Consider the following 72,089-nt stretch of genomic DNA (forward strand, 5'->3'; position numbering starts at 1 on the left):
CGCGAGCTCATCATGGATGAAGAGGTCGACTTGGTGTACTGTCCGACTACAAAGAATGCTGCGGACATCTTCACGAAGGCTCTTGAAAGAGACTTGCTGGAGAGGCATCTTCATTGACTTGGTATTGGGCCGAAAAAGTAAGTTCACTTGCAGGTGGACATTGAGGGGGGGTGTTAGATATCAATGCTCCACTCTCGTGTAACTACGCGGGAACCAGCTAACTCTACTTGTAAGCCCCCCATATGAGGAGAAGGCATTTGAGTAGCTCGGTTATCCGGTAGGTCCTGGTTTGGACACCAGATGGGGGCCATGTGTGGCCCGATGGCTGGACAGCTTCAGATAGAGTTGGCACACTGCCAACTAGGCTACATGCAAGTGCGGGAAGGCATCCCTTGACTGACCGCACTGAGGGTAGACGGAGCATTTTTCGGGACAGCCCACTCTTGAGTTGCGGGGCCCGTTTGGAGCCTCAGATAATCCTGGATGGCTTTGGGCCGAACAGACTCCGTAGATTAGTTGCTCTGTTTTGCGCACCGGTTCTATCGTATGGTCGGTGGCCTATTTCGGGACTGACCCCCAGTCGACCGTTTTGGGCGGACTGGGTCGGTCACCCAATTGAGCCTAACCGACTACGACTGGTGGAACTACGACTGGTGGCTATATAAGAGCAAGCTCGTGAAGCCCATTTCATCACTGGCTACAGCAACCCTGATTCCTTAGCATCTAGCCTCTGTCTTCTACTATTTCCAGCATGCCATCGAAGCTTCTTTCACAGGAGCGCACAGTTGGGAGGCAGCGCCATCTATTGTATCAGTTCCACAGTAATCAAATTTTTGATTCTCCATACTATCTTGTTTTCTCTCTTGCGTACGAGATCCTGTTATTTGTTGAGCACAGACGTTGTATTATTTTCTTACAATAAGAACCTAACCTTAAACAACCCTAAAAAATCGTTAACTATAACTTAATGACCACTAGTTCTAACACTAAGCACCTGCTAACGTGGTCAGCTTGACCAAATGAATTGACTTCAAGTCATTGAACCTGATTAGCAAACAATAGTCACTCTATTCCTTTGTGTAAGAAAACAATACAACGTCTGTGCTCAACAGATAACAGGATCTCGTATGCAAGAGAGAAAAGCTGATAGTATGGAGAATCAAAAAAATTGATTATTGTAAAACTGATATAATAGATGGCGCTGCCTCCCAGCTGTATGCTCTTGTGTGAGAAGCTTCGATGGCATGCTGGAAACAGTAGAGGATGGAGGCTGGATGCTAAGGAATAAGGGTTGCCGTAGCCAGTGATGATGATGGGCTTCACGGGCTTGCTCTTATATAGCCAGTAGTCGTAGTAGGTTAGACCCAATTGGGTGACCGACCCAGTCTGCCCAAAACGGCCGACTGGGGGTCGGTCCCGAAATAGGCCACCAACCACACGATAGAACCGTGGCGCAAAATAGAGCAACCAACCTATGGTTACCGTTTGGCGCAGAGCCATCCGGGATCATCTGGGGCTCCAAATGGGCCCCGCAACTTGAGAGTGGGCTGCCCCGAGAAATGCTCAGTCTACCCTCAGTGCGGTCAGTCATGGGATGCCTTCCCGCACTTGCATGTAGCCTAGTTGGCAGTGTGCCAACTCTATTTGAAGCCGTCCAGCCATCAGGCCACACATGGCCCCCATCTGGTGTCCAAACTAGGACCTACCGGATAACCGAGCTACTCAAATGCCTTCTCCTCATATGGGGGGCTTACAAGTAGAGTTAGCTGGTTCCCGCGTAGTTACACGAGAGTGGAGCATTGATATCTAACACTTTGGACCCTTGCAGGGCCAGAAAGTTTACCTTGAAAGACCTAATACAATGAGCTGACTCTAATTGGGCATCATCACCCACCATAATCATATCATATCAGATCTAATAGATACTGACGGAAGGGGGGCAAGCTCAAGGGTATCTTGACTTTAATGAGGTTGTACTGACATGAACTTGTGATACGGCATTGATGGCGGTTTGTGTGTATGACCTGTTGTGGTTACCTTACGTTGACAAGTGCTACTTGTTGGTCGTGCCCCTAGTCTGGTGAGCACGTACGGGATATCCCCAAGCATGATTTGTGTGTTGACCCACTTTTTGTGGAGTGTTGTGTTTTAGACCTCCATCCGGTAGCTTTAAGCTGATGTGCCTTTATAAAGCCTATCGGAAGGATACTAGAAGGAGTATTCCTGCCCAACCCAAACATATTGGACGAATAACGAATGGAAGCTGCCATGTGACCATTAACTCACATTACGATGAGCTTGCATCTCCATGCCCATAACTTCCATCAACTTTCGGCAACCATGTGCTCCTAATTCCGATAGCTTCTGATAGGCAGCAACGGATTGCAATCTTCGGCACACATGGGCCGAACTCGTGTGCTTGTGTGCGAGAGAGAAGAAGAATAAAATTTTAAAACGTTAGAGGGCCCTCACATATAAGGGAATGTGTTGGGGGAGGCCTTTTCGAGAAGGAAAATGCCGTTGCACCCGTCAACTACTGCGAGCCATTGCCCGGGTATTGTTTGACCAAAAAATGAACAACCACATTGCTGTGGTGACTGGAGTCGGGTTTCATTGGCAAAGGGCCAGTCATTTTCTCGTGAATCGGACGGCTGAGATTAAATCTGAGCTGACGCACCGAGTCTTTTATTTTATTGCAGGGCTAACTGGGCCTCATCGGGAGAGAGAAAAGAAGAAAAGAATTTTTTTAACGTGAAGGAGAGAAAAGAAGAAAATAAATTTTTAACGTGAAGGAGAGAGAAAAGAAGAAGAAGAAAATTTTGACGTCAGGCCACAAGGCAGGCAGTATACTCCATACTCGATAAGAAATGAACCATCATGTTATTGAGGAGGAGTCGCTGATCCGCATCGTTTCTCTGATTTCCTTGCGAGCTTCTCTGTCATAGCCGATCTGCATTGCCGGGTATTCTGTGCAAATGGCCGACGATCTTGATCCCAAAACCAAGCGCCTCAGAGATCTGTTGAGTAGCTTCTATGGAGACGATTCTGCCGACGAATCTGCCAAAACCGCTTCAGGCCTCGTGCGACGTGACACCCTGCAGGCTATCAATACCACGGCTTTTGATGCGGAACGCTATATGTCTTCTCTGGTTCTGTCTCTCTCTGTACACCAGTATTTTTTAACTCTCTCGTTATACAAATGTGTTATGCGTATTTCAAAAGCAGAAACTTCGTCGCTTTGGATGGGCGATCGGGACCTTGGAGATAACGCTGTTTCCGTATAGTGCAAGATCGGTTGTGGAGTGCATAGTAGATGTTCAACACTTTATGTTGCAAATTGCAGGTGCATCGTACAAATCTTGAAGGCCTGCTTCAGAAACACGTTGAGATGGCAGCTGAAATAAAGAATCTTGACAGTGACATGCAAATGCTCGTCTACGAGAACTATAACAAATTCATTAGTGCCACCGATACCATCAGAAGGTAAGTCCCTTGTTTGGCAAGATTTCCACTTTTTTTACTGAGATTTATAGCTCAGGCAAAGATACTAAGGCTACTGTAATGTCTGGATACTTATTGAGGAGCTCTTTTTGTTGAAGGAGCATAGATCTGGTCAATTTCAGGTTGATGTTAAACGTTAATCATGATGGCGTCATTTTTGCAGAATGAAGGAGAACATTGCAGGCATGGAATCAAACATGGAGCAGCTTCTAGAAAAGGTACTTCATCTTCTTCGGGCACCTTTGTTTGGCTTGATTATCTAACACTCAAAATTGAAATTGCTGCCGGATGCTTTCTTTTTTTGCCTTGAACGCAGGTGACAGCTGTAAGGACAAAGAGTGATGGTGTCAATGCCTCACTTTTTGAGAGGAGAGAGCGAATAGAAGAATTGAATGGGACTCGCAGCCTCCTCCGAAAAGTACAGGTCAGCTGGAGTTTAAACTTTGGATATAGAAAGGGTCTTACCTTATGGCCTTTAGGAAGATGGGCCTTTGGGAAGGTGTTTAAGCATGCTTATAGGCCTTATGGTGTATGTATCGTTCTGTACTTCTTTCAACTTATATATCCTTAATGGTGAATTGTGACTCCTTCGGTACCCATGCAGTTTGTTTTTGACCTACCGAAGAGGCTGCGTAAGTGTTTGAAGTTGGAGGCATATTCTGATGCTGTGAGATTCTACAAGGGAGCTCTTCCAGTACTCAAGGTAATAGGGATCTAAGTAGTGACTTTAGAACAACAAAAACTCTTAATTTGTATGATTGGATATATTCTAGTCTTACAAAGGTATATCTAAGTAGTGACTTTGCAGAGGTTTGAACCATACCTAGGAAGGCTTGTTTCATCTTCATAGTGTAATCTGAGGTTGTTTCATGCTGTTTTTTAGGGTAGGCATATGGAAGTTCATCTTTTCAAACGTGCAAAGAGGAGTCAGAGGAAGTAATGGCAATGATCACTAAAAGATTGCAGGTACTCCAAATTATAGTATAGTGTACAGTATCTATTGAACAGCTTTTGCGTTTTTAAAATGATTTGAGCGACTCTATACAGATCGCACTGGTGGTTAAATAAGCTTGACAGGTTTACAAATAAGTTGTATGCTAATGACTAAAATTTTGCCGCAAATTCAAGGGTTTTTTGGCTATTTTATCCAACCTCATGTTATGATTAGAAAATCCACGGAATCGTTTCTAACTCTACAGTTTTGGTTTGTCAGCTTATTAGAAATCAGGCAATACCTTAGCTGTGTGCTCCCAGTGAAGAGGACTTCAGGTCAGTAGACTACGGTAAAGAAAAGGGTGCATGAGCCCATAGTGGGCTGTGCATATGACCATGTATGTTTGGCAGAACAAGGAAGGTTGCAAATGGCTAGCAGACTGACAGCTATTTATAGGCAATGCCAAGGCTGCCTTGTTGACAGACTGGATCTGACTGGGGGTCTAATTTCTGGTTGGTCTATGGTCGGCAGGTCTGGTTTGTTCACCAATCACATCTGTGCACAGGCACAGTCAGGGCAGGTAAAAGGCTTGCCAGGCAGCTAAATTAGCTCCATGAAGGCTATGTGAGGCTTTATCAGCAGCAGATGCTAAAACAGTAAAAAAGACTTTGCTGTCTTTTGGACTTTTTGCCAACCTGGTCAATGCCGACCTTTGACCTCTGAGCTGGCTGATTTGGGGAAGGGTAGAAGCCCCTCATTCTCTATCAATCAAAATAGTAGTAAGTCTAACAGCAAAGCTCCTTGTATAGGTATTAGGATGACAGCCTCCAGTTCAGCATTTTATGTTTCAGCCCCTGGCTCATCCCAAGGACGGCTCGTAATTGTATTGTAGCCCTAGTGGCTAAATTGTATTCTTTGCCTTAATGAGTGTTTTGCACCTTAAAAGGTACAAGGGTCTAACTTTGCAGAGAAGTGTTTTGCACCTTAAAAAATACAACAGTTTAACAATGCAGATGATCGAGGGTGGGGTATGAGATGGTGAGTGATAGGATGGCATGACGCGGTGGTTGTTGTAGGAGAACGTTGCTGCAGATATTCTCGGTTCTTAGATATGGCTGCAGCACCACAATAGTGGCATAGTCCCACTACAGCGTTTCTGACGGACAAGGAGCTCTCGCAATGTCCCTTTTCAGTTTTGCTGACCAGGCTTTCCCAAAGGAAGTCTAAAAGCCAGACACAACCTTTCTCATCGGGGACATTCGATGGCCTGGCTGTAGGCCCTTGTTTAGGGAAAAGGGGCTGAGGCAATGCTCAGCCAACTGCAGTGAGTGTTGGAATGGTCACCTCCCCATCTGTAAGCCCCCAAATGAGGAGAGCGTGGGGGAGGGAGACCTAGGGCAGGATGTGCCCAAGAGGAAAAGAAGAGAGGGGGCTGCCACTGGGCAGCACCTCACATCAAAGAACATGAAAGGTACCTGGAGCTAGGATGGATCTGCATGGCGCTGACATCAGCAGTGTACGGAATTGTACAGCGCTGGAGAAGAGCCTGGCAGAGGGCAGAACCAGCAGGACAAACAGGCGCTGACATGGCAGGTCAGGAGCGCAGGTGTACAGGGCTGCATGGGGCCTGGTAGAGCAGCAAATGGGGCTGCCAGTGGGCAGTGGCATGCCTTATATAGGCTGGGCCCCTGCCTTGATTGGAGGGCCAAAAGCCCTAGAAGTGTGGGCCAAAGGGCCCTAGTTTTGTGAGCCCTTAAAGGGCTGTTTTGGGGCAGACTGGTCGGCCCAAACAGACCAGCCAGTCGGCCCATTTAGGGCTGGCTGGTTGGTTAGTTCAAGGGGCCCTTGGGGCCTATAAAAGGAGAGGCTTGTGGCCTCATTTCTCATCCATTATCCAGCAGAAAGTGGAGCAGACAGGAGCAGCCTGAAGGCATTCCCTTTGGCCTCATCTTGGAGGTAAAGGAGAGTTGAAGGAGTGCTGCAGACTGAGTTCCCTAAGGGCTGGGACCTTGGCTGTCTTCTAGGGCAGCAAGGTGTTGTGATCATCATACCTTCTGGAGCAGCCATTCACAAGCAGGTTGGAGCAGTGGAACAGGGACCTGTGTGCTGCAGACAAAGCTTGGTAGGGGCTGCCCATGGTCCACCTAGGCTGATTCACAGGCAGTAAGGTGGAGAAGAACACACTGGACGGAAAGTCTACTTACGCTCGAGGTGGAGCACGCGGACTCAAGTCTAGAGATAGCCGGTAGATAGGAGAAGGACCTTGTGGTTAGATCAGAGGACCACACCATTGGTGGGACTCTGGATCTCTCTCTTTTGTATTGTGTCCATAGTTTTGGATGGAAATATATGAGTTTTGGTGTCTTCTATATCTGGCTGGTTCATTGTTTATTGATGAGTCTGCACACCTATTTTATGCACATTAAGTAAAGAAGTTTGTGATTCCACATCCCACACGCACACTGTGTGAGCTCCTGGGCATTACTATAAGTCTTCCGCTGCGTGTACCCTCTGTTGGGTCATTTCTAACAGTGAGCTAGGGGTTTTATAGGCCCCAAGAGCAGGCTGGTCGGCCTAGTCTATGTTGGCCAAATAGGCCTGTGAAGTCTGCCGGCAGTGGCAGAGCAATGGATAGAGTAGGTTGGCTTGCTACGTGGCAGGTTGGCACTGGTATGGCAGTAGCAGACACAGTCAGGTCTGCTAACAGAGCAGTTGGCTGTGTTCTGGTTGGCAGCCCTTCAGCTAGATTGGAGGGGGGCATGATCTATAAATATGCCCCATTTGGGGCCATCTAAGAAATTGTTTCTGCAGCAGTTCGAGCAGCCACTCTGCCAGGTTTTGGACTTCCAGGAGCTCACAAATAGGCAGATCTACACGGCCGTAGAAGAGGCATATCGTGGAGCAAAGAGGGTGAGCAAGAGGACTCACCTTGTAGCTATTGAAGCCTACAGGAAGGCGCATGGCAGTAAGGAAGAATCTGCCTCAGAAGGTACAGCAAATGGAATGAGTTTTGGTGCCTGACCACAGTGGCATGTTGCTGTAGGTGTTCGTACAGATGTTGGCAATTTTTGTACTTGGTTTTCCATATCAATACATTTTCTTTTAGTTGTATATCGGAGCAAGATCTCTCTAGATCCAAGTGTCTAAAATTTTGGACTTTATAACAAGAAAAATCTGAATTTGTACGATTGGATATATTCTAGTCTTACAAAGGGCTCTTGGAGTGAGCTGGTGTTTGAATTGACATCGTATCATCTCAATCTATCTCTTCCTGCTGTGTGGGAGTTAGCTATAGTATGCTTGTGCCCAACTTGCTTCTTATCTTTCTGTAGATTCATATTGGTTGCAAATGCAATTTCCTTAATTAGAATAAAATGTTATCAGTGTCAATTCGTGAAGTGAGTAAAGATACATTCATTTATAAAACTGTAGACGAAGAAGCTTTTCGCCAGTGACATTACGCTAAACACACAAGCACGTGTGTGAGGGGTAAAGTAGCCTTACGTCTCTCACCATTCTTCTTGGATGTGGGTCTAGAGAAGGATATGTCTTATATTGAGTGATCCCTAGGGCCAACTCCAATTTTGCTCCTTCACATGTACATCCTAGAATATAAGCATCTCTATCTGCAAGCACTGCCGGCTGTTACTTGGTAATTGTGGATTGTGTTTAAATTCAAAACTAAAAGATTTCAACAATTTAAATAAACTGAAAATTTACATCTTACACATCTTACACATCTCACAGTACCAAGTAGATATTGTTAGCCCTAATAGACGATTCATTACACAAGATAGAGGGGTCAAGTCAGGTGGTCCCCCTCCCCGAGGAAAAGAAAAAGAATAGATAGAAAAATTCCAACTCAGGGCAAATTAACCTTGACAGTTGGTCGGACTTGGGAACCAAACCTCTATTTAGAACCAGGGACAGATAGCCGATCTACAAAAGCTCCTATCCATAATAATAATAGTCATATATAATATCATGTACTCTTCTCCTTTACACGACAGAAGAAACCCACACTAGAAGAGTAGATCAAGAGATATGAACCTGTACACACTTAGGACAAGATTTTAGAACAGTATCCAAGCAGCCAATGCTTGAACAGGTTCTCCATTTCTGGATCAAAAAGCTAGGAAAGCAAGTTGTAAAGAGGTAGTAAGGCCTTAGAAAAACATAGGAGGCAACTGTGGTGCAAATTAGAATAGGAAATCATCCTATAGAAGAAAGCATGACAGATCCAAGAAGAGTGATATTAGTTTTTGGGGCTGTCTAGCAAGTGGTACTGCCTAATTAACGGACATGCAAATTGTCCATGTTGTGGCTTGCTGATATTGCAATAAATTCTTTCTATCGGAATTGGTGTGTTGCCCTATTTGCTAGCTTGTCTCAGCATCATTTGTTTAGAAATCTCATTTGGGAGAGACTAAAATGAAATCTTCATAGCAGTCGTAGATTGAATGAGAGAATGTAGGCTAGTTTTTGATTAGCCTTCTCCTTTAGTGCCAGCCTTTGTCACGGCTGAGTTTGCCCTTCACCTCCCTTGTGTTGAGCAGATCTCAGTACAAAGGCCTTTGTATACATGGATGCTCAGGTATGTGTGGATCTGTGGATATGTATGTGTGAGAGCATATGTTTTTACTAATGAAACAAGACCTATACTATGACTGCCAACTACCACTAGATTTAGGGTCTGTTTTAGCAGAAACAGCAGTGAAGTCAGAATTGGTAGCAGAGGGTAGGGTTAGATCTCTCTTACGTGAAGAGTGCATGAGATTCAACAGCTCTCATGTGGGTGGCAAGCTGAAAGCTATCAGATGCTGTCCTTCTTGGCATTAGCAGCCTGTAGGTTGATGAAAGGTAGGAGTGTACTTGCATTAGTGTAGAATGAATTAAGAGTACAGCTGAAGCCCCTTTATATGTTTTTGGGAAAGCGGGCCAGCACACCCTAGCTTATGGGATTATTACAATAGGCTGCCACTTGGCCAGCCCAGAATCAAACCTAGAGCCTCTATTAAAAGTACAAGAGAGTACTAAAGTATTTACAATGAATGGGACCCCCTTTTGAAGGCTATTTGGGCTTGTTTAAGCAGCTGACTGTCACATGCACCCCTGCACTTGGGTGCAAAGTGACACATCGGCTACATCAACAAGTGCGTAATAGGAGATTTTGTCGTATGCTGTGATGCCTTTGTGAGCCCTTGTCTAGGGACAGTCAGGCACAGCTACGTAAGTCAATCTCTCAGCCTTAGGTCAAGTGGGAAGATCGGTCCTTGTTCACTAGTACCCACTGGAGAACCATAGGGTAGTGTTTCCGTCTTAGGTTTAGGACCAGCCTAGGATAGGAGCCCTTCTGGGCCCCCTCAGGGCTAACAAGTGAAGAGAATAGCAGGGGAAGGGCTGCCTTTATAGGCTACCCTGCACCCCTCCCTAGGGCTGCGATTTATGGGGCCAAGGGACCAGCCAACCATATAAATAGGGGGCGTCCAGGCCCTCTTTCCTCATTCAGTTCTCCCAGCACTTCAGCCTCCTACAGCTCCTCCTCAGCCCCCTCTAAACAGCCTAACACTCAACCCCAGTGGCCTTCTAACCAGCCTCAGCCTTTGGCATCAGTTCAGCCCTCTAGGAAGGTGTTCACGCAGCGCATCAGACGGGGAGTTGGGACTGCGAACGGAGTAAGGTTTGGGTATGTTTCAGCAGCTCTTTTCAGTTATCTTTTACAGTTTTACACAGCTTATTCTCAGCTCTTTATTTCAGTCATCTCTCAGCTCTCTTATAGGATCTATCACTCCTAGCTTTCACTCTCTCACTCACGCAATAACCCTGCATTCCAGTGGACAGCACAAGCCACTCCCTTGCCTTGCAGAAGTGTCCTACATTGTCAGTGTGGACAGCATCAAGGTCTTGGTATTGATCGGTGTTGCCTCTCAAGTCTTTGGGTCTGCTCTACGTGTGCACATTGAGCTCTTCAGAAGCGCGTTGCGTGCTCTCTCGAAGAGTGTTCTTTGTATTTCTCAGTTCTTCAAGTATAAACCAAATTCTCCCTTGATTGGGGGAGGGGGCCCTCAGTGGGTACATGGACCCAATCTGTTGTCGACTCTACTCTCTCTCTACCCTCATCTCCTTTCTCTCTCTATGGTGTACAATGCTAATTCCTCGCTAAAGGTTTAAAGGTCATCTTGTTGTGAATTACACGATCAGATTACGGTTGCATGTTACATTGGTGTCAGAGCTTCGGTCTGTATCCAGCTTGCCTACCGCGAGTGGATGGTTGTGTTGTGATCCGGAAAGGACACACAATCAAGCGCCATGGAAGGGTCAGGAAAAGGATTCACCCTTGAAGACTTTGAAGAGAAGAAAGACTACCAGCAAGATCCGCTTCCACCAAGTGCTTAAGAAGTGATGCTGAACCTTCTAGAGCAGAATCAGGTCCTCCTACAGCAACTCGAAGAACATTCAGCCCAGCTAGAAGAAAGCAGAAGACAGCTGGACCAAACAAAACGATGTCTGGAGGAAAAAGAAGCAGAAAAGCTGCTGGAAGAGAGAGGAACCATAGATTTCAAAAAACTGCTCTTGTTGATGCGTGAGGAACGCAAAAATGAGGAGACACTGCGATGCGTAGAGCTCGCCCAGGCAGAGAGGCAACAAAAGCTAGACCGAGAGGCGATGCTTCTCCAACACAAACAGATGTTAGCTGCTATGGAGGCAAGTTTGAGCGCAGCAGCTGTCTCCGTCACAGCTTCGTCATCGACAAAGGTAATGCCACTCACACGGTCCACTTTAAATTTTGTTAAGTATGATGGTAAATGTGACCATTTAACAATTTTGCAATTTATTCATCAGTTTGTAGCTCATTTTCCGTTAGCGCGGATTCAAGATGAGCAAGGCAAAGTCCACCTCGCAGCGCCTCATCTTACGGGCGAGGCAGTGATCTGGTGGCAACATTGGGCTAGTAAGCATACTGACCCAACAACGTTTAATACGAATTTCGTTTGGGCTGTCATGACAAGAGAAATCACTAATCCGTGATTAGTAGACATTAAAACATTATTATATATTATACGCCATTGGTGTAACATGTATTTGTATTTATGATACACACGAACCGATTTGTTATGGCAGTGGATCATCTCAGTAGATTGGACTAGTCAAGCTGGAGCCATTGCTTCAGACGGCATCAAATTTGGGCATGTAACACTTATTGTATTAATAAAAATGTGCACACACGTGTCTAGGTCCTAGGGGCAAATAGGAAGGGAAGGGTGCATTAAGGTGCATTGAATGGTAAATGCATGGATCATAGGATAAGGGTAGGTGTAAATGGGAAGATGGAACTTGAGTGATCTCAAGGGACACTAATGAAAGGGTGTCACCCTTCATTGTGAATTTCACGTAGCATTCTCTCTTTCACCTTGCGTTTTTCCCCCATCTCTTTCCCACCTTGCATGTAGGTAAAAAATAGAAACAAGTACTCTCACGAGGATGCTCTTTCCTATTGGAGGGCGAAGTGGCATTCAAATTCTGCATGCATTGCACACATTTGCATTTCTTGAGAAGGGTGGTTCTTCACATTTGGTATTAGAGCAACGACGATCCACTATCGGGACGGGAAGAGAAGGAGAAGAAGCGAGCACGAGGGAGGACGCAAGTGTGCATTCACTAATGAAAGGGTATCACCCTTCATCGTGAATTTCACGTAGCATTCTCTCTTTCACCTTGCATTTTTCTGCCATCTCTCTCCCACCTTGCATGTAGGTAAAAAATAGAAACAACTTACACCATTGGAGGGCCAATTGGCATTCAAATTCTGCATGCATTGCACACATTTGCATTTCTTGAGAAGGGTGGTTCTTCACATTTGGTATTAGAGCAGCGATGATCCACTATCGGGACGGGAAGAGAAGGAGAAGCAGCAAGCAGGAGGGAGGACGCAAGCGTGCGGGACAACAACGAATGCAGTGCCACGTGTGCATAGAGGAGAGCTGTATGAGAAGGCGACACAGTAGAAAGGCCGCGTGTGGAGGGGCGGGCGGGTAGAAGGGCGCGGGTCATACCCGCACGAAGGTTTGTGCAGATTCGTACGAGACACAGCATTGGACGAAGATGTAAACGGAGGCGTGCAGATCTGCGCGCGTAAAAGCCTTGGATTGACCCATGCGAGCACGAAGCTCGCGGTCTGTTGAATCTCCCGTCATGAAAGCAAGGGGTCGCAGCAGAACTTTGCATGTTTCTTGCAGAACTTGAATTTCGGGCCACAAATCCTGAAATTTGGAACCATGAGACAAGGGGTTTCTCTAATTTTTTTGGGTCTTTGGACGGTGAACGGGGTGTCCTAACGGGGTGACTCCCCCGTGCGAATAGACCCTTAAAACCCTTAAACCGTGAGGAAAATCCCCCATTCGCCCCAACGAAAAAGTCGGATTGGAACAAGATTTTAAGGGGGTGATCCACCCACCAATTACCTCCTATAGCGATATCTAGAGCTCCAATCTACTCAAAACAAGTAGCCCAAATGGTGTGTACTAGTTTACAGGGTAAAAACAAGGAAGAAAGGCTAAAAGTGAAGGAAGAAGAGGTCATTTGAAGTGGTTTTTCGACTCAAGTGAAGTGGGAGTCGGATAAGTACCACCAACTCTACAACACTTGACTTTTGTTGTAAAATAAACCCCTTTTCTGAAATTACAACAAGTCATTTTCTCTCTTGTATTACTAAAAGGAAAGAATGGAAGGAGAAGGGATATTTAATAATGAACTTGTTCTTTTTCCTCCACTACCAGAAGGAGATAGGGAGAGAATACCATCACCTCCTCCTAAAGAGGATAATGTAGATGAGAGTTACACACATATTGAGTGTGATAACCCACGTGTAGAATTACCTTCATCTCTCCTTTAGGAATCTCTTGATATGGAGTTTTCCTAAACTCCTTCAGAAAGAAATAAAGAGAGAAATGAGTCCATCCAAGAGCAAGGTGTTGAGTTTACGCCTTTAACTCAAAATTTCGTACACATGGATTATAATCCAAGTGCAAGAGGGAGAGATGAGTCTCCCGTTGATAAGTTGGTTTCTCAGCTTAGCCATATGATTGAACAGTCCATTATGACAAAATTTGGGACTAAGAGAGTGCTGAATTTTAGGGATGAAGATTTAGGTACCCCCTCGAAGAGAGCCAAATTTCAACCTCGAGAGAGAATAGAAATCCCAAAGTATGATGGAGCGAGAGAGGCAGATAAAATCCTCAATTGGATTCGCCATTTTGATCTATATTTTGCCCATCAAGATAAGACTGACCACGAGAAGCTTGCTCTTGCCACACTGCATCTACAGAAGGATGCTTTGATGTGGTGGTCCTTATCACAAACGGGAAAAGATCCTATTCTTCAATGGTCCAAATTTGTAGAGCAGCTTAAGGCCACTTTCATGTCTCTGAGGCATCAAGAAGAATTGACCTTCCGCTAGGAAAGGTTCAAGCAATTCGATAACAAGAGTAACGTTGAATTTACAGCTAGGTTCTGGAAACTCTCTTTAGAGTTACCTGAGAAGAACAAGGATGATAGAAGGAAGAAGTATTTAGCAGCCCTAACTCGGAAAGTGAGGTATGAGGTTGAAATGTTCAACCCAACCACCTCGAAAGACCTCACTAAGCTGGCTAAGATTGTTGAGAGGAAATTGAATTCTCGGAAGCCTTTCGACAAAGGAAAAAAGAATGCTATTGTACAAAATGTTAACAGCCAATCACATCGTGGATGGATATCATTTCCTTCCATGACTGATGATGAGAAGAAAAAGCTAATTAAGGAGGGTAAATGTTTCGGATGTAAGAAACATAAGCGAAGGCATCCATGGCATAAATGTCTTATTCTATTAGCCAAAATTGCCAAAACCAATTCTATAAAAGGAAAAGGCAAAGCATCCAAACAGGAGGGTGAGGCTTCTACCTTCGCATCCCAAGACTCTACATTGAACATAGAACCAAGAGTAAATGCTATCCATTCAACCAACACTGGTGTATGGATGTGTGAACTGAATAGAGTCATATTCATTGTAGAGTATGAATGTGTGAAATGAATATAGAGTAGGCATATTCATTGTAGAGTATGGACAGAGAATAAAGAATTTTCTCCTCCATGTAGAGCGTCTTATAGGATGAACATGGCTGAAATAGAAGAGTTGAAAAAAGAAGAGATTGATGATCTATAGCTTCTATAGATTAAGAAGCTCTTCAACGCAAAATCATCTACAGCAAAGGTCTATCTGGTTCAATAAAACATTTGGGTGAGAGAATCGTTTTAATACTGACCAGTTTGTTGAGAATATGTTTCAGCTTATTAAGCAGGTTACTATAAAGAGATTTCAGCAGCTTGGTATTTAGAAGAGATGTTGAAGAGGCACTGTAGCGGTACTTTTGCATTTTGAATATTCAACATCCAGAGGAACCAGAGCTTAAAAATGGGATTTACGTTTTGATTCAAAAGAGATCGTGTACTACCACAAGAAGACTATTTGTAGATTATGAAGAGGAGATGCAACTGCAGAAGTAAAAGAGAGAAGCGTATGCAAGAGAAAGAGACAAGAGAATATCCAGAAGAGGACTTCTGTCCATTCAAGTAGGAGGGAGTGTCATGACAAAAGAAATCACTAATCCATGATTAGTAGACATTAAAACATTATTATATATATACGCCAATGGTGTAACATGTATTTGTATTTATGATGGACACCGACTGATTTGTTATGGCGGTGGATCATGTCAGTAGATAGGACTAGTCGAGCTGGAACCACAGCTTCAGACGGCATGAAATTTGAACATGTGACACTTAATGTATTAATAAAAATGTGCACACACGTGTCTAGGTCCTATGGGCAATAGGAAGGGAAGAGTGCATTGAATGGTAGATGCATGGGTCATAGGATAAGGGTAGGTGTAAATGGGAAGATGCAACTTGAGTGATCTCAAGGGACATTAATGAAAGGGTATCACCCGTCATTGTGAATTTCATGTAGCATTCTCTCTTTCACCTTGCATTCATCGGCCATCTCTCTCCCACCTTGCATGTAGGTCGAAAATAGAAACAAGTACTCTCACGAGGGTGCTCTTTCCCAAGGGCTAATTGGCATTGAAATTCTGCATGCATTGCACACATTTGCATTTCTCGAGAAGGTTGGTTCTTCACATGGGCAATGTTTGTGGCCGACCTCGGAGTGCGCCAAGATGAAGCAATTCATCTGAGGATTGGACACTGATATCCGTTATACCATTCGGAACTTCGACTTGCCGGATTACGAGTGGGTGCTGACTCTCGCACAGAATCAGGAGATGATGTTGAATGGGGGAAAGCCCAAGCAGGTCCAGAAAGATTCCAAAGCCCTGGAACAGTCAAACAACACAGCAGAAGAAGGACAACCAGTTCCAAAAGAAAGACGGCCAGGCTTCTGGTCGCAGCTCCTTCCACCAAAGTAATGCCCTTCCAGATAGATGCTGCAAGATGCATCTTCTTTTCATCAGGATAAGGGTGAAACTGGAAGTGTACTTGCCACTTGTGTAACCAAGTGTTGGCCACTTCCTTGGGAGGAAGGCAACCTCTCAAAATCAAGTGACAAAATTTTGCTCAAGCTTCAAATCTTATGCCTGCAAGAGACTCTACTGTCCCAAGGTGTACCTATTGCAAGAAAAATCCCTAAAAGGCAACACGGGGCCTTTCCAAAATGCAAATGAAGAATAAATTGGAAAGAACCAATACAACGGCTTACCCAATGATGTAGCCCGAAAGGACAGCAATGAAAAGGCTCTGGATGCGAGCAGAGAGATTCACCCTTGAAGGAGAGGTGAAAATGAGAGCAAATGGCAATGAGAAATGCCAATAGAGGGCTGGAAATGAGAATTACAGCAAGAGAAAGTGCTCCCATGAGGAGAGCACTTAGAAATGAAAGGAGAGAGATCCAATGGAGTGGTACTTGTAGCCCGAGGCAAAGGTAAGCCAAATGAGAAGAAATGGGCTCAAGGAGAGGCCTCCGGATCGCTCCAACAACCTCCAAAAGTCTTCAACAGCCGGCAGGCAGCACGAAACAACTCTAGAATCCTTCGAGTAGATCTGTACGGCAGCAAAGATGGCCATACAACAGTCCGTACTGTTGTACGGACCTTATGTGTGGAGATAAATTGAAGAAAATTGGCCATACAGATCCGTACAAGCCTTAAATGCAGCACAACAGGTCAGTACGGCTTCTGAAATGCAATAAATGCAGGCGTACTTGGTCCGTACAGTTTGTACAGCTGTACGGAACTACACGTGTGAGGCGTTGCAGCAAATAAATGGTCCGTACTGATGTACGGATTCCATACAGCAGCAAAAATTCGCACGTGTGAGCAAAATGCAGCAGGAAAATGCTCCAAATGCGCCTCCCTTCGCGGTAGCTGCTCCAAAATGCGATCTTCAGGGTTTTCGCGATAGAAGTGCTTGGAGAGGCCTCAAACACTCACAGGGGTGTAGAAACCAGCAAAAACAGCAGGAATGAGGGCTCAGGAGGCTGCCAAACAGCTTGGGAAAGCTGTCAATGGTTGAGGGAATGGATTCCCCGACCAGCTCTGATGCCACTGTTGGCTATGGCAAGCAATGGAAGCTCAGAAATGGAGGAAAGAAGGAGAAAAAACGAGATGCTGTAATAGATTGTTGCAAAATTGAGAGTGGAGGCTCAAGAGGGAGCCAACATAACAAAACCTTAGGGCTAATTGGACTAAGTGTCCTAACTGACCTAGGTGGTATATTCACTAATTGTACCAATAGTCCTAACTGACTATAACTAGGCCTACAAGGCACATACCAAGGAATAAGTGGCACCTATGGATAGCCCATAGAATGGCCTACAGTGCCAACAATTCTTCTTATCCAACAAAGGATTTGTGAAGATAATGATATCATCAATGAACACAACTAATTTGTGTCTTCTAGATGCACTTTATGTGCCAGGGATCTTTCAAATTCCTCTTTTGGGAAAATATCTTACGCTATCATCTTTGAAGATGACAAGGGCATAGCCAGGGACCGCGAAAAGGATTATCAGATAGCCACTAATGGCATTGGACTTTCATGTGGGCAGCGTTTGTCTTGGTTGAGATTGGGTTGCTTCTCAGGCATTCATGGGTCAGCTCTTAGTGTCGAAGGGTCATCCTCAAAGTTGCATCTTGTGCTCTCTAAAGGAGTGTTATTTGTATATTTTGCAGTTCTCTAAGTATAAAGCAAATTCTTTCAATCAAGCTACTGGCACGAACTCCCAACCAGATCCTAACCAGCCTGGTGTCCCATACCACCAGGTGGCGCTGTGAAGCCTGGGATCTGCTACTGGGCCTTAGGCTACGCTATGATGCAAGCGTGCGTTCGCAACTCAATCCAGGATCAGACCTAGCACCTGGGAACGAAACTTGCTCCCATCGGCTCTCTAAGAACTGAACCTCTAGGCCCCTTATATAGACTCGGGCCCCAAGCGCCAAAAATAGCGAAGACCTCTAAGTGGTTTGTACCCTTGCCACTCAACCTGAGAATCAAGCCTGCCTAGCTCTAAGCCTCCCTAGGCTACCTGAGCTAGTCTCGTGTACCCAGTACACGTCGGATACCAATCCGTGCACATGACATACTTCCCCGCCTCTAAGAACTCACTCTTGAGTTCGCTAAAAAACCCAGGAATGTCTTCTGGAGGTTCTGTAATGTCTCCCATGTTGCATCCTCCTCAACACTATCCTTCCACTTGATCTTGTATTCCGTGATAGTTCTATTACGAATCCGTCTTTCGCGAAATTCAAGAATATCTTCAGGTTCGTGTGGAATAAAAGTCAAAGTTGTAACTTCTATTATTTCTTGAGGAGAAACAAGTTGATCATCCGCACCCAATACTTCTTTCAGTCTACTGACATGAAATACTGGATGTACTTTAACATCAAGAGGCAATTCTAGTCTATATGCAATTGGTCCAATTCTTTTAATAACCTTGAACGGACCACAGTATCTGGGGGATAACTTCGGAACCAAACCAGTACTTAGGCTCTTGGATTCCTTGGGAATTCGCAAATATACCGTTGTTCCTTCAGAGAACTCTCTAGGTGAATGATGTCTATTAGCATAAAATCTGTCCCGATCTTGGGCACTTCTAATAGACTCCTTGGCAAACTGCAACATTTCTTGCATGTCTTGCAAGAAGGTCTTTGCCGCATCATTTTGGATTCCCTTTAACCCAACCATAACTGGTGACTTAGGTTGAAACCCGTACATAAGCATAAAAGGACTGTAACCAGTACTCGAATGCTTTGCACTGTTATAAGCAAATTCTATCATAGGTAGATAATCTTCCCATGAAGACTGTCTCTTAGAAACATATGCCCGAAGCATATCTTCAACCAATTGGTTGACCTTCTCTGTACTGCCATCGGATTGTGCATGATCTGAGGAACTCATACTTAGAGTAGTTTCTAACTTCTCAAAAACAAGTGTCCAAAAGTTACTTGTAAACTTCGAGTCTCTGTCAGTGACTATGTCAGAGGGTAGACCATACAGCTTAAACAAGTGATCCACAAACTCGTGAGCCAGTTGAACAGCTGAAATAGTTGCTCTAGTAGGTAAGAATCGAGCCATTTTTGTCAGACGGTCGACTATGACCCAAATGGAGTCATGACCCTTGCACGTTCGAGGCAAACCAGTAATAAAATCCATGGAAATACTTTCCCATTTATTACCTGGAATTTGTAATGGCTGTAATAAACCTGCACTTCTAAGGCGTTCTGCCTTTGTAACCTGACAAACCCGGAAACCTACCACATAGTTTTCAATAAATGCACGCATTTTAGGCCAATAAGAGGTATGCTTCACAAGAGACAGAGTCCGATGTATACCCGGATGTCCAGCATTAGGAGCATCATGACACTCCTAGAGAATCTTGGATCGAAGTTCTAGAACATCTGGCACACAAATCTTTCCATTCCGGAACAGCAAGCCGTTCCTAATCATCCACTGACCTCCCGCCGCCTGTATCGTAGGGGGCACAATCCCTGAGTCTTGGTCAACCATGGAGCTCCCATCCTGGACTTTCTGCCAATAAGAACTGAAATGACTATCAGTTGCGCAAAGCCCTCTCAAGGATTGAAATAGGTCTGAGGATATTTCCGTAAATGACATAGCATTTACAAACTTGACTCGACTTAAGGCATTCGCCACACTATTCAACGAACCCTTGCGATAACGTATTTCAAAATCAAAATCTTGCATTAATTCTGCCCATCTGGCTTTTCGTCCCCTCAATTCAGACCCATCACACACATACTTGATTGACTGATGATCGGTGAATACAAGAAACTTCGAACCATACAAGTAGTGTCTCCAAACCTTGAGGGCATACACGATTGCATAGAGTTCTTTTTCTAGTGTGGACCAACGATATTGGGTGTCGTCTAGCTTCTTACTCTCAAAAGCTACAGGTCTGCCCTCTTGGAATAAAGCTGCCCCAATCGCAAAATCACTCGCATCGGCCTCTAAAACATAAGGCCGGGTAGGATCGGGTAATGCAAGAACGGGTGCTTCCTTGATAGCTAACTTCAAGGTTTCAAAAGCCTTGTTCAATGCATCATTCCAAGAGATTGGCTAGGTAGACCTGCGTCCACGACCTTTCAATATGTTTGTCAGGGGTGCCGTGATGTGTGAATAATCACGCACAGACTTTCGTAGAAATACCGTAAATCCTAGGAAAGAACGAAGTTGTTTCACAGTCTGAGGGATAGGCCATTCTAAAACCTTCTGGATACGATCCAGATCAATGCTAATACCTTCAGAAGAAATCTTGTGTCCTAAGTAAATGATCTCCTTCATAAAGAAGTCACATTTACTCATCTTGGCATAGAGCTTATGCTGTCTTAGAATAACTAAGCAATCCGGAGGTGTCCTATGTGATCCTCTAACGTTCGGCTATATACCAAAATGTCATCTAAGAACACTATAACGAATTTGCCTAGAAAATCTCGGAACAAATCGTTCATCATTTGCTGGAAGGTGGCAGGAGCATTGGTCAAACCAAAAGGTAATACAAGAAACTCGCAGTGGCCATACCTAGTTCGGAATGCGGTTCTATCTATGTGTTTAGCATAGATACGGATTTGGTGATAACCCATATGCAAATCAATTTTAGTGAAATACTTCGCTCCGGTCAAACGGTCTATTAGATCATCGGAACGAGGTAGAGGGTATCGATTGTTAATTGTCACTTTATTCAATCGTTTATAATCTATACACATTCTTCATGAAGTATCTTTCTTCTATCTTAAGAGGACAGGTGCTCCCCAAGGTGATTTACTTGGGCGAATATAGCCCATATTCAAATAATCCTGTAGCTGTTAAGCTAACTCATCCTCCTCAAGCTGGCTCATCCTATAAGGTGGAACACTAATAGGTTGAGCCCCAGGTACTAAATCTATGCGATGGTCTACTGCCCGTTCTGGAGGTAAATCTTTCGGCAGTTGAGCAGGGAATATATTTTATGAGATCATCTAACAACATTCTCAATTCATAGTGTTCAAACACACTTAAATCATTCTTGTTATTAACAGAGACAACAAATGAAGAAAGCGGAATCAAAACACACTGATAGACATCATAATGAGAAGTGTTTAATATATTCTGAAGCTGCATCGTAGATACAATAGGTCCCTGAGAAGAGGGAATATTATCACACTGAATACAAAATTGGGTGTCCTTATCCAAAAAAGAAAGTGTATGTTCCTTCCATCCAATCCGAATATCGTGGGTTTTAAACCACTCTATTCCGATTAACAAGTCCAAATGCTGGAAGTGCATGACATAGCACGTAAGAGCCGCTGTGTATTCTTGAATCCGGATAGAAAGCGCTTCAATCTTGCGATCCCAAAACTGCTTCCCAGCTGGAAGCTTCATCTCATAAGTGTGATTGCTAGGTATCGTGGACAGCCCCATCTTCTGCACAAGTTTGTAATTAACAAAGTTGTGAGAGCTGCCCGGGTCGAAAAGAATGTGAACTCTTTGGTCCCTAACTTCTCCATAAACTCGGAAAAGATCATGGGAACCAAATAGCGAAGTATTAAAAGTGCAATTACAAGAAAGTAGGCAGGTAATGACATTTACAGAAATACCTGTCATCGAAACTTGATTAGCTTTGGTACACGGACCTGCTTGGAGCTTCGGACCTGGCGCTTGCTTCTGGTTCTTGCGCTTAGGACAATCATTCCTAGTGTGGCCCTGCTCCTCACAGATGAAGCAACGTCCCTCTTTCTTTAGCTTCAAGGTGCGAAGGAAACGGGCACGACCATTCTTCGCCTGAGTCAAATGTTTCTTGGAGGCGTTGTCTATAGACTTCGACTTCCCGGTACCAGTGGTAGACTGGAAGAACTTTCTCTTGTTCTTCCCACCCGTGTCGGCAACTGTGGTTCCCTTTGCGTTGGCCATGGTATCATCATAAATGTGCGCGTAATTCATGGCCTCTTGCAACGTGGTACACTTGTTGTTCTTGATCTGTAACTTGTACGAGTCAGGCAAACCATCCACAAAGAAACTTAACAAGGTCACTGGATTCATCTTGGTAGCTTTGGTCTGTAAATCCCGAAACCTCTGAAGATAAACCTCAAAAGTTAGATTCAGCTTGGACATATCGAGGGCTTTAAGCTTGCCTACGATATCGTAATCTTCCTCCTCCTTCAGGAACTCTTTCTTGAAGACCCCTTCGAATTCTATCCATGTTGCAGGCTTGGGTTGGAGTTCCTTCCACCACAATAAAGCCTTTCCTGACATCAACCCGGTTGCAAGCTGTATTTTCTTGTCATCTGGGTAAGGGTGAAACTGGAAGTGTACTTGGCACTTGTGCAACCAAGTGTCAACAACCTCCTTGGTACGAGACTTCTGATCTCCGAGAAAAGGATCTGGAGTGATGTTTGGACCTAACACTGAAGCCATGGCATCCACATGCGTGAGCGTCTGAACAGTGCTAGTCAAAAGTGTGAGTGTAGTATGAATCCCTTGGAGTTGCTGTGTCAACCCGGTTTGATTTGTGTCAACCTGCTAAAACTTTTCATCAAGAGCAGTGGTGAATTCACTGAAGGCTTTCTTTGTAATCAGATGATCGTAGAGACCCTGGTCATCTTCTCCATGGTAGTTCACATCTTGATCACCCATAGCGAACTCGGGGTCTACTGAATCTGCCATAAAGGATGTGGAGTGAAGGAGCTCTGAAGGCCAAAGGGAAAGGAGAGAGAGTCGTGAGGAAAGGAGTGGGCAGCAGAGAAAATGGAATCCCAAAGCAGGCAGCAAACAACGATCTGCCCAGAGATTTCGTTAGAGGGGAGAGCGTTGAAGCAGAGGAGTAGCAAGATGGCGAACTGGAAGGCTATGAGAGAAGGGCTGTTCCGAACTCAAAATTGCGATATAGCAGCCTGAGCTAACGGGTGGTACTAGGTGAGGGCGGGTGGATGGTTGGCTATGCGAACTCATGGACTGCGAACTAGAGCATGCGAGATGGCCGCTTGAACAAAGAGCGTCATACTCCAGGCTTGTAGCAGCTTGCACGCCAAAAAAGCAGACCCCTACTTTTGGTAGGGCTTTTGCTTTTTTTAGCTTTCCAAGCCCAATTTGGACGCAGCTTTCCCCAGCCTGATTCGCGTCCAAGCCAGTCCCTCGTGCACCTCCATCCTCACTCCAGCCATCAATACCCGCTCCCTAACTCTCATCCTGAAGGTTGCCCGTGGCCTTCCATCCCATCCTTGCTCTCTTCTTTTATTCTGAAAGTCGCTCCTACTTCTTTCCTGCGCCAATTCCTACAACTAACGAACTGCTCCTAAGCTCTTCCCCTTACAAAAGACCTTTCTCATGGCCTCTCTTCCACTCCACCTTGCTTCTTGCCAATTCACCCTTTCTCTCTGTCTCTCCTTTCTTCTTTCCCCATCTAACCGCCACCCTTAACCATGAACCATAAGGCATGTGCAAGGTAATAAACATGAATTTCGAAATTAGGGCATACTTGGAGAAAAAAAAATCCTCCAAAATTCTTGGAACAGAAGTTCCTACCTCAGGAGTTGGCTCTGATACCAACTGACACGTCCCCAGCACTCCTGAAACCTCTGATCTGCAAGCAAACACAAGAACACACCAACGTGAGGAAACTGAGCAGGCTGCTCACCACCCAACCATGACATCTACGAGATGTGATCCCGAATCAGGAGATGTCCCCTCCGAGCCACGAGCCGAGCTACTGGCATGAACTCCCAACCAGATCCTAACCAGCCTAGTGTCCCATACGACCAAGTGGCGCAGTGAAGCCTGGGATCTGCTACTGGGCCTTAGGCTACGCTATGATGCAGGCGTGCATCCGCGACTCAATCCACAGACCTAGCACCTGGGAACGAAACTTGCTCCCATCGGCTCTCTGAGAACTGAACCTCTGGGCCCCTTATATAGACTCGGGCCCCAAGCGCCAAAAATAGTGAAGACCTCTAACTGGTTCGTACCCTTGCCACTCAACCCGAGAATCAAGTCTGCCTAGCTCTAAGCCTCCCCAGGCTACTTGAGCTAGTCTTGTGTACCCAGTACACGTCGGATACCAATCCATGCACATGACAAATATGCAACAGGGAAATCTTAATGCAAAGCCTAATTTCTCTGAAGCAGACTTTGTCCAGTGAGGAGCAGAGATGACGATCAGGTTTCTTATGGGTGGATTAGCGTGCTAGTCAGAGGGTGGATTTTGAAGCAGATGTACAATTGCAGAGGCACAGGTTCTGAACTCATACGGTCTCCTAGGGCAGGTGCTGAATGGATTGACGGCATATTGGCAGTGTTGGTACTATGGTGAGCAACGGAGAAACAGGGTTGTTTGCACACTAGGCAATAACCCAATGGTGCTATATACTTCGGCATTCTGATACACATGATACAATATCATTGGAGTAGGAACATGTTGCTTTAGATGGGCTGATGCAAAATAGCTTGTTGTTGCAGATCAATATGGTGGTTTGGTAACACAAGATAACACCCTAGCATGCATTATGATGCAAACATTGAGGACCATACATAGGGTGGTGTTGCAAGCATGCTACAATTGACTTGAGAGGAGTTCAAACTCATGAAGGACAAAGGTCAACAACCACATCTAAGGAGCTTGATCTCATAGGGCATAATAATGCTACACCCTTATGATGGGGTTTCGTTGCAAGCACCGAAATGACACATGGCGGGCAGCATGTATGATGCAACCGAACTGAGCCTCTCAATTTTGGAAGGCCTATTTGTGAGCAGCTCATCTTGTGTATGGATACACTCAAATCAATTTCCCTTATCATCTCATTTGTTAGTGGGTGACATCTTTGTGTCTTTTAATGATTCGCATGCATGGAATAGAGGCAAGCCTTCACTACAGCCATTTGGCACATCCTAGCCTCTTGTGGACGCTTTTGGGAGAGCCTTCTCCTATGAAGGTTATTTTCTAGCTCTATTTCAGCACGATGCCTATAAGAGGACTGGGTCTTAGTCAAGTAGACAGGATGCACTACGTAGAGTCTCGACTAGCTCAGGTGCAGGCTGCAGCCTAGACAGGTTTGCCTCGGAGGCGGTCACATATCAACAAGCGCATGGTTTCGTAGGGATAATAATTGGTGGTGTCTTGTCTGCACTGCATGACTGTACTATCTAGGGGCAAGGGGCTGATTTTTCTTAGATTATGGCAAAGGCATGGTTGGACAAGTATGTGGACGAAACATGAAATATATATTGTCAGTCCAAAAGTTTAAAGGGAAGACCAATGATCTCAATGAGTTGAAAGAATGGCTCTCAACATTGGAAGGATATTTCAGATTACATCCAAAAGATCACATCTGGATCGTTCTTCTCCGATATATAGAAGAGAAAGTAACATGACATACCTACTTAGCGTTTCACTCAAAAGGAAAGATTTGTTCTTGCTCTTCTAAAGTGTCTTTTGAATGCAAAATTTTGACGTATGTTCTTGCTTTGTAGCCTTGTTCTAATCACATTTGAAGATGATTTTACCGAGTTTTGATTTAATTATGGTCCTTTGTGTAGTTAGATGAATCTGAAAGGTTACTAAATGTGAGTTTCTTTATGTGCAGGCGCGTGTCATGGCAAATTTGGAGCCAGTGCATGCTCGCTCAGAAGCTGTTGTTCTACTTCAGGAGCTCAATCATTCAGTATGTCTCAACTAGTTTCAAGCTGCCTAATCACGTGTGTATTGGTTGTTAACGAGGATGTCCATTTCTCGAGCACAATTTCTCAAGCGAATTCATCTTCGAGCAACTAAGACATTTTGGTGGATGATTATTAGTTAACACTTTGCTTAAAGTCGAGCTCTATAGTAGAATGGAGGATGTTAAAGGAAATACTCCAAATGCTACTATGCTTGAAATTTATTTTTAACAATTGAGTAGCCTTCGTATATGCTCGACAATGGTATGGCAATGCTAAATGCAAACTCACTATTTCAAATTGCATCTAATGATGGGAAATGACGTTACATTTAAATATTAGAATGGTTTAATGCTTAAGTTCAATGTAAGAATTGTGCTTGGCAATTGAATGCTAGTCCTCAATGTTAGGACCTGAAAGTGGTCGTAGACCCCCCAATGAGTGCGCAAAATGATTGCAATAGAAAAAATTTTTGGGCCCAAAAAGAGCAGTGGAGGCCCTAGAACGGTTGTAGACCCCCCAACGCTGGTGTTGGAAGAGTCTACAACCATTTTGGAGCCTTTAGCACTATTGTTTCCCAAAAAATTGGGCCAAGTTTTTTTTTTTGTTGGGTCTAAAAATGGTGGCGGCGGCCCAAAATGGCCATAGACCCCTAACGCCCGCATTGGGGGGTCTACAACCATTTGGGGCCCCCACAGCCATCCCTCAATGCCGACGTTGGTGGGTCTATAACCATTTTGGGGTGTTCATCGCCATTTTCAAGCAAAAGAAAAAACAATCGTAGACCCCCCAACACCGGCATTGGGGGGTCTACAGCCATTTTTTTGGGGCCTAAAAATATTTGTAGACATCCCAACACCGGTGTTGGGGGGTCTACAACCGTTTTTTATGGGCCTCCATTGCCAATTTTCGGCCCGAAAAAACGGTTGTAGACCCCCCAACGCTGGCATTAGGGGTCTACAACTGCATTTTTTGGGGCCCGGAATGGTTGTAGACCTGGCGTTGGGCGGTCTACAACCATTCCGGGGCCTCTACTGCCATTTACCCCCCCCCCCCCCCCCCGCCCCCAAAAAAAAAAAAGAAGAAGAAGATTGTAGATGGGGTCTCCCAGTGTTGGGCGGTCTACAACCATTCCGGGGCCTCTACTGCCATTTACCCCCCCCCCCCCCCCCAAAGAAAAAAAAAAAAGAAGAAGAAGATTGTAGATGGGGTCTCCACCCCCATTTTTGGGCGCAAAATAAGTAATTTTGGCCCAAAATGTTTTAGACCAAAAATAGTGGTGGAGGCCCCTAGATTGATGTTCAATAAAGAAATTGGATTGGATTCACAAGGTCATGACATGTGGCAAGGAGAGGAGAGGATGGAATCCGTAGGAGCTTGAGAGCTTTCATCACAAGGTGAAGATAGTTCCACCCTTGTAATAAAACACATAAATTAGCATAACTCTTACATGAAAATCCTTTTTGACAAACTATTTAGATTTTCTTGATGTTTAATTAATGAATTGTCCTAGCACACAATGTCATACATGACCTTTTGGGGAATTTTATTTCCTTAGTCATATCTCAAAACAATGGGCAAGCTTTGCTCAAAGAATAATTTTGCTCTATAAAAGGTCTATCTTGTTGTTAATTATTGGATCCAAAATTGAGTTAAGAGTTACAATCATTAAAATCAGTTGCCATGGTATGGAGCATGAACATAAGGTTTCCAGAAGCAAATTTGAATCAACTCTATCTATTTGAACCATCTCCATGATGGAACTAAGCAGTCATTTTGACAAACAAAAGAACGTTAATTCTCATTGCATTGTTTCAGGTTGAGAAAATTATGGATAAATATTTGGCGGCCAATTTGGAACGGCTTCTTGCAGCTCTTCAAGGGGTAAAAAATTTGTCAAAGGACTGCTCAGCAGAAACAAATCATGCATCTCTGTATGAGGCTGAACAAGAGTCAGATTATCAGTCACCAAAGAAAGTAATGGAGATCCTCAATAAGGTCTGTAAAAGATACATTCCCGGTGATTGCAAATGATTTACCTGTTGTTAATAATGTTTTCCTTCATGTTAGTATGCATCCTTCTCTTTCAAGTTTCAACCGTGTGAGTGCTGTCATGAGATTGAAACTGCCCTAGGTTTTGTGTTGTTAGAGGATGAGTTTGGCACATTCCTGGATTCATCTAGATATATCCTTCTCTTTCTTAATGATATATATGCTCTATTGGCTGCCTCAGTCTAGTAGTGCGCTTATGGGATTATAAGGTGGGTGTGTGAACCTGGTGCTTAAAACTATCTTGAAATTTCTTTCCTTTCAAAGAAAGAAGAACTTTAATATTTCCCTTTTGCTGGCAACAGTGACCAGCCTTTGTAGAACACTTGTTGCTTTCTTTGGTGTCTTTTTCTGCAAAGCAAGAGTGCACCTGGTTGTGTATAAGGAGAAGCTGTTCAATTCTACTGCAAGCCAACATTGAATTTGAATCGAAAGGTAGATAATAAGTCAACAGCAGGGAGTTGCACAGCAAATATATGCTGAAGAGATATGTTCATAGATATTGGGCCTATGTCCATGTGCTCAGAGGCAGAGCATCCCATTCGAATACAGGTTAAGAAGACACATTCTCAGGGGTTGCTGTGTGGGTAAAGATTGGTAGTAAGACCTCATATGTAAGATAGCTAGTTCTCAAAAGCTAGGTACAGAGAAATCTGTAAGGATAGTTGTTGAGAAGCCAGGCCAACCTTACTCTGCTAGAACAAGACAATTAAGGTGCAAAATATGCTCCAAGGTATCTACTGACTCCAAACTAGGCATGGTGTGTATCCTTACCTTGAAGCATGTCGGAAATGTTTTGTTTATCGAAAGTATCACAGGTAACAGGGGTATTGCCAGAGTGGAAGAGGGAGAAGCCCTCAGTCGATCCCCCCACTTTAAGGATCACAGTGACTTTATAATGCAGACTGGCCTTTACCTTGAAGGGCTAGTCCTCTTTACCTCAATGACGCACTGTCTTCTTCTCCGCAATCCTCACAGAAACTCAGTGACCAATGCTTCTGTTGAAATGGATGCATATGTGTGTATGTGTGCATACATGTGTGAGACATATATATAATCGGCCGTACATTATTTTAAGACTGAGAGTCTTTTGGTTTTGATTTGAATTTCTTAATGAGTGCTATTCCTCTGGGTACACTGCCCACTTCCCATCCTTCCTGGCAGCCTTAACCTTGGCTAATTCCGTTATCAGGCTTGTCATCCTCATCTGCTGTTCAGTCAATGTTAGGCATGGCTGCTTTAACATGTGCTAAGGTATCACTGAATGAATCCTCCTCATTGTACCATCCATCTGGGAATCCCCCAATCCTGATTTTTAATGCATTATCCTGTCTGATTTCATTTTCCGTAATCTCTTCTTGAATATCAGCTTTATTTACCTTTGCTCCAAACTCCAAAATTACCTTCTGCTTCGCTGTCTGCATTTCAGTTTGAACCAAATCCTTGACTGTGGACACTAACTGGGGGGTAGGTGGAGAAGCCTTGCTAGACTTTATAACCTCATTAATTATCTCTTAATTACCAAGTTGTAAGAACAAACTATGTTCATGATATCCAATAATGGGGTGGGCGAAAAGACCTCTCTCATATATATGTGCATAAGGAGAGGGTGTTCAAGCTGCAACTGTGACATATTTCGCCCTGCTGGAAGGAGCTGTTGGAGTTGATGGGTTTTTGAAGAAAAGGAGGGGGAAGAGAGGTTGGGCCATTCTTTTATTGGCCATGTCTCCTGCTACCCCCTGCTGAGCTAACCCCCCAATTGGGCTAGGGGTTAGGTGACGAAGGAGAGGCTGCTGTTGTCGGACCTGCGCTGATGCGTTAGGCGGGGCTGGTAGGCATAGTAGGTGGAGGGCTGGCGAGGTAGGCGGCTGAGCGGGTGACGAGGCTGAGTGGAGGGGCTAAGCAGGTCAGCGGAGAGACTGAGTGGGTGAGTGGAGAGGGTGAACGGAGAGCGGAGAGGCTGTAAGAGAGAAAGAAAGAAAGAAAGAAAGTTTATTAAAGTCTGTGAAAGACCGATGGGTCTATGAGACTGAAGGAAAACCTGATACGATGAGCAAAAGGGTGGAGCTACTAAGTGAGCATCCTAACTCATGCTAGAAAACTGTGTAGACATAGTCAGTGATATCATCGTACATGTCCACCATAATCATGTACAGACATCTTGGCGTCATCATCCTCATGTGGAGACACAGTCTGATTGTAGGCTCAAGGAAGTGGAAGGAGGTACAAACATGGAGCAGAACGCTGAAAGCCGTCACATCAACGAAACAAATGAAAGTACAAAGTACAAAAATAAAGGGGAACCCTAGGACAGTGTCCTAGTGGTACCACTAGTACTAGGTGTCGTAAGACACTAAAAGTACTAGGTGACCTAAGTGCCAATAACTAAAGCTACATGGCACATACCAGGGCCCAGAGCGCATCAATACGACCGGGAGATGATGGCCTACAAACCCCCCTCCATGGTATGGGCTGAAGTATTCTGTAAACGTCTTAGAATACTTGGTATTTTCTGGTCATGGTGGCACATGTTCATCCCAAGGGATATAGCCACCTATGAATGTACAAGGTAGCCAGATCGTGTAACAAAGGGAACCAAGTGTAAAGCCTGTCAAAAGACTTCAAACTTGGGACGAGGAAGTGCCTTTGTAAACAGATCTGCTATGTTGTCCTGTGTGGGAAGGTAGGACAACTCTACGTCTCATGCTGACAACCGCTCTTGAACATAATGGTATTGAACCTCAATGTGCTTGGTACGCACGTGAAACACTAGATTACGTGCAATAGCCAAAGCACTCTGGCTGTCAGTGTAGACCATGGTGGAGGATGTCTCGCGGATACCAAGATCTGCAAGTAACGGTCGAAGCCAGACACACTCTACTATAGCGGTGAAGGGTGCCCTGTACTCAGCCTCACAGCTGGATGTGGCAACTGTTGGTTGCTTCTTGCTGAGACAAGAGACACATGAACTGCCAAGTAAAAAATAGTTGCCGGTATGTTACACTTTGGTGTCGGAACGACCTGTCTAGTCACTATCCGTGTAAGCATGCATGGTAAGTGAACCCTGATCACCATAGAAGAGGGCTAAATCCTGAGTGCCTCTGAGATATCTGAAGACTCTCTTCACTGCCTGCCAATGCTGTGAACTGGGCATGTGCATGAACCTGCTGGGCTGGGATACTGCATGTTGTAAGTTAGGTCTGGTGTGGCACAAGCAAATGAGACATCCAACAGCCTGCTGGTAAAGAGTGATATCACATGGTGGGCTCCCATCATGAGCTGAAAATTTGAAGCTAGGGTCCATAGGAGTAGAGATTGGCTTGCAATCCTCAAACTGAAAACAATCAAGGAGCTGTCCAATATACTTGGACTGTGTCATCATAATACCCCCCTCAACATGAGCAAACTGAATGCCCAAATAATAGTGCAGCTGTCCCATGTCTGACATTTCAAAAGCTTGCTGCAAATCAGCCTTGAAAGCTGCAATATGCTGAGTATCAGGGCCCGTGATCAGCATGTCATCCACATATAAAATCAGCACTAAAAAATCAGATCCACTCCCACAGACATAAAGAGTGGGCTCTGTTGGGCTATTATGAAAACCAAGGGACAGTAAGTGTGCATGAATTTTAGGATACCATGCCCTGGGTGCGTGCTTCAAACCATAAAGGGCTTTTCTCAGCCGGCATACCTTGTTTTTAGAGCCAACAACCTCAAAGCCAGGAGATTGTGTCACATAAACTTCTTCCTGCAGATCCCCATGAAGAAAGGCAGTAGCTTGTGCACTTGCCAATGGTGATGGGCTGCAATGGCAATGACACATCTGATAGTAGTAATCTTGGAAGTGGGAGCAAAGGTCTCCTCAAAGTCAATGCCTTGTTGTTGGGCATACCCTTTTGCAACAAGACGGGCTTTGTGTCGATCTATGTTGCCATTAGATTTCCTTTTTAATTTGTAGACCCATTGGGTACCAATGGCATGCTTGCTAGGAGGTAGATCTACTAATTCTTATGTGTCATTTTTGGCAATAGATTGTAGCTCAACTCTCATTGCATCCATCCACTCTTTGCTGTCAAAAGCATCTTTATGGCACAAAGGCTCTTCATTGCAAGCTGTAGCAAGGAGTGCAAACTCAAGAAAGTGACCATGCATCTGTCTATTCCCTAGAAGCCATCTGGGAACTTGCCTTTGCTGTCTATTGACAGCTCTTTCTTCAATCACTGCATCATGAATATTGGGATCATTTTGTGCTAGAAGAGGAACCTGCAAATCAGCATGGGGTGCTGGCTGATCATTGCTTGTTGGAGGGCTTGGAGGAGGCTCATGTTGCTCGTCAAATTCCCCTCTTGAGGGGAGAAGAGGTAACCAAGAGTCAAAGGCATCAAACATGTCAACTTCTGGCTTTGCTTTGCAGTCCACAAGAGGAGAAGCTGAATGTTCAGCAAAGATTACATCTCTACTGACAATAATCTTCCCAGTATTTGGTTGGTACAACCGATATCCTCTGCTCTCCTAGCTGTAACGAATGAATATGCATTTGATTGCCTTATCATCAAGCTTATGTCTTAGCTGAGATGGTACATGTACATATGCAAGAGACCCAAAAACTCTCATATGTGAAAGTGAAGGCTTCTTGCCTTTCCATGCTTCATAAGGTGTAACAGTTCTCAATGCCCTTGTAGGTGATCTATTCAGCACATAGTTGGCACACATCAGTGCATCAAGCCATAATTTATTGGGCAAGGACTTGGCCTTAAGCATGCATCTGGCCATCTCCATAGTGGACCTGTTCTTTCTTTCAGGAATAGGATTATGCTGAGGAGTGTAAGGAGTAGTGCATGAAAGAAAGAAAGAAAGATATATTAACGTCCTCGGGAGACCTCACGGGCCTATTGGACAAACACACACCAAAAGGTGAACACCAAAACATCAGTTATAGACTGAGGGTCTCTTGTGAGTGTATATAGCACTCACAAAGTTATTATAGCTTAACAACAGTCTACTACAGTCTACTACCAACGATAATCGGCCTGCATTACATCAGTTTAAGACTGAGAGTCTTTAGGCTTGGATTTGAAGTCTCTTATAAGTGCTTTTCCATCTCTGTAAACAGCCCATTTTCCTTCCTTTCGAGCATCCTTCACTTTAGCCAATTCAGTGGCCTTCATTTTGAGCTGAGTTGGGGTGAGCTCCTCTGCTATCCATATTTTAGTGCCTTTCAGCTTATTGGTTTGCTTAAGAATCTTGCTTCTTTTCATCTTGTTCTAGAAGCATACTTGGTTGTCCCCTTCTGTAAGACAACTATTACGTCTTCAGCATCCCATTCTAGTTTGGGGTTCTTTCCATGATATTTTCCAGTGTTTCCTTTTGAGTTCCTTCAAACCAGCCCTCTGGTACCCCCCCTATGTGTACAAATCGTGAATTAGCCACCCTCTTTTCCTGTTCTTGTACTTCTTCATACACATCCGAGGTGTTAACTTTAGTGTCCAGTGTTGTTGTAATTTCCTGTTTTACTGATTGGAGCTGACTTGTGACCAGGTCCTGGACTTTAGTCACCATCTGTGGTGTGGGTGCTGCTGTATTGTGTATCTGCAGTACCTCATGAATAATTTCCTGTTTTCCTTGTGCTTCCCATGCATCTATTTTCCTCTCTAAAGCTGCAAGTCTGAGCTTGAGCTCACGGATTTCCTGCTATAAGTAATAAATATGCTCTTGTGGGTCTATCATGCTTACCATTCTCTTCTGCTGTAGATAGTTCTTTGCATATGGGGACGGCGTCTTTGCAAACACATACGGGGGAGGCGAGGGGAGAGCTGCAACGGAGGAATATAGTGCTTTTGTCGGGGTCGAGACAAGTGTCTTGATCTTGGGGAAGGCCAGAGGTGTCTTGGCATCCCCATCCATAGTGGCCTGCATATATTCAGGCGCCCCTTGCTGTAACTAACCCCAAGGGTTGGGTTTTGGGGCTCAGGCCAAACCTTGGGGTTACGTGTCCCTTGCTGAGGCGGATGGTGACTTTTGGTGGCGGCTGCTGCTGGTGGTTGAGCGGGGGAGGGAGGCTGAGGCGGGGAGGCTGAGCAGGTGAGGGAGGCTGAGGCGGAGAGGCTGAGCGGAGGGGCTAGCGGGAGAGGCTGAGCGGAGGGGCTAGCGGGAGAGAGAGGCTGAGGGAGGGGCTAGCGGGAGAGGCTGAGCAGAGGGGCTATAGGCTGAGGTGGAGAGCCGAGGCGGAGTAGGGAGGTGAGAGAGCGGAGTGAACAATGCCTCGTGAAGATAAAAATGCATCAAACTCCTGTGACATATACTCTTCCCCCTTGTCTGTGTTGAGGGTGACAAGCTTGCATCCCGATTCATTTTCAACTATGTTCAGCCACCTCTGAAACAATGAGAACACTTCAGATTTGGCTTTTAAAGCATATACCCAGCAATATCTTGTGAGGTCATCAAATAGAGTCATGAAATATTTGTACCCTCCAATGGCATTTGTCCTCATTGGGCCACAGACATCAATGTGCACTAGCTGCAATTTCCTCTGTGAGAATTTTGGACAATCCTTTTGAAAAGGAAACCGATGTATCTTACCCAAAAGACAACCCTCACACACATATTTGGAAACTGTGTGAGTTTGAGATACATCATTTGCCATGCCTTGTGAATGTAGTTTGGCAAGAGCTCTATAATTTAGATGACCCATTCTCTCGTGCCAAAGATGAGTTTTAGCAAGTTGTTAATCTGAAATAGCAAATGCTTCAATAGAAAGTGCAACTGAGTGATAATCAAGGTGATAAAGCCCCTTTTTCAAAGTGCGAGTGAGAACTATGGCATTGTCATCACAAAGATCATATACTAGGCATTTGTATCCATCAAATATCACTTTGAAACTTGAAGTGGCGATTGCTGAAATTGAAATCAAGTTGACTTCAATTCTAGGTACAAAAAGAACATTTGTCAAAGTGACAGGATGGCTTGAAATGGTTGTGAGCTGCACATCTCCAATTCCTTTTACAGCATAGGAAGCATTATTAGCACATGTGACAGTTCCCCCTTGAGGTGCATTAGCCAAGGAATGAAATAACTGTTTGCAAGAGGTTACGTGCTTCGAAGCACCACTATCAAAATTCCAAGATTGAGCATCGTTAGCAGAAAAGAATGCATCAACTTTGGAGGGATCAAAAGAGCAATGGATAGCCCATGCCCAATCATCCTGGGGAGCATGTGCATATGGGGCATCTGATGGCTCATGGGATTCAATTGCATGTGAGGCATTTACTGTCAATCCTGCTTTCTTCTTCTCCGAAGCAATGCCCTTTTTGCCACTCCCGAGCAAACCCCGCCCAAGGAGAGCAAAACCAGCAGTTCCAATCAATCCAGAAATCAACATGCAGAACCCCAGAGTCCGCTCTACTAAATTCAATGGCAAGACAAAACAAGACCCTGATAGTCACATTGGGCAATTTGAGACTTGATGGGTAGCAAGTGGTTTCGAAGGTCAGCTTGGCGAGATGAGGTCAAGAAGGAACAACTGGCAGCAACCTTGGTGGGCAAGGCCATGAGTTGGTTCATTCAATATGGTATGAATCACTTTTCGGATTACGATGCTTTAAAACAAGCTTTTCTGTCAAGGTTTAGACAAGAGAAAACACCAGAAGCAATACTCAAGAATCTCTGATAATCGAAACAGAAGGATCTATTGGTAGAAGACTATGCCCAGAAGTTCCGAAATTTGAACTAGAAGCTAGCCACCACTCAGAGACCGACTGAGGAGCAATTGGGGGATTATTTCTGAAGGGGTTAAATAAGGATTTGAGAAGTGCTGTTGCGAGAAGGGATACATTGGAAGGAGCCAACGACAAAGAAGGGTAAAAAGAAGGATGCAGAGGATTCAGATTTGGCCACAGATTCGGATGAAGACTCTGACACGGATAGTGAGGATGATGATGCAGGATTTGAGTCCGAGGAGGACGATTCGAATGCTTCGGATGATGAGGACATGAAGTCCAAGAGAAAAAGAAAGAAGGAATCCAAGAAGGGAAAGTCTAAGGGGAGTTTTAAGTCAAAGAAAAAGGCAAAAGCTTTCTCAGGGGTGAGAAGTTAGAGAAAAAGATCAAAAAGCATTTGAAAAGTATGGGGCTATCAGAAGCCGGTTCATCTGAGAAAGCTCAATGTGAGTTTTGTCTCAAATGAAATCATGACAGTGCCAATTGCTGGTACAATTCGAATTATAGGGGGCGGTTGCCTCCTCACATGCAAGCTGCTGTAGTAGCGACAGAACCACCTGCAACCAATCAAGTAGGGGTGAATGAGAATGCTAATCAGATGAGAAGACCAGCATAGGAAAATAATCCTCGACAAGCCAATACAAGTAATGATGCACAGAATTGCACATATTTTGGAAAAGCTGGACACCGGCAAGGGCCAGGATGTGAACTCTGGTGTAAACACTACAATGAGAGGGGCATTCCGATTGTTTAGTGCCAGACTCGTTCACAAACGCAAAATCTGGCTCATCCACCACCAGCCCAAGCCAATGCTGTGATCATACAACTCGAGTAGAATGGGGTAGAGGAAGGAATTGTGAAGGTAAAGCAGACAGTAACAAAAGAGAACAAGGTCATGGAGCCGGTATTGGCCAGTTTATGTGATTGGTTAGGGTGCAAACAAGAGAGTGACATGTCGGAGGGACAAAGTGATCTTGCAGCACTGGCTGTAACAAGGTCTAAAGGACCAATCCTGAAGGGAAAAAAAGTGCCAATGGCAGACAAACGCAAGCACCCAATTGATTGGGATGAGCAAAAGAAAGTTTGACATGAGGTTCTTAAAGCTTTGGATAAGGTAAATACAGATAAAAAGGTTAGGTGGGCATTAACAGACACCACACAACCTATACCTGGCAAAGTAAAGATTGATGAAGCAGTACAACCAACAGAGAACAAAGTACAACCTCAACGTGCAAAGCTAGCAGTGATTGAGGAGGAACCAAAGGAAGATCAGGGTGACATCAAAGGGAGCATAGTACAACTTGAGGTATCTGATAGGCAAGATGAAAGCTAGAAAGTAAACATTCCAAAAAAGAAAGGGGCTTGCAAAGAGGCTTAGCTGGGGACCGGTGTGGGCTGGCACACAAAGCAAGGGGGCTGGGCTCCCACTTCAAGGCAAGGAGCACACAGCCCTAGAGATGTTCCCACAGCCCAATAAATAGGGGCGTGTGGAGTCGGTTTTATGGCAGACTGGTCGGCCATATTAGGGCAGGCCAGTCGGTCACTTCAAGGGGCCCTTTGGGCCTATAAAAGGAGGCATCCAGCCTCATTCTTCATATTCAACAGCTCAGCCATCAGAGGAGCAGCAGGAGCAGCTATACTCACACCCTCAGGCCTACATTCACGAGGCAGAGGAGACTAGGAGTTGCTGCTGCAGACAGAGCTCATCTAGGGCTGGACCTTGGCTGTCTTCTAGGGCAGCAAGGTGTTTGGATCTGGACAGAAAGTCTACAGACGCTCAAGGTGGAGCACGCAGCAACATGAGCCTCCTGCAGGCCCTCCAACAAGCAATGATCAGCCAGCACCCCATGCTGATTTGCAGGTTCCTCTTCCAGCACAAAATGATCCCAATATTCATGATGCAGTGATTGAAGAAAGAGCTGTCAATAGACAACAAAGGCAAGTTCCCAGATGGCTTCTTGACACATTGAGGGACAGCAAATAAGATCAACCTCTTGCTGCCCGGACAAGATTAGGGAATAGACATATGCATGGTCACTTTCTTGAGTTTGTACTCCTTGCTACAGCTTGCAATGAAGAGCCTTGTGCCATAAAGATGCTTTTGACAGCAAAGAGTGGATGGATGTAATGAGAGCTGAGTGATGGTAGCATAGATCGACACAAAGCCCGTCTTGTTGCAAAAGGGTATGCCCAACAACAAGGCATTGACTTTGAGGAGACCTTTGCTTCCACTTCCAGGATTACTACTATCAGATGTGTCATTGCCATTGCAGCCCATCACCATTGGCAAGTGCACTAGCTTGACATCAAGACTGCATTTCTTCATGGGGATCTACAGGAAGAAGTTTATGTGACACAACCTCCTGGCTTTGAGGTTGTTGGCTCTAAAAACAAGGTATGCTGGCTGAGAAAAGCCACTCTTCAACATGCGACATCTTTTTTCTTCCAGTGTAGCTCCATCGACGTACTGTCGTACAATCTTGCGTCAACACCGTACAATCGTACGGCACACCATCCATATACTGCAAACAATCTGTTGTACGGCAGATTACATGCAATTGTACGACAGATTGTTTGCAGTATATGGATGGTGTTTCGTACGATTGTACGGTGTTGACGCAAGGTTGTACGACAGTACGTCGATGGAGCTATGTTGGAAGAAAAAAGATGTCACCTGTTGAAGAGTGGCAAGGTAAACTCATCTGGATTCTCCAAGATGGCAATGCAAAGCGTTGGGGGACAGCTAGCATGAGTAGGAACCTGCTTTGATACCACTGTAGGCTCAAGGAAGTGAAAGGAGGTACAAACGTGAAGCAGAACGCTGAAAGCCGTCACATCAACGAAACAAATGAAAGTACAAAGCACAAAAATAAAGGGGAACCCTAGGACAGTGTCTTTGTGGTACCACTAGTACTAGGTGTAAGACACTAAAAGTACTAGGTGACCTAAGTGCCAATAACTAAAGCTACATGGCACATACTAGGACCCAGAGGGCATCAATACGATCGGGAGATGATGGCCTACAATATGACCGGGAGATGATGGCCTACTCTGATCCAATTCAATACAATAAGCATACAAAACGTCAAGATACACCCAATGACAGACTAGGCAGTGTAGGCAAGAAGCCCGTGATGGATTGCTATTTGCTATCTGGATGAGTAATCCGTCAGGCCCTCCTGGCCGCTACCCGCGACGTTTGACAAGTGCCACGGTAACCCTGGTTGGTTGCACCCCAGGTTTGAAAATAGAGATGTCAGTGAGTGTGATTTGTGCGTCTATCCTCTGTCGGGTGTGCCGCGTCTCGGTCTCAGGTTCTCTACCTCTTTTGCTATCCGTGGTTGGGAGAGCAACCTGCTCTACTTGGAAGAAGTATGTGATCGTAGTTTGGGATGGGTTAGGCACGGTCCCCTGCTCCTGTCTCTTCAATCTGATGAGATGATCTCTATGCCGTAATGCCTCGTGATTAAAAGCTACTAGGCATCTCTGATCTGGGTATAGGAGGAGTTTGGAGAGGCTCTCGAATCCGTTTCTAAAAAGGAAATGGTATCGTCCACGAATCTCATAGTAGACTGGGCAAGGGAAGAAAAAGTGCTCCTCTGACTCCACCTCATGGCACTCACACAATGTGCAGATACGACTCTCTCTGGGTATCCCCTATGTTCGCCCGCTGTCGATATGGAGTCGCTGTGATGACACACCTAACAGTCAAGGGCAATCCTGAAATAATGTGGTAGGTGAATCTGGGTGTACCCCGGTGGGATGATGAAACCCTTTGTTGAAATGTGCAAGCAGTGGTCTCGTTAGAAACTGAGCTTCATAGGGAGCTCTGCCTGTGCTAGCCAGGTCTTGAATGTGTGTAGCTGTAGGAGATCCTCTTGGATGATTTGCCCTGGAATGGGACAAATGGAGCATCAATGCTGTACTGAAGGATGGCAGCCTGTCTATATGAAAACCCAGTCTCTCAAACCACCCGCATGTGCGCGCGTACGAACATCTCTAATCACCCTGAGCTGCTAATGCCATATAAGATGCTAGTGCCAACCAAGGTAGCCTGCGTTGCCCTGTGGTACATGAGCCATAAGCACGCACGTGGTAGAGGTAAGTGAGTCTGGAATGCCGCATCTACCTGTAGTGGGGATGTCCCGAACTCAGCCTGAACGATTTGATGAGGGACAATGGCTTGCTGCGTATTATCCATGATAGTAGGAGAACCTATAATCTCTCCACTTCAGCAATGATTTCGTGCTTACCTTCATTGTTTTCCAACTCCTTTACTTTCTTCCCGAGAGTTGCTACTATAAGCCTGAGCTCTCTTACTTCCTGTGTGTAGTAGATCTACTCTTGTGGGTCTGGTCCAGCCATTCGCTTGAAATGTAATGCATAAGGGCTGGGTGTCACTGCTACATCGGAATAGGAGGGCTTGCTGAGGGGCGTTGTTGCGAATGTCTTCGTGCTCGGAAATTCCATGGTGCTTGCTTTAAATGCAGGGGCCCTTTAGCTTGAATTAACCCCCCAAGGTAGAGCCAAGGGCTCAGCTCGGCTTGGGGGTGGTTCTCCCATGAACTGCTACTGCTACAGGGGGTTGGAACGAGTTGGAGAGGAGGTGGGGCGGAGATAGAGCGGAGGACTAGCGAGGGTGGAGCGGGGGTGGAGCGGGCTGGAGCGAAAGTGAAGCGGAGGGGGAGTGGTGGACTAGCGCGCCTGGAGCAGGGAGGGCTATTGCAGAGCTAGCGGAGGGCTAGTGGGGTTGGAGCGGAGGTAGAGCGGGATGGAGCGGAGAAAGAAAGAAAGTTGTATTAACGTCTTCGGGAGACCTCGCGGGTCTATGAGACAAAGATACAAGATATATCATATACGTAACCCATACAAGCCATTGTGGATTGAAGCAAAGGGCACACTAAGGCCCTTGCTGAGTGCTAAATGATAAGAATGAAAAAAACCCTAGTACAACTAGTACAAAACATAGTAGGAAACTAAGGGCAATCAACTACTTAGAATCAGAGCTCCAAGTACATGTGGAGGCTCTATATAGCCCGGCTCCTTGATGGCCCTTTGATGTGATGCAAAGAGCTCACGTATTTGTGTCCGTTGGGCTGTCTTCCGTGGTGGCGGGGGGCGCGCTCTCTTGGATCTCTGTATCCGATGGGCTACATCGAGAGTAATGCCTCGTCTCTGGCGGGCCCCTCTGAGTAGCATAGAGCATTTGGTTAGTAGCTTTGAGGATAGTGGCCAATGGATGGAGAGAGACTTCACGTGGGGGATGGTCGCATGGCTCATAGAGAGTGGGCATGCATTTTGGATAGACCGCACGGATCCAACCTTTCAAATTCACAGCCAGACTATGGCCAGGATTAAGGCAATGAGGCGGTTCCTCCCAGTCAAGCCTACCCTGCACCCTGGGTAGAGGATAGTGTGTGGGAGACAATTGCCACCATCAGTGTCTAGCACATCTGGGTCACCTATTGCAGTTTGGTGATGGGATTCTAGCAGACTACTCCGCCGGCCACTCTTGTCAGCATTTGGCAGGACATCATCTACACACTTTCTGGGAGACTTTGAGTTCTAGAGTGACCACTGAAAGGCAGAAGTGTTTGTGCAAGCATCTTCTATATCCTCACTATGAAAGATATTCGTTGGTTGTATAGTCCACCAGTTTGGTTGTCAGCCCCTATTCGAGAGACTCCTTAGGCAATATGCTAGGTTCTCAGGAAATAGGTTGGCCCTTTTTTGATGGCCATCAACTCTTTTATTTTTCCCATGGTCATCACCTTTTTTTGTTTTTTCTGATTTGTATGGTGGTTTTATTTGAAGCATAAATAGAAGATCCTTTTCTCTGGAAAGAAATATTCAAGCAACCAGCAACCGGTTCACATTTTTAGCATATTCTGACAACCTAACTGATATCAGGAGGTGGGTTAGTGGCAACTCATGCAGTTGCTTATTAGACTACGTTAGCCATTGGAATGCTTGTGACACAGAGAGAGAGAGAGGGGGGGGGGGGGGAAGAGAGATGAAAAGCACTAGCATATGGAAGCGATGGGCCAATTATTGGGAGCAAATGTGTAGCAGAAAGTACATGTTCTTGGCCTTGGTGGGAAGAGCTTGTCGCATCAAAGGGAAGGTGTCCATTTTATAGCCAATTCTTCCTCACAAAATTGACATCCCACAAATATATGGTGGGTTTCTATGTGAACATATGGGCCAAATACCCTTGATTGGGTGTGACAATTCTTAGTCTCCATTTCCACATAAATCAAAACCCAGTCTGCTATGTTAGGATCTGGTGACTCACATGCATGGATCCGTACAAGTACCACCTAGGTGGAGAAGGGCTTCGAAGGTTAGCTAACCTATCCTAATATTCGATTGTGGGATCAAGTTTCTAACCCAGCTAATGTGGAAAGTAGCTGTGAAGGAGGATGAAGCATGAGGACTTCACTTTCAGCCTGTTCCATTGGTTGAGTTTTTGGCACTTGATAGAGATTCTAGGGTTCTGTCCATATCTTGGCTACTTGAACTTCATGTATTATCATTGTCCTATTTGTTCAAGCATTGTAATTCCCTCCCATAGTTATAAAGGAGTGGTTTTTAGTTCTTTGTTTTCCTAGGACTTCATAGGTTCCATCCTTAGTTCTAGAGTCCTTTTGTGTTACGATTTAGCCTTACTGGAATACAGAAATATGCTAAGTGCTTGAGCTCTGGCAGGGGTGATCCTTGTTCGCATGCCAGCGGCCTCACTCTTTCTATGTTCCATTCTCTCATTGATTTCACAATAAGAATGAATGAATAATAGAGCTTTATTTTTTAGTTAATGGTTATGAATTTCTTGTTTTAATTAGATAAATCTTCGAATACACTCTTCCGCATAGGCATAACGCTTAAGTGGACGAAGCTAATAGGAGTGGATGGGTTGGAGGCCCATGTTAATATGTGAGGAAGGCTTGAATTGATCCAATAATGCTAGTAACCTCGCGAACCCTTGACACGAAGACATTCTACTTGCTAGACCTCTTGGTCTAGGATGGGAGTAATGCTGACAAAAAGATTCCCATCCTAAACCCATGCTAGTCTCATCCATGTGCTAAGGCCCTAAGTGGCCTACTCTAACTCCTACCTTGTTGAGGCAATCGATAAAGCCACCCATGCAACATTGATGAAGATGATCCTAGGCAGAGTGCAAGCTTGACCACAATGCTTTGCAGTTCGAGCTTGAGAAAAATGACATTGACAAAGTAGCTTGAATCCGTGTAAATAATTGTGTTCTAAGCATCACCTCATTTTTAACAGTGGTTCAAATGTAGATATGCTACTTTATGTTCGAACTTCTTGAGAATGCTTAGGTAAGATTTGTCTCTTACTAATAAAATATGGCCTGCCAGATATTACGCAACACTTGCATTTCATAGTTGTTTGTACGAGTTTTTTGGAAAATATCATGAGATTTTACAGTATCTTGCTAAGCAGTCTATTCGTGTGCTTGCAACAGGATTTTCTGGCTGACTTTGCTCAATTGGCATCCACTTTTCGCACGATATTTCCTATGGGAGAGAAGCAACTTAATGAAGCTGCTACAAATTTGTTCAAAAGGTATGGATTCTACTTTCAAGTCCTTTTTTATGATAGCTTTTGTTGTCATATCTGCATTTCAAGTTTTCCAAAGAAATTTATAACAACGTGTTCTTCCTGTTGTGGTAGAGAGGTCCAAATTGATCTACTAACATACCCTTTGTCTTTGCATGCAAAGGTATCTTGCGTATGTTCAAGAATCTTTACAGCCCAACGTTGGAGATCCTTCTGCCACTGAACTGATAGCTGCTTTAGGTATCAAATGGCTCACTTCAATTTCTCGCTTTTGCGTGTTTGGAAGTACCAATAATGGCATGTTGTGGTCTTAATTTTGTGGCCATTGAACAAGTCAAAAATCTTGGGAAAGCACAAACACATGCAATAGGTGCAAGTAGTCTCAAATTTTCATAGCCCACATGTGATTCAAATTGTACCGCTCATTAGAGCTTGTACATAACCACATATAATACAAAAGTTCAAAGTTTTAGATATTCAAGGTGTACAATTTCTTGTCACATTTTCAGGAGGAGAACAGGGTAGGGAACGAAGATAAAACCACTGAACATGTACATGAATTTTCTGGAACCTTAGGAGTGTTAAATTACATAAACATTATACTTGTCCTTAAGGAATCCCTTCAATTGCCTCATGACTACAAAGTACTCATTTAAACTTAAAGGACCGTAAGATCTCCCTTGAGATTATGAAGAGCCTCAATTTGAAAGGAAGTGCAAAGTTCGATCTTTCAAGAGGCAATAGAAACATGAACTGTGATTTGATTCTGGGCTTGCGGCTCAAAAATGAGAAACTCAAAATCCACGCAAGCAAAGCGACAACTCCGATAGAATGAGCATTGTGTGAGAATATACATAAACTATCAACTGATAAACTGAGTAGCTCAACAATGAAAACTCATGTGACATGTCTATAGTGTAAAGCAATGTGAAAGACATAAAACCATTAAGCAGCTATAAGGCTGAGTGAATTCAGCATCTAGGACAGTTCCTATGTCTATCATTGTCATCCCAGGAAGGTGATGCATAATATCACTGAATTCTTTGTGTTAGCGGATCGTTGTATTTGGCAGCATTGGGCTACTTTTCTACAGCCTCTTTTGAGTGTCTGCTTGTATGCAACGTCCTCTGTGTCTTCTCTTGTAGTGCGAATGCTTGGTCCTTTCAACTCATCCAGATATTCACCTCCTGTACATGATGCTAGTAAATATCACCACTTTAAGAAGATACGTGTTTGGTGCATACTACTACCTTGTTTGACAAGATCACAATTGTCCTTTAGTCCTAAATTCTGTTTTTGAACAACTAAATACTAATAACCACTAAAATTAAGGCTCCCTTTACATAAGTGGTTTAGGTCTTGCTGCTTTGAAAAGTGCTCCCCAAATACGTTGAAAATGGGAGCATGGGTTCTACATACCAGCTTCTACCTGCAGACCAAAATCCATTGTCAGAAGTGCAATTAATTAATGGCACATGTCATCTTGAGCAAGGGTTAGAGTCTTGCAACTCTGCATGCATTTGTCTATGAATTTCTGTTTTTGAAAATCAAATTGGGATCCAAATGAAAGTTTGGCACTGTCCAAGGCTACTTGTCGAGGAAATTGATGCTATCAGATTGATTTTCCTGCAGGAAATTGATCTAGTTTGAGTTTCGGTAGTTTTGATAAATGTGGGGCTTATGATGAATTTCACTTCAGACGTTGCTATACCAGGACCAAGGGATGTTTGGTACTGAGTTTCAAAAAGAAATTTGAAAAAGCACTAATTATCCTTCAAATTGTCTATATTTTCAGAATTTAGGGTATCTTTAAGTGATCGTTGGCATAAAACAATGGTACACACAAGGTTTGCAGAAAATCTAATGAAATTGTAGAGGAATTGTGGAGTAAAGCAGAACCGCATCATTGGAGCCTAGTTAGAGATCGTACTAGAATAAGTCGTTAGTGAAGACGGGTATCAAGTGCTGTTCTGAAGCCTATTATTTACTCTATGAGTTCCAAATGATTATAAAGGGGCTCACAATCAAAGGTAAAGCTAGATATTACTTACTGATTGTAATTCTGAAGGGGAACTGCAAAGAAGCTGCATTGCTATTTGTTAAACTTTAACATAAACCGCTGAAGTTGATGAGCAGAAGTACTGCAGATGACAACAGCCTTGTTTTGATTCCAGATGTGATGGATCAAGCCTTTTAGAGTTGAAACTTGTCTACGATGTATCTTAGGATGACACATGGAATAAGACAAGATCTGAAAGTATTGTTGAAGCCGCATACCCTCACAAACCTTGCCATATGCTCACCCTCCGTCGAAGAAAGTGCGACCATACCTTGCCTCTTACTAATGGACTATGTCTGATCCAAATGCAAAGCAAGGTCCAGTGTTAGATTTGCAGGTCTCTACATCCCTTGCCTAATTAGAGTCACAACGGCCTGATAAACTTGTGTGTGTTGGGTGAATGGAGGCCCATACATAATGTATCCTTTATCTATACGAGGATCCTCTTAGCAGCCTCCAATGTATACCCATGGAATGTGCTATTTGCTGTTTCCCCACTGCACGTGTTATATATGGATTTGCAATGCTCAGGTAAATTAAGCTACCAACAAGCTGCCTATAAAGGGGACCATCTACATCTACATCTCTATTTCATCATGATTGATCATCTGCTATGCTCTTGTAACCTGTATGTAGATGCAGAGTTGACTTGCAATCCTTGATTTTTGAACTTCGTGAGAAGATCACCTGCCTACTTGAACTCAGGTGCAAAGATGCTGTCCTCTCTCTACCATGTGCTAATGCCTGAGAAAGAATGAGTAAGCCCAAATATGGCTCTCAGGCATCTCTGCAAGCTTGCCTTTGATTGCTGAAATCAAGGCCCCATTGTTTCGGCAATCAAATCATGATTCATCAACATGTCTGAACAACAGCAACACAGCTATCCTTCCCCTTCACCACATAAATTATGTATGGATTTTCTCCTCAGCATGTTGATGCTTGAAAATAAACCATCTGCATTGGCATACCATGCTGTGGGTATGTGCCTCAATTCCTTGCAAGGACGTAATTGCTTTGTGACCTTTGATCATGAAATCTTTTGCTCCCATATTTTACTTCCTTCTCAGGTACCTTCAAGGAAGCCAGGCTTCATGTTTATTGATTAAGAAAGCCGACTCCACATTTATTGGAGGAAGTCTCCATGCATGCTTGGCTGCTAGTGCAGCGACCATCCTCACTATGTTGTGCCATTGGTGCATTACTCTCTTGAATAGCATTTAGCCAACCCACTTTGTGCCTGTACATGATACGATAGGTGCCATTCTTCAGAATGGCATTATACTGTATCTCTATGGCTTACTGCTACTTTTTTAAAATATAAGCAAGTGTTTGGCTCTCTCATCCATGATCTTGACGTATCAACGTCTCTCTGCCCCCTTTCTTAGCGGCCTATATATGTTTTTCCTTGTTGCTTTCATGCAGTCCTTGTACTTTGGACAAGCCACACATTTGGTTGACTTCAGGAAGGTCTTCAATGAAGCTTTTTGTCTCTGTAATTTCTTTTTAACATTAGAGTAAGCTACAGACTTTGAAGATTATTGGAAATGGGTTTGGCAACTATTTCTAGGAAATTTCAGATGTGGCAGCCAAGGTGAGTGCTGTTTCACCACCTCAGTAGCAGAGCATTTCATACTTGGGTTGTCCAGATAATATTTGCACGAGGTGCTTAGGATCCAAAACACCTATTTGGAAGGTTCTGCATGTTCATTCTTGGTTGTCCAAAGAATATTGGCATGAGGTGCTTGGATCCAAAACACCTCTTTGGAAGGTGCTTATACTATGCAAAATGGCATGATGAAAGGAAGGCACGAGCTTTAGTGTTCATTTCAAGGAAAGTTCTTTAAAGCACAAGAAGCAAAAGACCCACCACTACTATTACCTCACCTTTTGCTACTGCAATTCCATCCTCAAACACAGGACAATTTGAGGGGATTACAAGGAGGGCTAAAGGAAGGAAGGACAATCTTTGTTATGAGTGTATGCAGCCTGGACATACTCCAAGTGATACTCCTCATAAAATTGGAGGGGTGGGTTACCTTTGAACGTTGTCAGGGAGGTTTCAGGTAACATACCTATTTCTAAAATAGAAATACTCACGTGGATGATAGTAAGTGTTTGAGTCACATCCGTTTTTTGGACCTCTATTATTTGATCCATGTAGAGAGGACTATCGTTGGAAAAGCAATCATTATTGTATTTGCTAAGGGATCTAATCACAACTTTTTCAATTATTGATTCCAATGACCACACGAGGTCAGCTGTGAAAAGTGAAGGATTTGGACGGTCTACTTCCATGAATCCAAAAAGACCTTGGGCTGTCAATATAATTTTGAGAAAGACTGGGTTTTAGATAAGCATGAGACCTCACAAATTAGGTAGGGCTCATGGCCTCACCTTCTACCCTCAATATGGACATTCTAGTAATCCATGATAAGTATGAGCTTCAGCATCTTTTTTTAAAATTGATACAATTTACAAAAATAATTTAGAGTGCAATCTACATTATGTTCGGCTAAAAGATGAAATTTGTTATTATCATATTAATCAATTTGGTAAGTCTGAAATTCTTATCATGAGCACTAAAGTGTACAACTGCTAAGTAGATTATATCAACTGGTAGTCCAATCTGTTAAGCAAGAGCATAGTCACATAAAAACACAAAAGAAATGTGTTCCAGGGAATGGAAATGTTTCCGCCCTGAAACGTTTGCTTCAGAGATTTTTTTTTGGCTATATGTAAATAACGTAAAAAATTTACTTGGTTCGTAATTATTGTCTTTTTTGGCCTGCCACGTTTCGAGTGGTAGCCTTATTGACGGCTGGGCAGCTTGGAGAAGTGAAAGTCTTTTTGGATTTTTTTTGTTTTCTATTTACACGTGCTTCCGGCCGATTGTTTCTTCCCCTTTCTCTCCTTCTCTCTACTTCTTCTTCTTCTTCTTCTTGTTCTCTGTCTCAGCTTCCAGGGAAGGCCTTTTGAATGTATTCAACTTGTTTTTTGGGTATAGATCCTCCCATCTTTCTTATGTACGTTAGCATCTCTCTCTCTCTCTCTCTCTCTCTCTCTCTCGCCAAGTTTTGACAGATTCCATGTTGCCGCTATTGAGGCCCAGATTAGAGGCTATGTCATATTGTTTCTTCTTGTTGGCTTGCCTCAAGATGATTTGTAACGACTTTGCTATATTGCAAATTTGCAGTGGATCATGTTGGAGATACACTATGCATTCTTCTATGTAGTGGTCAGATTTGTTTCCATTCTTGGAAATACCATTTTAGGATTTCCCCTTGAGTCTGTATATGTTTTGTAAATTAAAAACAGGTTAGGTCCCTTGCAAAGGTTAAAGTCTTCTCTCTCTCTCTCTCTCTCTCTCTCTCACATTGCCTGGAAGTTTTCCTGGCCTTCTAGAACATATTTGGTCTCTTAAGGGCATTAACTGGACATGGCATAGGTCATAAGTGTGTGTTGCAGTGTGCAGCTTTGGGTGTGAAAACACACAATAATGTAGAATAAAAGATGTCATGATTTTCTAACCTGGTGTGTTAACACAAAAATACACACACCAGCTTATGGTCTAAGAAATATCATGTTCTAATAATATACCATCTCTTCTGGAGAGGCATAAGTCGAAGATACGGTTAAAAGATATCTAGTTTGACAGTGGGAAGCATATTCTGCTTTTACAGCAAGAGTTGGACTTGTGGTTTGAATAGCTGGTTTGTTTTTCCATTCTAGCGGTTCTATACACCTAAACAGTAGGTTTGCCTGCAGAGATTTTGTCCACAGATGTGGCGAAGATGGATGAGGTTTTACCTGATGCCGGACTTTCTGCACTTGCTTTGGAGGTATGCTTTAGTTTTTTGTAGTAAAATTGCCCTTCAGGACAGCTTTCATGATCAAGATTGTTAAATGCTTTTTATTTTTCCTGATGGAAGGCTGCTGAGGCTGCTGTAAGACAACATGTTATGCGAAGGTTCAAGGGATTGTTTGGCCGCCTCACTGGTCAGAATCTGGCTTATTGATGTCTAAAATACATCGAAACATCTCTATTTCTAGCCTTCATCTAAATAAGGTTTATCTCCTTGTAAGGTTTTGCAGATGCCCTTATGGTATCTCAAACACACAGTGCAGTCACTCCTGAAGCAGCGAGTTCAAGAGAAGAAAAACCATTGAAACAGATGCTAAATAATGCCCAAGATGTTATTTTACAGGGTAGCCTTGATGTTCTTTGGGTACGATCTATAGCTCTCTATGTTGCAGCTACATTCATTTTACATGGATGTGCTCAATGTGTATGAACCATATATGTGTCTCTTAGGGGCTATTTACAAACATTGATAGACTTGGTAAAGCCCCCAAAAGATTTTAGAAAGGAACGTTTCTAAGGTTGCAGTTGAAGCACACTTCACATCGACACACATTTCGTGCATTTGTGGCTGAGTGAATATTTGCCTGTGACTTACCTTTTGTGATTTCATTTTCAGTGGGGTCTACTAGCTGTTTGTTTAAAAAGAAAAAAAGTCCAAAGTAGAGCTTATAACAAGCACTAGGGGGAAACAACGTTCACATAGACATACATTCTGTGCATTCGTGGATGAGTGAATATTTGCCTGTGTCTTTCCTTTTGTGTCTTTTAATTTCAAAAAGTGTCCTGGACTTAAATCTGTAGAACTATAACAAGCTTTTTTGGATGATATCGAAGTCTCTTGGGAGTTAGTCTACAGAATTTGCCATGGGCATCCACAGCCCATGGCATGCTGCCTACAGGCTCCAGCGCCATCAAATGCCACAAGGCAGCCTCAAAAGACAGTGCAGGTAAAAAGCTGTTTTTGGTCAATTTGACTGACCTGGTCAACGGTTGGTGTTGACCAGCCGACCAGTGTCGGTCAATCTGCCCTAAAAGCCTATATAAGGCAGCCCCATTGGCCTGATTCTTCATCCAAATCTTCTAGTGCTCTAGCCCTCAGCAGTAGCAGCTCCAGGGATCAGGATCACGATTAGTGTCCGCAGCAGCCCGGCAGCCCCTTCCAGCCCTCCTGTAGTCAGTCCTCAGGCCGGTATAGCAGTCTCTAGTTCTCTTTTGTACTGAGGGTTCTCCCGCCATATAATATTCTCTCCCCACTCCACAGTTCCACTTGTGTTTTGAGTGCATCATGGTTTCAGTTCAGATAGACGTGAGCAGGAGAAAGAGCTATCTCCCTGTTACATTGGTATCAGAGCTACATATTTTCTTTCTTGGGATAAGGAGGATCAGTTCCCTCTGTTTAATGATACAGACAAGATCCGGAAAGGACACCATGGGTACCAGTGAGAAGTCCAAAACGGGCGGGGATGAGGGTGTGAGAAGTGCAGCAGAAATGAACAGAAATGGACAGAGAGAGAGAGAGAAAATCTCCCACACACCACACAGAGAGGTAGAGAAGGAAACACGAGAACTGCAAGTGATCTCTGGGAAAACCTTTGCACAACAGGCTGCTCAAGACCTGACAAGACTGCTCAACAACCTCAACCAAGAGATGATGAATGAGAGTTGAGGGGGGCCCTATGAATTAGCCCCCAGCCCCTCCATAGTCGGGTGCAGCATGCTGGCCGACCAGCCTGCATAGTGGCCAACCCACCGTCCAACCCATGAGACTGGTACACAGTGGCCAACCCACCGTCCAACCCATGAGGCTGGCACACAGCCCTATATGAGGGCACCCATCTTTGCCTAGGGGGCCGACTCAGCAGCTGCTATAGGGGCCGACCAGGCCGCCTCAATGAGGCCAGCCACACCCCTATAGAAGTGGCTCACCTCTCCTTATGTGAGGGCTGACCAAGAGCCCTATAGGGCTGACTCCACGGGCCTCCAAGAGAGCCAACTGGCTGCTCTCCTCCACGCCCTATAAGGGCTGCCCACACAGCCATGAGGGGCTGAGCTGCCGCGATTGGGCTGCTCCACCTGCCCTATGTGCCTCACATTGGGGCTTGTGCCTGGCAGCAAGCGGGCTCGGAAGGACCTCTCTCTCCTACTCTACCCTCACAAGGGGGCACACCTAGAACTGTCCTTGACAAAGGAGCCTCTGGTGCTTGGAGAAAATGAGGAGTATGATGGTCCAGAAAGACGGTTGAGGGAAAACCAACTCTTGAGGCATGTATCCCAAAGGAAAACCTCACGGGGACAGGCACACCCACAAGCATTGGCCCTCCCTCACTAAGGTGACATCAGGAGATGTTGACCTCCAATAGAGGGATCCGCTTCCCAAAAGCTATTACCATAGAATCTTGTCAACTATGTGTGGGGGTGTGTATTTGTATGTGTGAGAGCATATGTTTATACTATGTTCTACACGCATTGTTGGGTGCTGATGATGTCAGTGGGGATATCATAGTAGCTAGTCCCTGTTATGCGTGATGGAGTTTATGGTTTTCAACGTTATGAGTGACTATCATGAGATTGGAACTGCATTATGTTGTGAGTTTAGAGGATGAGTTTGGGCATATTCTTGGATCCATCTCTCTCTCTCTCTCTCTTTATATATATATGTCCCTCAAGTATAATATCTTGGATTATGAAATAGGGGAGTCTGCTTGGAGAATATATATATATATATATATATATATATATATGTCTTCCTGTTACAGAATTAGTCGTGGCCTTTGTATTTAAATTACCTTGGTCCCTCAAGTATACTATCTTGGATTATGAAATAGGGGAGTCTGCTTGGAGAAGTGAAACTACAATTGTTGCATGGGCTTGTTGGCAATAAGCCTCTTGGGGAGCCTTGATGATGGAACCTTAGGCTAGAAGACGTGGAAATCAGGGTGCATGGTGATTGGTGGAATAATGTGGTTGCATGGCGGTGTTCACTTATGGATTAGTGGTTGGTCCTGGAAGCTACTCGACATGGCCAACCTGTAGGAGAATGGAGGTTACTATGTAATCGGATTCAAAAGGGTTTATTCCTTCTTTTCAGGCCACGAGCCTGCTCTGTGTGAGTAGTAGATATAGATGAGAGTCGACTTCCAGGTAGGAGATGATATGCTTTGTTGTAGTGTCGCCTTTCTTGTAAAAGCAAAAAGCCTGGTCGGGATGAGCTTTTTTGCTTGAAAATTAGAGTGTTTTTTGGTCTTGTTAAAGCAACAATTTGTCACGGTTGAGAGTGAGAGAGAGGTCTTTTGTGAAATCGTTATTTCATGTGTTGTGAGTTAGAGTTGCATGCATGTTCACTTCCAGCAATTGGTAGTGGAGCATTGCGGTCTAGGAAGGTTAGAGTTTTATTTCTGAGTGGTTGACCGGCAAAGGATCTTCTCTGTGAGAAATAGGTCGAGAGCTGGTAGTCATTTGTGTACGTCCAAGCACTATGGGTCCTTGGAAGAAGAACAAACCTACGGAAGGTTCTTCGCTGCAATTTAACGGTTGGAATTTTGCTTCATGGCAGCTCAGTACCTTTCTATATCTCATGCAAAAAGGCTTGTGGGGAGTTGTCGCAGAAAGAGAAGAAGCCCAAAAGATCCGGTAATGAGGCTGACAAAATCCCTGCTTGGGATCACAAGAATGAAAAGGCAGTTGACATTCTAGGGAGCGTTGGTGCAAGAATACTTCCATCACGTAGATGTATCAAAATCTGCAGCAGATAACGAGACACTACTCGAATCATTGTTTGAAACCAGGAAGAACTCGAAAGCTTTTTCAAAGCAAGAATTGTTCAGATTTCGTATGGGAGAGACTGAAGGCCTTGGCACTTGTCTGAGTCGCATGCAAGCTATTCTGAGACAACTGACAGCGCTAGGATCAAAGGTTGACGATGAAGACTCTAAATCAATTCTTATTTCTGCTTTATCTCAAAAGTAGCCGATTTGGTTCAGATCCTTAGAGCAAACTCAGAGAATTTTGATTTTGTGGAATTGATTGCATTATTGATGAGTGAAGAGAGACACATCTTGTTGAACCTGCCTGTTGGTGAACCCGCTTATGTGATTAAGAGTAAAGAAAGACAGCTGGAGAATCAGAGAAGGATTCACAGATGTGTCATTATTGTGGGAAAGAGGGTCATATCAAGCGTTAGTGCCATAAGAGACAAAGAGATGAACAATTAGGGACCACCAAAAAAAAAGTTTGCAGTTGAGGGCTCCTCTACAGAGAATGAAGTTGATGAACAGAATTGGGCTTTTTAGAATTCAAGCAAGAAAAGATTGTAGTTGTGCATCTTTTATGATAGTGACCACCAAAAAAAAAGTTTGCAGTTGAGGGCTCCTCTACAGAGAATGAAGTTGATGAACAGAATTGGGCTTTTTAGAATTCAAGCAAGAAAAGATTGTAGTTGTGCATCTTTTATGATAGTCTGGCTCTTCGTAGGTGACTGTCCTTTACGATGATTTTGGCTCTTAGTGAGCAAATCATTTCTTTTTCTGAGCTTTTCTTGTTCGCAGTTTTGTGGCGCAGTTCTTTCAGTTCTCCTTTGTTGGCCTCCCCCGTTTGGCTTATGGGGGGGATTGCTAGCAATAAGCCTCTTGGGGAGCCTTGATGATGGAACCTTAGGCTAGAAGACCCGGAAATCAGGGTGCATGGTGATTTGTGGAAAAACTTGGTTGCATGGTGGTGGTCACTTGTGGATCAGTGATTGGTCCTGGAAGCTACTCGACGTGGCCAGCCAGTAGGAGAATGGAGGTTACTATGTAATTGTATTCAAGGCAGTTTATTCCTTCTTTTTCAGGCCGTGAGCCTGCTCTGTTTGAGTAGTAGATATAGATGAGAGTCGACTTTCAGGTAGGAGATTATATGCTTCATTGTAATGTCGCCTTTCTTGTAAGAGCAAAAAGCCCGGTCGGGATGAGCTCCTTTGCTTGAATATTAGAGTGTTTTTTGGTCTTATTAAAGCAACAATTTGTCTCGCTTGAGAGTGAGAGAGAGGTCTTTGTGAGATCGTTATTTCATGTGTTGTGAGTTAGAGTTGCATGCATGTTCACTTCCAACAGGGTTTTTTACATCACTACCTTAAAACATTTCTGTGTAAGCTTACAGCAGTAACAGCCTTCATTTATAATGAAGTACATGAAGTAAAAATCTGGGCTGAGGCTCCAAAGTCAAGCCAGACCTGCTACCTGTAAATCAATTACTAGTCTGAGTAGCACATGCTGTGACAGTGGTGGGGTGGCCAGCTTTTCAGTGGAGGGAAGGATTTTACAATTGATCTGTGGCCGTTTTGAAAACGTTTTACTCTATTTACGGAGCTGCTACTATCTAATTCAATCAAAGTATTCAGCTTTGAAGCATACTTTCTTTGATCAGGAATGCAGTGTGTTTTCAAAGTTTGCTTTGTTGATTGAATATTCTCTGTAACTGTATCTGAGCATTCTTCTTATTTTTGCAGGATCTCAAGCAGCTTCTTGATGATAGGGTGGAGTTAATGGTTAAGTGGCGAGCTCTGTATGTTGACTTGGTGCAGGGTGGCATCCAAGAACTGCTCACAATGCTGAACAATCATTTTCTGACTCTATGCACAAGAACAGGATTAGATAACCCTAAGCAGGACAATATGCCAGAAAAGAATAATGAAAAAATCTCTGCATCAAGTGGACTTGTCCTACTTCTGGCTCGTTTCTCTGTTTTTATAGAGCAAACAGCTGTTCCAAAGATAACAGAGGTATGCATTTTTAAGTGCCGGTGTTCTAGCTCGAAGGAAACATTTGGAAGATGTGGTAACGTGTCCCAACATAAAGGATAGGAGCAAATAATGCTAATTTTAGAGTTATAACCATGAGAAAGGCAGGACTTATCCAACATAGATAGCCAAGTGTCCAACATAAGATGCAGAGAGGGTGAAGTGCAAGGTAATATTCAGATAGAATCTCAGAAACAACAGAAATAATCACGTTCTAGATAAGATGATAGAATATAATGTACAGAAAGAGTGAATTGCAAGGCCAACTTGAATATTTCTCAAACATCGTCCTGCTGAAAGGTGGGAATGTTCAATTACTGAACTTGAAATGAATCCAATCTGCACTCAAACATTACTGATGCCATCATGGAGAGAACCAGAATGCATCATATCATGGTTTAAAAAAAAAAATTTGGTGTGAAAAAAAATGTTTGTTTAAAACTTATTTTTACATCTTTTAAAATCAATGTAGGAGATAGCTACCTCATTTATTGGAGGAGGTGGAGCAAAGGGGTATGGGGACAGGCCTCCATTTGTACCTGCAGAAATTTGTAGGCTTTTCAGAGCAACAGGAGAGCGACTTCTTCAACAAGTGAGTACACCCTCCTCTAATATTTGACTAAATAGCCATTTTGGAAAGGCCTTGTCTTTTTCACGTTCAATTCAGCTGGGGTACCCTTCGGCATTCCTCTCTGTAGCGGAGGCCTGGGGTGTTACAGAACCAAACAGAGGGTATACGCATTGGAAGACTAACCCCAGAGTTCAGGTTTTGGAGCCCAGGAACTCACAAGTTGTGTATTTTAATCTCAAACTTCTTTTTTAATGTGTACTATGCATAGATGTGCAGGAAGTAAATAGACAATTTGCACGTGAGAGATGCAATTATATATGTCTGTCCAATGTGGACACAATGCAAAAACTATGTTTAGTTTGCCAGCCTCTACCAGCTGATTGCTGACTAGATGTGGACCCATGAATGAGCTTGAGTTTTTCCTCGTAAACGTGCCTCACAATCACACCTTCCTACTGATCCCTCCTGGACAGCCCCTTCGTAAGTGCAGACAACCAGCTCTTGCTGCCTTGTATCCTCCTGGAGGGAACCTTGAACCAGGCTGTTGTGTTACACCACACTGCTCTTCAAATGGATAGAGGATGAGCCCACAAGGGCTCCCTTTTATAGGATTTGGAGGAGCCCAAAAACTGGCCGACTGACTTCTCCCTCTCCCTACCAGCCAACGAAGTCAACCAACTCAGTGGTCTGTTGACCCCGACCTGATCAGCCTGTTGCTGTCCGCCTGACTATGTGGCAGCCAGTCACTGGCCTGGGCTGTTCTGCCCTGTCCCCGGCCTGTTCCAGGCCTTTATCTGGCCCAGAATCCATGCAAACGCCATTCAGATCTTTTCTAGCATCCCCGCCTGCCTTCAAGACTTGCACTTGCCCAGAAAGTTCTGTTTGAGTTCTGTACAGCCCCCTGCAGCCCTCCATACAGATCCGTACATAGGCACCTGCAGGACCAGCTTGCTCCTTGTCTTGCTCACGCATTTCCTTCAGGGTCCACCTCCTCCAAAGCTCCACGCAGGGTCCCAGATGCATCTCGGCTGCTGCTGTTGACCGCTGCTGCTGTTGACCGTCTCAGGCTCTGCAAACCCATACAGCTGTACTCCCTCCAGGATATGCCACGTGGCACCGCAGCATTCCCTGGAAGAGTTTCAGGTGCTGCTGCTGCTCTGACTCTGTTGCAAGCTCTTTCAGGCAGCCAGATACATGTTCTGAATGTGCTACCCACATTGCAGCCCATGTGGCAGCCCTATTGCATGTTTGTACTTTGATTGCTTGCTGCCCACATGACAGCCCATGTGCTGCCCATGTGACAGCCTTGCTTCCACAGTTAGATCTGCCCATGTGGCAGGCTCATCTACTGTCCTTATGACTCCTAACCTACGCTGGTCCACCTCCCCCATATAAGGGCTCGCAGATGGGGAGGTGACCATCTATACTCCAAACATGGGTTTCTTTTAAGGTCACAAGGGCTGGGATTAGTTAGGATGCTGTTAGTGATGAATCAAGAGAAGAGATTTGGATGTGGACTTCGCTGATGACACATCCCCTTTCTGGAGGGAACTAGCGTCTTCCTAGGGAGGTCCGCTTCCCCTGTCTGGCTGCCGTGCTCAAATCAACTGGCTCAAGTTAGTAGGCTTTCTTATAGAGGCAGAGAGGTCCCTCATGTGAGTTTTTACCATTGGTACACAACTTCTGTGGGCTGGGTCAGATGGCACCCATGACACTAGGTCTTGGGATCTGGCAGACGGTACCCCATGCATCCTCTATGAAAGCACCAGCACAATGCAATGTACTAGGCATTTCTAGCAAGGCCTGGTTCGCCACAAAAGTTCTTTCTGCAAGTGAGAGTTTGGTTGAGCTCCAGTACTTTTAAAAGCTTACGGCAAACACCCTTCAGGGCTGTTGCCGCTTGCTGCTCAGTTATGATATCTATCCCCACATGCATTTCATATTCCATGATGTCTAGCCCTTTGGGAATTTACCTGAAACCAAGGGCCTCCCCTGGTGGTCCTTTTCGAGGCAAAGGGAGACCAGTTATTCAGAGATTCAGAGCAGAGGGCTGTTTGAACCAGCCCTTCGAGACTGAATTTGAATCATCATTCTGTAAATATAAGAGATTCATCTCTGATCTTGTGGAACAGTATGTCTTGTTATGATTTTTTTGGTTTTCTCAGACTGGTTAATTTCTATATATTGATTATTGTTGCACTTTTCACTTTTAGTACATTGATATGCGGGCTAGCAAGCTATCGACATTGGTCAAGAAAAGTGTGACAACCCCGAATTGGTTAAAGGTTGGATATTCCTTGATCACACACTCTTATGCTTACTCTTCTTTGAAGCTAAGGCCAAAGCATTTTCTGTCTATGTGCATGTTTATTAAACTGGCTGTTCTTTTTGACCAGTACAAGGAACCAAGGGAAGTACGCATGTTTGCAGATTTGCTTTTACAGGAGGTGAATATCTAATTCAATGTTTTTGAGTCTTGCCTTCTCTTGAATGCCTGAAACCATTCAAATTCTCAGCTTTAAGTAGTGTATGGTAGGTTGAATCTATGGGAGCAGAGGTCAAGCAGGTGCTTGAACCAGGGATTGTACGGACACATCGGCGATCAGATAGCACAGGTAGTACAAGCTCTTCAAGAAGCAATCCAATACGTGAAGAAAGGAATAGCCGCACAAGCATTTCCCAAAGAGCTCGGAGCAGGTTGCTGGAAAGGGATGTTGCAAAGTTATTCAAGCAGAAAGTGGAGATTTTTACCAAGCCAGAGTATACACAGGTAATTGTGATTGTTTATGAGCTCCTAGTTTATCAATTTGTAATGGAGAAATTGAAGCTGAAAAATGGTCTTTATGCTTGTGCAGACATCTGTCATATCTGCTGTAGTCAAAATGTGCCTCAAAAGCTTCCAGGAGTATGTCCGTCTTGAGATTTTCAGCAGGAGTGGCTTCCAGCAAATACACCTTGACACTCAATATTTAAGGGATCCGTTGCGTGACATTGTTGATGATGAAGCTGTTGTCCACTTCCTCCTGGATGAGGTGAATGACAAGATACGCCTGGTCTTCTTGAGGAGCCCTTTGTTTCTTTTTTTTTTGGGCATACAGCACACATGTGGAAGAGTCCTTCAAAATTCAGTTTATTTAGTTGCTTATTCTTACTGTGTTATATGGAATGAGGAATGTAAATGGCTTTCAAATTTCTTGAAAATATGTTTCAGCCTGATTGCAGGTTCAATAGTGAGCCATTTGCAGCTTTTTTTTTTTGCACATGCTGCACTGGTGTGGTGGTTACGTCTTAGATGAAGAAAGATAGAAAACTTGACTCATTTGTCTCTCTGCATTTGTCAGCTGCCACTGTGGCCCTTCATTGTAGTTTGCATTCTTATGCTTTACAGGTTTGTGCTGCTGCTGCTGAGCGCTGCCTTGATGCTGTGCCTCTTGAACCAGCTATAATAGATAAGCTTATACAAGCAAAGAGGGCCAAAAGAGCAGATAGTATTGGAAGCTCGTAGTTTTGGTTCTCTGCTACTTTGGAGCGAAGTAAGGCAGCTCGTGTGGACATTCCGCAAGCTCAGCTGTATGGAACGTTTCTTTGCACAATGAAAGCCAATTGTACTCATGTGCTTTGTATTTGTCCTCGCCACGCGATGAGTGCATACCCTTTAAGCAGATTCATTTGTAACTTCAACGAAACTGTAATTTGGTGAGAGTTGATTCCAGTTGCTATTATCAGGAGTAGATTAGTGAAGAAGATGGAAGCACGAAGATGTCTAATCTTGCAAGTAAATGTCCCTACACTAAGGTTCTTGGCATGATGCATTGAAAAAGCAGCACAAACTCAAAAATATTAGTGTCTCATTTTAAAATCGGCCTTTTACACCCCTGAATAAAGCAAAAACATGTACCCTTTTGTTTATATGTTTTCAGTTTTCCTTTCAGATAATTAGGGGTTTGGAATCAGTTTTCTAAAGTTGCTATTTTGGGCCACCCTTTTCTATAATTGTCGAGGTCTTGAATCTCTATCATTTCGGTACCAACAGGATTAGTAAAATATCAAGAACAAGAATTAAAATCTGTCATGTAATTATGATTCATCCAATTTTGGGGTTTATTCAAAGTTTGTTACTCCCAATCATACTTGGTAGCTCTCCCCTTTCTTTCCCATACAGTCCCATCCCATGTGGCTCTTTCGCTTTCATCTTACAAACACATGCATCTTGGCTATCCACCAGGACAACCACATGCTTCCCTTTTAATCTCAAGGGAAATTCATTGTAAACTTGGAGCTCCTAGCTTATCTTGGAATTTCAGCAAGCTGGGCAACATTAGGCAAGGGTCCAACTTGCCAAAATTCTATACAGATAGTCAGGTGGTGGTTGCTTTGCCGGACCAACTAGCCCTTACTCTAGGTCGGCTAGTCCTTGCTTGCAGCACAGTCCTCGCAATCTGTCCCTTTGCTCTCACATGCTCTCGTATGCTCAATATGTTCAATTTCTGTCACTCTTCTGGCTTATCTGATTTGAAATCATCAGCAGAAACCTCGTGTTTCATTCTAGCTTGTCGAAGGAGGGTTTTTAAGCCTCTACATTCCAATTCCGCCTGTCTACTTGAAGTCCTATGGTCCTATGCTCTCCAGAAGGTTATTGAAGAGATGTAGAAGGTTATTGAAGCACATCTCTTTGCTAGGCTTCTCTTTCTACTTGAAGAATGAAGTTGTAGGTCATTTTCCCTGCTATCGTATGAACGGAAGATCTTGCACGATGGTTGTTGAATTTTTGACTTTGCATCTACTCTTAGATGGTATAGAGGTATACAAAAGGTGGTGGTGTAAAATTTTCAGCCTCTGCAACAAGTTGAAAAAGTTGACTTGGAATTTTTTTCTCTTTTGTAGTATTTACTTACCCTTTCTTCAAAGGCTCACCCTTTCTTCAAAGGCTCAGCCTGTACAAGGTATCTTATGAACTACTCAGTCTCTCCCTCAATTATCTTTGAATATATAATTCTCTTATGAAGGAGTTATATGCTATGTATAAAAGGCAAGCTCATCATGAGTTAGGATGTAGAGTTTTTGTGTAGTTAATGCTTGTACATATTGATTCATTTGAATGAATTGATGTTTGTAAGGTCCCTACCTTCATCGTTGATTTTTGTGTTGTGTGATCAATTTCGGCTCTCCTTTGACTCTTTAGTGCAAATATCTTAAAATGAATCTTAAATTACGAAGTACTCTATAAGTTGGTGTTCAATTCCCTCGTAGTTGGTATTAGAGCTTTGGGTTTTTCTACAACATTGCTTACCTACACTTGTAATTTGCAAAGTATTTATTAGGAGGTTTTAGAATATTATCACAAAGTATACAATACAATACAATACAATACCTCCTAATAAGTGTTTATTAGAGGGTATTAGTATACAATACAACATGATTCCTTGCAAATATGTTCAAAGATATGAGTAGTATTTTTGGAATATAGTGGTAGGTACATCCATATTCAGTCGTTTTTGTGGTCATTGGTATTCTTTCATACATGTCAACACACTTGCTCCTTCATTTGTGTTTTAGATGACTTGGATCTTGTTCTTGTTATAAATGTTTGATATCGCGGTTGTGTTCTTGTGTCATAAACCATTGTTGACTTTGTGAATTATCTTTCCTTTACTCACCTTGTCACATCACCAACTCCATTTTTGTAATGGACTTTGTTATGATAGAATGTTTTGTTGGCAATCGAGGAGTTCACCTGGACATACAAAACAATACCAATAAAGATGGAACATCATTCTTTACATGCTACCATTTCTTTGGCACCTTTGGTTTCAAGACGAACGATAATTACAACTTTTTTAGATGTTTGACATTGCTACTATGGTGGTGTGTCCTAAACTTGTGTTGACTTTGTGAATTATCTTGTTTTTAATCACCTTGTCACCCACTCCGTTTTTATGAAGGACTTCATTATGATATAATGTTTTGTTTGCATTTGAGGAGTTCATCTTGTTGTACAAAAACAATTCTAATAAAGATGGAAGATCTTTCTTTACATGCTACCACTTTCTTGCACCTTTTGGTTCTAGGATGACTAAGAATTATGACTTGTATAGACTTTTAACGATAAATTTATAAAGCGAAAATCACTATTAAGCTTTGATAGAAGATGCACTAGCTCAAGAATGAGGTTGATCTAAGTGAGGCAAATTTCAAGTTGATCTACTTCATACCATGATCTTTTGTTATCTGATGCTCATGCTAATTTTTCTTCTTTTGAGATAGATGGAACTTAGGGAGCTTTCCTAACAAAAAATGGGTGAGGTGGAACTTGGTAAAGGTATGGAAGTTGAGGTTTTAGAGAATCTAGGAAAAGGATTTGGCAGAGAAGTAATCATGTTTAGTGGCTCATCTATTTCTTAACTAAAGATTTTCCAAATCTGTGGGGCAAAAAGTTTGACAACATCTTGTTGAGTCATGCTTTCTAGACTGCATTCCTTATCATCCGTATAGACCACGACATGCCTCTATAGATACTTATTGAGAGATTCTAGCAAGCATAACAGTGTGGCATATTTGGAGATCCAGATGCACATAGGTCTTAGATGGTTCCTAGGTCCATCCGACACATATATTGGCTACAGACACGGTGCACTTTGATCGCCATCTGGGGGAGTACGTAGGGATCCTCGTGTTGCCTACTAGGACGATAATTTTCTTCAGAGAATGGAGCAGCTTGCCATTCTTCTCGGAGTTTTCTACGGGATTCAGGCGGCATTTTTAGCCTCAACCTTGGATTTTCTCTACCCCAGTTACAGAGGAGGGGTTACCCACTCATGGCTCACCCGTGGAGAGAGTCAGAGTTGACACTCAAGCTGTTCCCAGAAGGATATGTATAGCTCCGAAGGGGTTTGAAATTGGAAGTATCTTTGCAGACACTTCAGTCAAAGTCCTCTCAAGCTTTGTACACATGAGCTTAAGTGATATACTGAAATCTCATAACTCACGTTAAGACTTAACTTCCATGCTGCATCTTAAAGTTCTAATTGTTCAACTAGTTATCCATCTCGCAATGCAGATGTGCGGGCAGAGCAATCATCCGTTAGCGTGCCGAGATATACATCGTTTTGTAGAAGAGTGCCTAATATGCCTGAAAGTTAAGTTTGTAAGAGATAAACATGTAGGTCTACTTCAAGCTCAATCACCTTTATCTATTCGATGGGAATCTACTACTATGGACTTCCTTTTTGAGATTCCACAAACTCCACATGATAAGAATTAGATATGAGTTATGATGGATAGGTTTAGTAAATAGGGACGCTTTAAACCCTGCAAGGAAACCCTTAAAGCTGCTAAAGCAGCCTGAATTATTATTAAATATATTGTTGTGCATCAATCAATGCTCTTGAAAATCATCTTTGTTCAAGAGGCTCACTTCACCAACAATTTTTGTGTGCCTTAATTGAAAATTTGGACACCATTTTGCATTTTTCTTCTTCCTTTCATGCTTCAATAGATGGGTTGATTGACATACTTGATCTGAAACTACTTGATATATGTTGAAATCCTATGTGTGAAATCTACCTAGGAGATCTATTTACCACTATTGGAAATGAAAATGTCAGTATTGGAATTTGCCTATAATACTATTCATACCAATACATGGAAGCTTCTTAGGAGATTATACAAGGAAGGGTGTTGTCTTCTCCTCCAAGAATTTAAATTCAAGATCATCTACAAACCCAATTACTTTCCTTGCACCAAAGATAAGAAATCTAAAAGGTAGTGGTGATATTCTCCCTGGTGCAAGCCTATTCAAGGTGTCGATGTATGAAGACAATCATTGAAGATATCATCCAGTATCTCTCCACAACAGAATTCCATGAAGATGCAAGCACATACTAACGGCAAATGATTGCCCTCAACATCTTGGAAGTATTTGTTGATAGGTGGGCTACTTGTACCAAAAAGGGGGGGACATTGTCTTAAGGAAATTATGAAGGGTCACATCAAGAGCATCAATCCTAAGGTTGATGATGCAATTAAGTGAGATCATAATACCAGTGGCAAAGTTGATGACTTAGCAGTCCAATGGAAAAGGAAAAGGGCCACCACAGTTTGAATGTCTAAGACAAAAAATTGAAGCAAGCCCAACAGAGACAACCAATAGTCGACGTATGAAATGATCACCCTCGATGCTGTTCCCAATTGAGAAGTGGCACCATATGGTTCCTGATTCCCCCCCTACCTTGAATTGATGTCACTACTTGCACATAAGGGGAGCTCACAACTATGGCCTGATGCTTTTTCAAGTAATGAACCTTAAGTGGAAAACTTCTTACTATGCGCCAGAGCTCATAGAATACAAGGCACATCGATTGGAAGAGGAGAACTAAATCCTAAGAGAAACTTGTGTGTCCTTTAAAAAGGAACATGAATAATGGCAAGCCATGGCAAGGAGACAATCAAGGAGCAATCAACAGCCTTTCGCAAAGACGATGAAGAGAGAATCACATGCATTGCACAAACAATTGAAGAAGCTAAAACATCAAAAAAAGAACAAGAAGAACCAAATGAAGGGTCCCTAAGTGCACAACGATCAAGTCGATAAAGAAAACATCAAGCTACAGACTTGAGTTGGAATCCTTGAGGCATAGTGCAAACTAGCCCAAGGCATCTTGGTTTCACAAGCTAAGCTTATGAAAGTCAAGGCTAGACTAACAAATAAGGGCTCCAATGTGCTTGATGGGATTTGGAAACATAGAGATGAGCCGTAGTAGCAAATTGAGGAACTCCTATAGCTTTTTACCGACCACAGGAGCCTAAGAAGCCCAAGAAATGAAAGATCAAGATCGTGAGTGTAAATTACGATGGGAGGATCAATCTCAACAACTATTGGAGCATTGTAAATGCAACACCTCCTAAGAAAACACTAACTACAAAACTTAATGAAGGTGGGGGTTAGGATGAACAAAGGGCACAAGAACTGGAGAATGAAGCAACCAGCAAAGCTGACTGCCTATTAGAATAATAAGACCTTTGCCAGTAAGAGAGAGACCAGGTGTCTCCAAAGGAGGAACTCATTGAGCTAGAGTCCAAATTCCAACTACCATCAATGACCCTACTAAGGCCTTATACAAACGCTACTTGTTGCACATCAATTGGGAAGAGAAAAGTCTAAGCCGAAGGAATAAAATTTCTCTCTATTCCACTCAACTCCAAGAAAGCATGGAAAAAAGCGATTTACATGTTAACAAGGTAGATAAGATTCTAGAGGTGGCGGTGAATCGTAGGATCACTTTGCTAGACAATCTTACATACCTTTTGAAACTCTAAGAGACACACAAAACACACAACTTGATCATTGGGCATCACATCTTGGAGATGGATGCAACGTAGATTTTCCACCTCCTCGTTGAATGGATTCAACCCTCGATACCCCATCTGGTAGGCAACATGCATCATCGATTTCATGAAAACAAAGAAAGATCCAATCCACAAGGATGTGGCTTCAACCCTCGATACCCCATCTGGTAGGCAACATGCATCATCGATTTCATGAAAACAAAGAAAGATCCAATCCACAAGGATGTGGCTTAAAGAAGACTTGAGAAGAATGTTGAGCCCTAGAATGGACATTTATAAATTCCACTAAGGCCAAAAGCAAATGCATCGATCGAGTGAATTAAGCAAATTGGGTAGCCAAACGAAGAGTAAACAAGCGAAGTGTAGAGTATAGTGGGAAATAGTTCTTACCGCGATCAAAATTTTATAGTAGATGACCTAAATTCTATAGTAGATGATTATAACCAAGTGGATGGTACTATGCGACAAGAGCAAGGCAACACTATGGGAAAAAGACGAGGTGGTTAATGGCCCCAACTATTACAATCCCTAAAAAAATGTCAGATGATGACAAACCTAGAATCCGAGAAGGACAAAGGTATCAGTATGATTGAATACAATATAATGGCACCTACCCCTCTAATAGGCAGGCGCAAACATGTAAATGCGATGGGTATATCCATTGTGAATGTTAGAAAGAGTATAGGGAAGAAAGGTCCAATTCATTGTGCCTCTCTCTCTCTCTCTCTTTGAGCACAATCCATATGGAAGCATTGAAAGATACAAAGCCAGACTAGTTGCAAAAGGATTTGCACAGCAATATGGTCAGGATTATGATGAGACTTATGCTCCAGTAACAAAGATGGATTCCATACGGTTCTTGATATCACTAGCGACACTCAGCAGATGGAATGTGTACCAACTTGATGTCAAGAATGCATTTCTCAATGGTTACCTAGACGAGGAAGTCTACATGCAACAATCAACACGTTATGTTGAACCAGGCAAGGAGAATTAGGTCTTCCATCTCAAGAAAAGTCTCTACAACTTAAAGCAAGCACCCAGAAGTTGGTACATTAGAATCGACAAGTATTTTTTTGATCTGGGATACATGAAGTCTAATGCAGATCATCCTCTCTACTACAAAGTTCAAGGGGAAGACATTACTATTGCACTTTTATACGTAGGTGATCTGATTGTGACTGGAAGCAAGGATAACCTCATCAAAAAGCTAAAACAAGACTTATCTACAGGATTTGACATGAAAGATCTTGGACTTATGCCCTATTGTCTTGGAATTGAGTTCTTAAGAGATTCAGACATCACCTTCATGAGTCAGCTGAAATATGTTGACAGTCTCCTAAAGAAGGTTCATATTGTAGATTGCAAGATTGCAGAAACCCCCATGGAACACAGTTTTGAAACTTACTAAAGATTTAGATCCTACAGTTAATGACAGGTACTACAGGCAGCTCATCGGATCTCTTATATATGATTATCACATAGCTAGATATTTGTTATGCAGTAAGTTCACTTGAACAGTTTATGGCAAATCCAAAACAGTCTCACTGGAATGCAGCCGAAAGAGTCTTGAGATACATCAGAGGAATAAGACAGTTTGGGATAGAATATAGAGGAAGTCATCCAAGGTTACGTGGGATATTGTGATAGTGACTATGCCGGAGATCATGAGATCAGGAGATTGACACAGGGATATGCATTTTTCCTTGGTCAAGGTGCTATATCATGGTTGTCAAATAAACAACCAACTGTTTCTGTCTTCGATTAAAGCAGAATATACGACACTCACTATAGGTGCATGTGAGGCTATATGGCTCAGAAGACTATTGTCAAGAATAGACTAATTTGATGAATCAAAGCCAACAACAATATACTGTGATAATCAATCGGCTCAAGCATTGGCCAAGAATCTAGTATATCACTCTAGGACAAAGCACATTGATGTCAAAGAAAGAGTGTTACTTGGTGACATCACACAGCAGCATTGTGATAGCAAAGAGAATGTTGCACACATCTTTACCAAACCACTTGGTAAAGAGCTTTTCGAGAAACACCGACAAGCTGCTGGTTTGACGTAGAGGAAGGACATTCCCATTCAAGGGGTGTGATGGAATGTAATGCTTAGTCCTTCTTCAATTCCCCAGAATCATCATCATGAGGGAAGGCCTACTTCATAATGTTGATCGTGAGGGAAGGTGTTGAGATACCACGCTCAACGTCATGTGATTACATGTGCATAGCACTAACACATATAAAGTGCTATAAAGGAAAGGTGTTGATTTGGAGGGAAGGTGTTGAGAGACCATCCTCAACATCATGTGATTACATGTGCATAGCACTAACACATATAGAATGCTATAAAGGAAAGGGTTAGATGCCCTAACTCTAACCCTAAATAGGTTTGTATATATTCTACATTTTCAACTAAATCTAGTGTAGAGTTGCTCTCTAGCTGTGCCCTCTCTCCTCATCTCCACTCTTATCCTCTCCCCTCTTCATATTTTTTCAAAAGATATAGATGGTATTGAATGTAAGTATCTATGTGCCAATGGAGAGTCCGTGTATGCCGACGTGTAACTACTCGCATATGGATACATAATATCTCTGAACCATGTGCAAGTGGGTGGTCTGCATAGGCTGGCCGTGCTAACTATTCACACATGGATGTGAAATTGTAAATGATATATTATAGTTTATATATACTTATTAGGAAGATAAAAATACTTGGCTTTCGCAGGTTATGGCTCGCATTCGCCAGTTGATAACAACCTGTTGAAAGTCTAGCCCGTTGTGTAGCTTGTATCAACCCAAAAATTACATGCTAGAGAATGTTATGAACTATACTAGTTTACTTGTAAGATGAAATTTGTGGCATTCTATACTATGCATTTATATGTAGAGAGTAATATTATCTTATTATAACAATTAGTTGATCTTATATAGGTATGATATGTATGTCTAAACTTACATTAGATATGTCTAACCTAGGTAGCATCCTTCACTTCATAGATTCAAACAAAGAGTCTTGATAAGTGCACATGTAGGTATTGCTGGCTACTGCACTAGTGTGTCTGAAATATCGACTTTCGCATATAGAGCATGATGTTGCGAATGATCATAGTGCAAATAGATGCTCACTCGAGAAAGAGTGGGACATGGGAAAAGGCAACTTGCCATCCCACGCCTATTTCTACAGGCAGATTACCACGTCTATAACCATCCAGTTATGTCGAGAGGGGGCAACACGATTGGATTGTTGCTCTCTCTTGAGGTTTAGCAAACTTACATTGTTTTTCGATGACATGTTAGTGACATTGTCTTGATTTATTGAAAACATATTAATGAATTGAGATGGTTTTTCTCTTTTACATGTACAACAATCATGGCAGACAGAGAAGATAGGATAGTCCAACATCAACCACAAAACGAGATTCATGGAAGAGGCCAAAGTGTTGCAAAATCGCAGGATTTTGTTACCATGTTAGGGCATCAAAAGTGGAAGTAACACACTATTCAAAAATTTTGGACTTTCTCTCCTGGTTTGGACTTTTTTTTGGAGCATATCCTCTCCACTCAACTTCACTTAGTGAGCTCAAAAATTGGGTTTTTTAGAGCACTAAATGGGTCACTTATATACAAATATGGCCTTATTAAGCTAAAAAGTCAAGTGGTGACCTCTAATTAAAAAAAAAAGGCTCAATGAAGCTATAATTCCCAAACTTGTGCATGGTGCCCCCATCCAATAACTATAATAATAATAATAATAGTAGTCTCCTAACTCTAGTTCAATTTTAACACTATGAAGTGAAAATATGACACCATATGAAAAGAGTTTGTTGAATTCAACATATAAGTCGTGTATACATACACCATTTTTTTGAAAAAAAAGAGTTTGTTGAATTCAATATATAAGTGGTGTATAGATACACCCTTTTTTTGAAAAACAAACCATACAATACATTATCTTATTGGTGGTGTATAGATACACCATTTGTATGGAAAAAAACATATAAAACATTATCTTATGCATCTAAATCTCGTTCAGAGTCATCAGATTCATGTAATGTATTTGCGCTTGATGGGTCAAGTCTTGCCAAATGATGTTTAATATGGACACGACTTGGATCAGGGATTGTGATACATTTTTCAACATTGTATCCATGCTTCTTTTTAAAACTTCGTGTCCTTGATTTCCAGCAATGAATAATGCTGCTGACTTCCACCTCTGTTAATCCCTCATTATTTGGAACCCATTCACGTTTCTTTTGCAAGCATCCCTCATAGAGTTGTTTTATTGTATATCTTCTCAGGAGATTTTTCAATGGCTTTGGTTCATACCATAAAGTTGTGAATGTTATAGGAGTTTCCTTGTCATCCCTTCTATCTTAGCAACCTTTGCAACCCAAATTGGGCCACCTTGGTCATCCAACTCTGAACTTGGATCAGATGCCCAAATTGCAACAATTAGACCCTCTTCAATCTCATTAGATGGTATAAACTCTGGTAAGGGTTTGTCTCCCTTCCTGCCACAATATTTTCGAGGTAAAAGGCATTCCTCTGCTTCCTCCATATCTACTAACATATTTATATCCAAAGGAAAACTTGGTGACCTAGCTTGTTCCGGCCAAAAGGATTCACAGTATTCAATGCTCATTAAGTTTTCTTATCTTTCTAAAGATTGGATAAGTGCTTAAGTTGATTTAATTGTCTCCAAATTCTTAGTTGATTGCTCATGATATTTTTGCATCATACTTTGAAGATGTTTAATGAAGGCTTTCAAGCCTTTCATTTCATCTATGTCAAGTGATTTGTTTTTTGTAAGAACAAATCTAGTTTCCTCCAATGGAATTATTCATTGTAATAAAGCATATGACTCACTCCATAAATGATCTCCATCTACTGAGTAGTGCTTCCATTGCATCATTGGAATATTGTTATGCATGTGAAACCGAAAGTAGTGTGGATTTGTGTGTCCTATTAGGGCATCATCTCCTATTTGTAAATATGGCTCTATGAATGCTCTCCAATCTACCATCCTCTCTAAGATAGCCACTTCTGATTCTTCCTTGTGAGACCCTCCAATTTTTTTCCCAATTTGAAATAGCATATCCTCCATTGTCAAAACATCCATTGACTTTAACTCACAAGAGATAACACTGAAGATTTGATCTATGTCTTCATGTGTATGGCCGACAAGAAGAAATCCAACTTCCACTTCTTCAAATATTTTCAAACCAACCAGCATAGAGCATAAAGCAAATATATATTTATTCTTGTTCTCTCTCCAACAATTATCAGCTTGTATTTGCAATGTGTTAGGTAAACATCCGCAAGCATCTCTGACCTTTCTTATTGCTTTCATGATTAATGTAACAACCTGGTTACTATCATGGTCATGCAAACTATCAATCCATACATCACAAAAGATTCGGTATCCATGTACTAATACTCCACACAAGTGTGTTTTTAGTCCATGTTTGCCCTCCAATGCGGGTGGGATACGTCTATATCGTGGCAAAGAAGTTGTATTTTGGTCCATGCCATCAATGGTGATGCACATGGACTTATCGACATGTGAAATAGCTTCCTCTCTCCAAGAAGCATACAACTTTCAAGCATCTTGCACATGACGTAAATGGATTGATTGCCATTTAATATATCTTCCTCGCTGCTGCTCACATTTACTATGTTCAATGGTATTTTTTAATTCATCACATGTCTTACATTTTGACATCCTTTGCTTTGATGGTGTCGTGACATGGCAAAAATCTCTACACCAAATTTTGTACAAGGTTGACCATGAAATCGTGCTCTCGTCTCTGTCTTGTAAAGTTTTATTGATAGTTTCTAGGACAACCTTCTTTGTCATTCCCAAAGGAAGATATTGTTGACATTCGACACGTCCGTCTAGCATTGTTTGTTGAAGATGAGGTTGTGGTAATGCATGGTCTTTGAGAACTTGCTTTAATGTTGTGGTTGCATTTATAGTGCTTCCATGGCATTTAAGCTTGTAGGTATTTCCATGAATTATATGAACCACTTTTTCTTTCACCTCTGCCTAGATGGTCTAGTATGTGCCATGAGTCTAGTTAACCATTGATATCCTCGATTGCAAATGGGTCTTCCATTAACCATGGGTTTCAATCTAGGTTTACAGTGTCTTGTGCTCAAATCTTGATCAACGCCTTGATGAAGAAAGCATGAAAACTCTTGAAGAAGATAATTATGTCTATTAGGCACTGTCTTACTCTAAATACCAAGGCGTATGGCTGCACAATCATCTTTCCCAACTTTTCTAATGCAAAGTCTCTTGCAACAAACTCGCATAAGCATCCTTTCCATATTCTCCTCGGATAACATTACATGTCTCTTTGGTTCTGGAATTGATGCCATGATTCTTTGCCTCTTCACACTCACATACTTTCTTTTTGTAGATAGTGTCTTGCGTTTTCCAGTTGTAAGATCATCAAACCTGGAATCCATTTCCCTTGAATCTTCATCTCTATAATCAAATGGTGTGTGGGCTTGAGAATTATTTGATGCCTGATAATATCTTGGAAATGGCAATCTGGTAGACATGTTCATTGATGTCAATTTGTTGCCAATGCCTCTTGAATTTTGTGGTTGAACTCTTTCTCCTTTGTAACTCAAGATTCTCCCATCTATATTCTCTGACATGCTAGCAACAATATTATGAACAACATGACAAGTCTTAGATTCTTTGCCCCCTTTGTCGAGTGGTAACATCATGATCATTGTCACTAATATCATCAATTCCTGTTATTGCATCACTTATCCCATTGATCTTTGCGTGTATTTTTCTTTGTGGTCCCATCTTATTATTCTCAACACAGGACAAATCTTCTATATCAATAAGCATGTTTGAGTCACTTGCAACACATGACAAATCTTCTATACTAGTGAGCTTGTTCGAGTCACTTGCAACACAGGACAAGTCTTCTATACAAGTGAGCCTGTTCGAGTCACTTGTAACACAAGACAAGTATTCTATACTAGTGAGTATATTTGAGTCACTTGCATACTAGTGAGTATATTTGAGTCACTTGCAACACAAGAAACCTATTCTGCATCAACATCTGTTACTATAATATCCTCAATACCTATGAGCATGCCACTATGATACTCTTGATCACTACTATAGCTTCTTATCAATTTGAATCCCATTTGTGTTATAGTCCTTTTCTTCTGATAATATTCTGTCGTGTCTTCCATGACATTGAAGGAAACTGTCTTGGGCAAACTTAATTTCAAGAAAGCTAGCCCCCATTTACAAGTACTATGAACTTGTAGATGAGACATAGTATTATGGACGTCTAGATGTAAAGTACTATCCATTGCATTTTGAATGACACCTGCACTAGTCAACTTAATTATCTCCACTATACAAAGAAAACTCTGAGCATAGCCCTTAAAGTTGCCAATTGCTAAAACTTCTCCGGCGCAAGATAACATCTCTACTTTTCCCCCCTCAAAATAA

The 72,089-nt window shown here is 43.1% G+C and overlaps 1 protein-coding gene across 2 annotated transcripts; it reads left to right on the plus strand.

The window, feature by feature from the left end:
• The first annotated feature begins 2,862 nt into the window (after positions 1-2,862).
• Positions 2,863-59,157, plus strand: LOC147883610 (Vps51/Vps67 family (components of vesicular transport) protein). 2 transcript variants are annotated; one of them, XM_087399725.1, is made up of 20 exons: positions 2,863-3,149; positions 3,344-3,483; positions 3,665-3,719; positions 3,818-3,925; positions 4,106-4,204; positions 4,390-4,467; positions 25,558-25,635; positions 27,449-27,628; positions 42,884-42,984; positions 43,142-43,218; positions 48,803-48,876; positions 48,967-49,033; positions 49,130-49,263; positions 54,385-54,657; positions 55,148-55,267; positions 57,460-57,531; positions 57,643-57,693; positions 57,783-58,016; positions 58,102-58,278; positions 58,635-59,157. In XM_087399725.1, the coding sequence occupies exons 1-20, from the start codon at positions 2,976-2,978 to the stop codon at positions 58,749-58,751; spliced, it is 2,409 nt and encodes an 802-aa protein (XP_087255851.1). In that variant the 5' UTR covers positions 2,863-2,975; the 3' UTR covers positions 58,752-59,157. The 2 variants fall into 2 exon arrangements, with proteins under 2 accessions (XP_087255851.1, XP_087255852.1); XM_087399726.1 differs by lacking the exon at positions 57,460-57,531.
• The last annotated feature ends 12,932 nt before the right edge of the window (positions 59,158-72,089 follow it).

The sequence above is a fragment of the Dipteris shenzhenensis genome, chromosome 28 (assembly GCF_047967505.1).
Source record: "Dipteris shenzhenensis isolate YYH24624 ecotype China chromosome 28, Dip_SZ_1.0, whole genome shotgun sequence".
Classification (NCBI taxonomy): domain Eukaryota; kingdom Viridiplantae; phylum Streptophyta; class Polypodiopsida; order Gleicheniales; family Dipteridaceae; genus Dipteris; species Dipteris shenzhenensis.

Coding starts and splice junctions, on each gene's coding strand:
- LOC147883610 (XM_087399725.1), top strand. CDS start 2,976: ATGGCCGACGATCTTGATCCCAAAACCAAGCGCCTCAGAGATCTGTTG. Junction 25,636..27,448: donor TTCAGGAGCTCAATCATTCA/GTATGTCTCAAC, acceptor GCATTGTTTCAG/GTTGAGAAAATTATGGATAA. Junction 54,658..55,147: donor CTGTTCCAAAGATAACAGAG/GTATGCATTTTT, acceptor AAATCAATGTAG/GAGATAGCTACCTCATTTAT.